The sequence below is a fragment of the Gobius niger genome, assembly GCF_951799975.1.
Source record: "Gobius niger genome assembly, contig: SCAFFOLD_135, whole genome shotgun sequence".
Taxonomy (NCBI): domain Eukaryota; kingdom Metazoa; phylum Chordata; class Actinopteri; order Gobiiformes; family Gobiidae; genus Gobius; species Gobius niger.
In genome coordinates, this window is record NW_027639210.1 from 1 (window position 1) to 64,856 (window position 64,856).

At 45.1% G+C, this 64,856-nt stretch overlaps 3 protein-coding genes and 2 long non-coding RNA genes across 6 annotated transcripts; 2 read left to right on the forward strand and 3 right to left on the reverse strand.

Moving 5' to 3' along the window:
• Positions 1-279: 279 nt before the first annotated feature.
• On the forward strand, positions 280-3,799 carry LOC306982751 (rho guanine nucleotide exchange factor 2-like; the record flags this gene model as incomplete). The annotated part of the gene is made up of 5 exons (XM_079583211.1): positions 280-332; positions 416-457; positions 630-680; positions 3,138-3,402; positions 3,719-3,799. Coding segments are annotated over 5 exons (446 nt in total), but the record flags the coding sequence as incomplete, so codon positions are not given.
• A 171-nt stretch (positions 3,800-3,970) lies between these two features.
• LOC306982753 lies at positions 3,971-4,347 on the reverse strand. The gene is made up of 3 exons (XR_013794226.1): positions 4,205-4,347; positions 4,125-4,158; positions 3,971-4,026 (listed from the first exon to the last, which is right to left on the reverse strand). It is a non-coding gene; the product is annotated as an uncharacterized lncRNA (long non-coding RNA).
• Positions 4,348-6,896: 2,549 nt separating this feature from the next.
• mat2b (methionine adenosyltransferase 2 non-catalytic beta subunit methionine) lies at positions 6,897-32,030 on the forward strand (the record flags this gene model as incomplete). Its single annotated transcript, XM_079583213.1, has 7 exons — positions 6,897-6,977; positions 24,988-25,194; positions 25,849-25,963; positions 26,462-26,614; positions 26,901-27,094; positions 31,664-31,777; positions 31,857-32,030. Exons 1-7 carry the CDS (start codon positions 6,951-6,953, stop codon positions 32,028-32,030), a joined length of 984 nt encoding a protein of 327 aa, XP_079439339.1. The 5' UTR covers positions 6,897-6,950.
• LOC306982754 lies at positions 11,232-12,557 on the reverse strand. The gene is made up of 3 exons (XR_013794227.1): positions 12,512-12,557; positions 12,344-12,427; positions 11,232-11,378 (listed from the first exon to the last, which is right to left on the reverse strand). It is a non-coding gene; the product is annotated as an uncharacterized lncRNA (long non-coding RNA).
• A 13,274-nt stretch (positions 32,031-45,304) lies between the features above and the next one.
• LOC306982752 (protein S100-A14-like) lies at positions 45,305-54,796 on the reverse strand. 2 transcript variants are annotated; one of them, XM_079583212.1, is made up of 4 exons: positions 54,677-54,796; positions 48,681-48,809; positions 45,561-45,736; positions 45,305-45,480 (listed from the first exon to the last, which is right to left on the reverse strand). In XM_079583212.1, the coding sequence occupies exons 1-3, from the start codon at positions 54,686-54,688 to the stop codon at positions 45,563-45,565; spliced, it is 315 nt and encodes a 104-aa protein (XP_079439338.1). In that variant the 5' UTR covers positions 54,689-54,796; the 3' UTR covers positions 45,305-45,480; positions 45,561-45,562. The 2 variants fall into 2 exon arrangements, 1 of the variants encoding a protein (XP_079439338.1); XR_013794225.1 differs by having other exon boundaries at positions 45,385-45,453; positions 45,508-45,736.
• Positions 54,797-64,856: the final 10,060 nt, after the last annotated feature.

The window sequence follows — 64,856 nt, forward strand, 5'->3', positions numbered from 1 at the left end:
AAGATCCAGAAGAACTCGGACCAGAGTCTGCAGCCAATCAGTGAGTCCCTTTACATCTGACCCCGCCCCTTCACCCCTGACCCCGCCCTCCTGACCCCGCCCCTTCACTCCTGACCCGCCCCTTCACTCCTGACCCCGCCCCTTCACCTCCTGACCCCGCCCCTTCACCTGCTCTGACCCCGCCCCTTCACCCCTGACCCCGCCCCTTCACCCCTGACCCCGCCCCTCCATCTTAACACTGTGATCATGTATAAAGCCCTGTTTCTTTGTGGTCCTCAGACGGGGAGGCGGGGCTAAACGGCTGCGCTCAGGTGAACGGCGGCGCCTCAAAGGTAAGAGCGTGAAAGAGGAGCAGAGTCTGGACCTAAAACATGCACACTAGGGTCTGATCAAGACTTACCTGTTTCTGTTTCAGGACAAAAACGGAAACCAGCTTCAGGAGACGGCTCTGACGCAGGTAAAGGCAGACTTTTAATGTGAAGGAACAGTTTTAATGTGAAGGAGCAGAGTTTTAATGTGAAGGAACAGTTTTAATGTGAAGGAGCAGAGTTTTAATGTGAAGGAGCAGAGTTTTAATGTGAAGGAGCAGTTTTTTAATGTGAAGGTTCTGACGGCGTTTTATTTTGTAGGAGGTCTGTCGGCGGCTCGTGGGTCTGAGTTCACAGCTTCACGCTCTGCAGGTACGTGACCATCAGCCCACACGGTCACATGGTCACATGACCTTCAGCCCACACTGTCACATGACCATCAGCCCACACTGTCACATGACCTTCAGCCCACACTGTCACATGACCATCAGCCCACACTGTCACATGACCTTCAGCCCACACTGTCACATGACCATCAGCCCACACTGTCACATGACCATCAGCCCACACTGTCACATGACCTTCAGCCCACACTGTCACATGACCTTCAGCCCACACTGTCACATGACCATCAGCCCACACTGTCACATGACCATCAGCCCACACTGTCACATGACCATCAGCCCACACTGTCACATGACCATCAGCCCACACTGTCACATGACCATCAGCCCACACTGTCACATGACCATCAGCCCACACGGTCACATGACCATCAGCCCACACTGTCACATGACCATCAGCCCACACTGTCACATGACCATCAGCCCACACTGTCACATGACCATCAGCCCACACTGTCACATGACCATCAGCCCACACTGTCACATGACCATCAGCCCACACTGTCACATGACCATCAGCCCACACTGTCACATGACCATCAGCCCACACGGTCACATGACCATCAGCCCACACTGTCACATGACCAGGATCCATCTGCTCTTTCATCTATTACACACATGATTTCATTATTAAACATTCAGCCGATGTTGATACAGAAGCGAGTCATTAGTTTTTCGCTAACGTCACTAACATCGCTAACGCCGCTATCATCGCTAACGTCACTAACATCACTAACATCACTAACGCCGCTATCATCGCTAACATCACTAACGCCGCTATCATCGCTAACGTTGCTAACATCGCTAACGTCACTAACATCGCTATCATCACTAACGCCGCTATCATCGCTAACGCCGCTAACGTCACTAACGCCGCTATCATCGCTAACGTTGCTAACGCCGTTATCATCGCTAACGTCGCTAACGCCGTTATCATCGCTAACATCGCTAACGCTGCTATCATCGCTAACATCGCTAACGCCGTTATCGTCGCTAACGCCGCTAACATCGCTAACGCCACTAACGCCGCTATCATCGTTAACGTCGCTAACGCTGCTATTACTGCTAACGCCGCTAACGTCACTAACGCCGTTATCATCGCTAACGCCGTTATCATCGCTAACGTTGCTAACGCCGTTATCATCGCTAACGTCGCTAACACTGCAATCATCGCTAACGTCGCTAACGCTGTTATCATCACTAACATCGCTAACGCTGCTATCATAGCTAACATCGCTAACGCCATTATCGTCGCTAACGCCGCTAACATCGCTAACGCCGCTATAATCGTTAACGTCGCTAACGCCGCTATCATCGCTAACGCCGCTAACGTCACTAACGGCGTTATCATCGCTAACGTTGCTAACGCCGTTATCATTGCTAACGTCGCTAACGCTGCTATTATCGCTAACGTCGCTAACGCCGTTATCATCGCTAACATCGCTAACGCTGCTATCATCGCTAACATCGCTAACGCCGTTATCGTCGCTAACGCCGCTAACATCGCTAACGCCACTAACGCCGCTATCATCGTTAACGTCGCTAACGCCGCTATCATCGTTAACGTCGCTAACGGCGTTATCATCGCTATCATCGCTAACGCTGCTATCATCGCTAACGCCGTTATCGTCGCTAACGCCGCTAACATCGCTAACATCGCTAACGCCACTAACGCCGCTATCATCGTTAACGTCGCTAACGCCGCTATCATCGTTAACGTCGCTAACGCCGCTAACGCGTTATCATCGCTATCATCACTAACGCTGCTAACATCGCTAACGCCGCTAACGCCGCTATCATCGTTAACGTCGCTAACGCCGTTATCGTCGCTAACGCCGTTATCGTCGCTAACGCCGTTATCATCGCTAACAACACTAACGCCGCTATCATCACTACCTTCGCTAACGTCACTAACATCGCTAACGCCGCTATCATCGCTAACATCACTAACGCCACTAACATCAATACCGTCGTTAACATCGCTAACGTCGCTAACGCCGCTAACGCCGCTATCATCACTACCTTCGCTAATGTCACTAACATCGCTAACGTCACTAACATCGCTAACGCGCTATCATCGTTAACGTCACTAACATCACTAACGCCGTTATCATCGCTAACATCGCTAACGCGCTATCATCGTTAACGTCACTAACATCACTAACGCCGTTATCATCGCTAACATCGCTAACGCGCTATCATCGTTAACGTCACTAACATCACTAACGCCGTTTTCTTCGCTAACGTTGCTAACGTCACTAACATCGCTAACGCCGTTATCATCGCTAATGTTGCTAGCATCGCTTAAGTCACTAACATCGCTAATGTTAACATCGCTAACATCTCCAACATCGCTAACGTCGCTAATGTCAGTAACATCGCTAACGTTGCTAATGTCGCTAACATCTCTTTGTCCCGCCCCCAGGCCGCCGTGATTCGTCAGGATTCGCTGCTGGAGCTGTCCGTCAGGTTAGGTCCCACGTCTCTGAGCGCGGGGGCGGGGACTGACGGAGAGGCGGGGCTTCTGCGGCGTCAGGTGACTCTGCTGCAGCAGGAAGTGACGCGGCTGCACGCTCTCGTCCCATTGGCCGACCTGAAGCGCCACGCTCGCGCCCCATTGGCCGATCAGGAGGAGGACGCCGTGGACGCGACCAATGAGAACGCGTCGCAGCGATCGGACAGCCCCCGAGGTAAAGAACTAACTACCCATAACTAACTACCCATAACTAACCCTAACCCAGCGATCGGACAGCCCCCGAGGTAAAGAACTAACTACCCATAACTAACACTAACTACCTTTAACTAACCCTAACCCAGTGATCAGACAGCCCCCGAGGTAAAGAACTAACTACCCATAACTAACTACCCATAACTAACCCTAACCCAGCGATCGGACAGCCCTCGAGGTAAAGAACTAACTACCCATAACTAGCACTAACTACCTATAACTAACCCTAACCCAGCGGTCGGTTCAGGATGTTCTAACATGTCACACGTGTGTCACAGATCTGCAGGACATTCCTGAAGAGAACGAGGCCTGACCACAGCTGAGGTCACCTCCTGAGGTCACTGGGGTCACATGAAGGACCAGTTCTTCTCCTGAAGGACCAGTTCTTCTCCTCCTGAAGGACCAGTTCTTCTCCTCCTGAAGGACCAGTTCTCCTCCTGAAGGACCAGTTCTTCTCCTCCTGAAGGACCAGTTCTTTTCCTCCTGAAGGACCAGTTCTTCTCCTCCTGAAGGACCAGTTCTCCTCCTGAAGGACCAGTTCTTCTCCTCCTGAAGGACCAGTTCTTTTCCTCCTGAAGGACCAGTTCTTTTCCTCCTGAAGGACCAGTTCTTCTCCTGAAGGACCAGTTCTTCTCCTGAAGGACCAGTTCTTCTCCTGAAGGACCAGTTCTTCTCCTGAAGGACCAGTTCTTCTCCTGAAGGACCAGTTCTTCTCCTCCTGAAGGACCAGTTCTTCTCCTCCTGAAGGACCAGTTCTTCTCCACCTGAAGGACCAGACTCTGCTGTGGAGGACGTTGGACCTATAGTTCCTGGAGCCTCAGGGTTCAGGGTGTTTGGTTTTGCTGGACAAAGACTGTTTTAGTTTCCACATTTGTGCTTTATTATGATTAACAGGCTGCGTTCACGCGTCGGACACAAGATGTTTTAGGGACTTTCTTTGGTTCAATCGTGAAACATGAAAGACTGAACTCAATCAAATGAAATAAAGATTAACGGCATCAAATGTATCTAAAATGTGACGTTTAAAATGATCAAACTGTGAAGATCTGGTGAAGGAAATAAAGCACATTCTTCAGTCGTGACGTCACGTGGACGCAGCCTCTTCGTGTAACCATGGCAACTGTAATATCAACCAAAAAAAGACAAGCCGCCGTGTGAAGGACCTGGTCTGAGATGTTTCAAACGGCCGTGTGAAGGACCTGGTCTGAGAGGTTTCAAACGGCCGTGTGAAGGACCTGGTCTGAGAGGTTTCAAACGGCCGTGTGAAGGACCTGGTCTGAGGTGTTTCAAACGGTCGTGTGAAGGACCTGGTCTGAGAGGTTTCAAACGGCCGTGTGAAGGACCTGGTCTGAGGTGTTTCAAACGGCCGTGTGAAGGACCTGGTGTGAAGGACCTGGTCTGAGGTGTTTCAAACGGCCGTGTGAAGGACCTGGTGTGAAGGACCTGGTCTGAGATGTTTCAAACGGCCGTGTGAAGGACCTGGTGTTTCAAACGGCCGTGTGAAGGACCTGGTCTGAGGTGTTTCAAACGGTCGTGTGAAGGACCTGGTCTGAGGTGTTTCAAACGGCCGTGTGAAGGACCTGGTGTGAAGGACCTGGTCTGAAGTGTTTCAAACGGCCGTGTGAAGGACCTGGTCTGAGGTGTTTCAAACGGCCGTGTGAAGGACCTGGTCTGAGAGGTTTCAAACGGCCGTGTGAAGGACCTGGTGTGAAGGACCTGGTCTGAAGTGTTTCAAACGGCCGTGTGAAGGACCTGGTCTGAGGTGTTTCAAACGGCCGTGTGAAGGACCTGGTCTGAGAGGTTTCAAACGGCCGTGTGAAGGACCTGGTCTGAGGTGTTTCAGACGGTCGTGTGAAGGACCTGGTCTGAGAGGTTTCAAACGGCCGTGTGAAGGACCTGGTCTGAGGTGTTTCAAACGGCCGTGTGAAGGACCTGGTCTGAGAGGTTTCAAACGGCCGTGTGAAGGACCTGGTCTGAGAGGTTTCAAACGGCCGTGTGAAGGACCTGGTCTGAGGTGTTTCAAACGGCCGTGTGAAGGACCTGGTCTGAGGTGTTTCAAACGGCCGTGTGAAGGACCTGGTCTGAGGTGTTTCAAACGGCCGTGTGAAGGACCTGGTGTGAAGGACCTGGTCTGAGATGTTTCAAACGGTTTCTGGAGAAGCTTTTATTTAAATCTAATGAAGAATCTTTGCTGAAGTAAAGCTGGAAACACAGAATATTAGTCCCATCTGTGAACTCTGCTGTAAACGCACGTGAGGGCGTGGCCAAGAGGGGCGTGGCCATGAGGGCGTGGCCGTGAGGAGCGTGCACGGGGGCGTGGCCGTTAGGGGCGTGCACGGGGGCGTGGCCATTGCATGTGCTTTTATCTGGTGCTGTTGTGTAGAGTAGAATCATGTGAATTTTTTAAATAAAGTTATTCAAATGGAAATGTTTTTATCAAAAATAAAAATGTGAAAAAAACGACTTTGTTTCCTGAGTTTATGACGCCAAAAACGTGACCTTATTTACTGAAGGAACTTTCCTCACGGGTAACTTTGGGAAACTTTCCTCACTGGTAACTTTGGGAAACTTTCCTCACTGGTAACTTTGGGAAACTTTCCTCACGGGTAACTTTGGGAAACTTTCCTCACTGGTAACTTTGGGAAACTTTCCTCACTGGTAACTTTGGGAAACTTTCCTCACGGGTAACTTTGGGAAACTTTCCTCACGGGTAACTTTGGGAAACTTGCCTCACGGGTAACTCTGGGAAACTTTCCTCACCGGTAACTTTGGGAAACTTTCCTCAGAGGTAAAGCTTTCCTCACAGGTAACTTTGAGAAACTTTCCTCACAGGTAACTTTGAGAAACTTTCCTCACAGGTAACTTTGGGAAACTTTCCTCACAGGTAACTTTGGGAAACTTTCCTCACAGGTAACTCTCCTAAGCGTCTCATGTGTGAGCAGAATGTGATGACATCGTGCTCTCAGATTGAGGTTATGCGTGTGATGTCATTGTGATGTTATTGTAGATTCGTATTGGCTCCGTCTGACATGATGACGTCATCACTTTCCAGAACATGACTGAGGCGTGTTGTTAAATCTGTTCCATGTTGAGCTGGTTTTCTTTGTTTAAACATGTGATCTGAGCTTTAGTTTCCTCTGTTTTATTCTTATGTTCATGAAAACACTTTTCCCTCAGGCAGGACAGAAGCTCAGGTTCTCCGCGTGTCCACCAGAGCGCGCCATGCGTAATTACGCACGCCATGTGTAATTACGCACGGTGCAGAGGAGGAGACGGTCCCTTCCTGCTCTTCACTGAACAGCAGGGGGCAGCATTGCGCTTCCGCAGTGCGCAGCCTGCCGGAAATGATTAGAGGAGGAAGAAAAACTGTTTCCATTGAATTCATTCGCGTCCTCTGTGTAATCCTGCTCCTGCAGCTCCAGCACCTGCGCTTGTCCCGGTCCTGCTCCTGGTTCTGGTCCCGGTCCTGGTCTCGGTCCTGGTCCCGGTCCTGGTCCGTGTTGGTCAGAGATGCCCGTGTTCCACAGTGATCCGCAGGTCAGTGTCTCGGGGCGGTTTGTTTGTTTCACGTTTGCGGAATAAAAACAGTTTACTTTATGAAAACAAGCCGCGCTGGTCAGACTGGGTCTGGGTCCGGTCTGGGTCTGGACTGGGTCTGGGTCCGGACTAAAGGAAACAAACTCCTATGATGATGATGTTAGTGCGCGGCTGCATCAGCTCTGCAGGCTCTCGGTCCTCCAGGTTTTAGACACAGTTTGTTCCTTTAGCGTCACAGACTCAGGTCAGAGTCTTTAGAAGAAAAGATCTAAACCTGAGCTCCAGCTGGAGCTCCGTCTGGTTCCTCATTAAAGCTAAATAAGTTTGTAACAAGCGCAGGATTCTTAATCAGACACTGCTTTATACAATCATAATAATAATATTAATAATAATCATAATAATGTCTTACACTGGCGCTTTACAAGCCTGTGTTGCCGAGCCTCTCAGAGCCGCACTGTCTCATTATTCAGCCACTCCAGACTCAGTGATGGTGTAGCCACAGCTGCCCTGGGGCAGACTGACGGAGGCGAGGCTGCAGTCTGTGTTATTTGGTGTTGGCTCAGGGCGTAGAGCGGGGTCATGTGACCAGAGGGTCGACAGTTCGAATCCCGCAGGTGCCACTGTCGTCGTGTCTTTGGGCAAAACACTGAGTCCGGTCAGCGCAGCCTCAGCGCAGCTCCAGAGCGTTCCAGAGCGTTCCAGAGCGTTCCAGAGCGTTCCAGAGCGTTCCAGAGCGTTCCAGAGCGTTCCACACGCGGCGGACAGGAAGTGCAGGAGGCCACGCTCGGGATCATGAACCACCACTCTCCCGGGGCTCGCTCTGGGTCAGACACACTGAGGGGGGACCTGGCTGTAACGCGCTTTGGGCCTAAAGGGGGAGAAGGGCAGTTTATTATTGTGACCATTTCCCTCTGACCGATGGAGAAGCTCAGCTTCAACCATTCACTGTCCTCATAACCTGCTCTGATGCCACCACTGAAGAGACTGGGAGGCTCTGGAGGCTCCGGAGGCTCTGGAGGTTCTGGAGGTTCTGGAGGCTCTGGAGACTCTGGAGGCTCTGGAGGCTCTGGAGGCTCTGGAGGCTCTGGAGACTCTGGAGACCCTGGAGGCTCTGGAGGCTCTGGAGACCCTGGAGGCTCTGGAGGCTCTGGAGGCTCTGGAGGCTCTGGAGACCCTGGAGGCTCTGGAGGCTCTGGAGACCCTGGAGGCTCTGGAGGCTCTGGAGGCTCTGGAGGCTCTGGAGGCTCTGGAGGCTCTGGAGGCTCTGGAGGCTCTGGAGGCTCTGGAGACTCTGGAGGCTCTGGGGGCCCTGAAGGTTCTTCACACAGGTGACCTCAGATGTTCAAAGGTGCTGAGCGCCCTGTGATTATGGGTAAGCGGCGTCTCAAACAGCGGCTCTTTGTGTCTCACGTTCAGACACGTTCCTCTGACAGAGTCTCACAGAAATGTTCCGGATCGTTTTCACAGTTCCCGCGGCAACGGCATCATATTTAAAAATGCAAATAATGACAGTGAGACGGAGGAACGCGGGTCGGACCGGTTCAGCCCCCACGCCAGAAACACAAACACACACGTCATCCCCAAAACACGCACACACACGCACACGCACACGCACACACACACGCACACGCACACGCACACGCACACGCACACGCACACGCACACGCACACGCACACACACACGCACACGCACACGCACACGCACACGCACACGCACACGCACACGCACACGCACACACACACACACACACACACACACACATACTTGTAAATCAGTACAAATGGGGACCTCAAGGCAAACTGCTCCATATGGGGACCCCATTTTTTTTAAGGGAATAGAGCCACCAAAACCACTCTCAAAATTTTTTCTTGAGCCTTGGGCTCCAGATGCAAATTTTGAACCAAAATCTCCTAAGTTTTCTTTTTAATTTTTTGTCCGGTAATTGGTGACTTTTGGGGACCTGTCTATTATGTAGTACCTGAAACAACCACCAGATGGCAATAGTGGGGAAAATGGTATTTCTTGTATTTTTTGTTATTTTTGAATGTTGGTAGATAGGTTAACAGGAAAAAGGAGGAGGTTTAAAACAAAAAAATCAATGCCCAACAAATGTTCATTAACAATGAAATATTTATTTACAAAAAACTGAACATGGGTCTGTCGCCCAACGGTTTGCCAGTTATCATGTTCTTCAACACGAGTAAGTTGGAGGGAAAGTTTAATAGAACTCTTGACTAGAGACCTGCAACGGGCGGGAATTCTCACAAGACTTGCAGGACTCGACACTAATTTTGTAGGATCGGTCAGGATTCATAAAGCCTTAGGCGGGAACGGGCGGTCAGACCAAAACATAATCCACAAAATCCATTCCTGTACAGGTCTCTACTTTAGACTCTTGCATAACTTTACGATTGCACAACAGTATGAAAACTCTACCTCTAGCTGTTACTTCCTGTATTTAAAGGAACAGGCCACCGGTTTTCCATACTGACATATGTTCTTACCTGAGCTTAGACGAGTTAATGTGCACCTGTCTGGTCTTTGTGCGTGCACTCAGTCAAAAAGACCAAAGATGTTGTTAGCAATTAGCCTCATCTCCACTCCTCTATGGGGCTAAATGGGGTTAAGTTAGAAGCCACCAAGCTCTTCCACGTTTCCCATGTTTAAATACAGTTACATGAGTAGTTGCACCTCGACATCTGCGCAGTAAGACGCCAAAGTGCTTCTTAAGTGTTATTACGCCTTACAATATAGTTCCCCTTTTCATCCACTTAGAAAATTGACATGTTTAATTTTGTGTAACTATACTTGGATCTCACATAACCATATAGGGGGAACGTGGAGGAGCTTGGTCGCTTCTAACTTCACCCCCATTTGGCCACATAGAGGAGAGGAGGAGAGGCTAAATGCTAATGTCTATGGTTTCACACATCAAATCACAATCAGGCTCAGGCAAGAACATATCTCAGACTGAAAAAACAGTTGCCTGTTCCTTTAAAGGAATAGGCAACTGTTTGTACATACTGAGATATGTTTCTTACCTGAGCTGTGACGAGTTCTTTAGGACCTGTCTGATCTTCAGTCACGAAAAAACACAGCGCAGACGGCGTTAGCATTTAGCCTCTCCCTCTCTCCTCTATAGCTCCAAAACAGGTCAAGATAGAAGCTACCAAGCTCTTCCACGTTTTCCCTATTTAAATATGGTTACGTGAAGTGTTCCACTACAAAGTATAATTACACAAAATTAAACAATGTGGATTTTCTAAGCGGATAAAAAGGGGAACTATATTGTAAGGCGTAATAATACCAGGAGTAGTTCGAAATCCGCGCAGTAATATCTTCACTTTAATGCGCAGTAATCTTCACTTCACTGTGCGGATGCCAAATTACTCCTGGTATTATTACGCCTTACAATATAGTCCCCCCTTTTATCCGCTTAGAAAATCCACATTGTTTAATTGTGTGTAATTATACTTTGTAGTGGAACACTTCACGTAACCATATTTAAATAGGGAAAACGTGGAAGAGCTTGGTAGCTTCTATCTTGACCTGTTTTGGAGCTATAGAGGAGAGAGGGAGAGGCTAAATGCTAACGCCGTCTGTGCTGTGTTTACGTGACTGAAGCCACGGGGGAAGATCAGACAGGTCCTAAAGAACTCGTCAAAGCTAAGATAAGAACATATCTCAGTATGGAAACACAGTGGCCTGTTCCTTTAAGGATCAATAAAAGCCAAAAAATATATATACAACAGAACAACGTTTTCTTTAGCCAACTCTTACAAAAACGGTTTCTGTCATCGTACCTAATGTGTCATAAGCACTTACTTACTTACTTATTACTTTCTTTTACAACTTTGTCGTCTCCCAGCCTCAATCCGGTTTTTGACGTAAAATTTGACACCCTCCCATGTCCTTGTTTGAAGTGCCCCAGCAGACTCTTCAATACATTGGATGCACTGCGCCTTACCAGGGACCTTTCCAGACTGAATGTTGTCCATGAGGGTTTCCTCTACTGCATTCACTTCCTGCACTGTCCACGGTCTCTTTTTTCCTTTAGATCCTGGAAGATATGCAAAAACTAGAATCAGAACACTTTTTATTGCCATTGTTTGAGAACAGGTTCACAAACTAGCAATGTTTCTCAGTACAATCGTGCAACAAACATAGAATTCAGGTAAAAATAAGCTATACAAACTTTAAATCTACAAGGCCAAAAGGGCATGAAGAAAAAAAAAAAAGTAAAATATAACAAGACGACAACAAAGACATAGACATGACTTACTATGACTTTACAGACAATAACCAATTGTATTGCAAGTAGTTGGAATGAGCTTTACCAGTGGAAGTAGACATTTCTTCTGTTGGCGTCCGTGTCTGCAGTCCCTTTCCTCCCGTCTGTCCTGAGTGTTCAAGACAAGTTATAGTATATAGCTAAAAATTCTCTTTTCCTTGGTTCTATGGGCATAAAGAAATCATTGATTTCACTCACCAACATGAAATTGTTTTTTTTTTATGTTATTATTATTATTTTTTTGTAATTACAGCTTCAGCTTTATTTCTGTCCCTTTTATATTAAATGTATGAATTGTGAGAGCAATACATACATGGTTCACACAGTAACTAATGCCAACGTCAACACGTGTTTGAAGACCCACAGAATAATAGAGGGGCCGGGGACTTAGCACAAGTTCCTGGATGTTTCTCCCATAAAATGTATCATCACTTCATTCTGCAACACTATCAGACATTTCTGACCAGTACCAATCCTTCCACTTCTGTTGCTCTTGTGTTGCTCGCTCCAGTCTCCCTCTCTTTACTCCTCCATCCCTGTTTGCATCCGTTTCTCCTTCGTCTTCTCTCCCCCTTCCTCTCCCATTTCTACTCCTCTCACTCCCCTCCTCCCTCTCATCCGTTTGCCTCTCTCCCCTCCGTCTGTCCTGCATCTCTCTCCTTAGTCTCCTCCTCTCTCCCCACCGTCTGTCCTGTATTTCTCTCATCAGTCTCCTCCTCTCTCCCCTATGTCTGTCCTGTATCTCTCTCACCCGTCTCCTCTCCCCGGTCACACTCTCTCTTCTTTCCTGAATCTCTTCTTCCCGAATCAAACAGCCAAACTCTCTCCTTCATTGATTGTTTAAAATACCTGGAGACTTCGAAGAAAACCCAGGGATATGATCTTCACTTCCTGGTTGAAAGTTTTGGAGTGCAGGCTCTCTCCTCTTCCTGGTTCCTGTGGACATAATGAGATTAATCTAAGCAAAATACAGGAAATAATTGTCTTGTTTTCTTGTCCTTGGTCTCCTCCCTTTGTGTCCTTCGCCTCCTCTCCCTCTCCCCCACATGTGTCAAGTGTTACTTGTTCAAATACCTGGAGATTTTGAAGATGACGAATCTGGGGCTGAGATTGGATCAGTTTCATCATCTGATGCCTCTGTGTCTTCCATGACCCCCTCTAAAAACAAAAATGAAATGGTTACCAGGACACTTAATAGATAACAGGAAGTAACAGTACATGGCATTGTGAAACTTATCTTACCTTGTGGATCTATATTTATTTGATCCAGATTCTTTCTATGTGGTTGCTTCTGGTGGGCAGATGAATCGTCGTCTTCACTGTCTGTGCTGCTCTTTGTGTGATCTGGGACATACTCATCTTGGCTGCCTTCAGATGTGGACATGTCATCCTTTCTGGGGTTTGACTGAAAAAGACAAGACTCAATTATGGATTTGGGCATGCAGTCATTTAACAGGACACAACCTGGACGCAACTAGACCTGGACGTGAACAGGTCTGGACAGGAGACCAGACCTGGCTTGTGTCCGAATGTCCACCCTAGTCCCTAACCCCTCATTCACTATATAGGCCTGCATTATATAGTAGTGTATAGTCCACTCATTCTGTTGGCGATTTGGACAGAAGCCACTACTTTCTCCGAGCTGCGCGACGTCACATGCACTGCGGCTGCAGATTTCTTTATTTCTTTTTTCTCAGAACTTATTCATTATACAGAGAGACCTTTTTTTGACGGGTTGACCTTGCTAAAGTTTCTCCATGAGTTGAGTGGCTGAGCTAAACCTCAGCAAAATAAAAAAAAATGCAAAGTCAAACTTATTTGCTATATAAAAAAAAGTGTTGGGAAAATATATAACTTTCGTGGGATAGAGTAATCTGTTTTGCGCATAATCTGTCATGTGGACAGAGATATTTGTTTATATTGCTGTAGAAAACTCTTTGTTAAAATATCCGGTTAACTATGGGGCGTTATTTTTTTCCTTATAGGCTTATGCACAGTTTCCCCACGTGACGTCTTCCTGGACAGTCAGCCAGACGCTGGACTTCCTGTCGCTGGTCGTTTATGTTCACAATTAGCAGGTTCCCACACAAATGTAGAGAAGCTCAGGATCTGGTTAAGGACAACGAGTTACTGATGGAGTCACAGCAACGTATTACAAACATCATGTTCGCTGTGAATCTGCCCCAAAGGAAACGCCAGCTGTCGTAAGGGGCGGAGCTTTCATCTTAGAGCTAAAGGCTAGTGTTGAAAAATGATAATATAACATGTAAACAAGTCAATATAATTTAAACTAACAGGACGATTCTTTTTTGCGCAGGCTCGTTCCAAACGCCTCGCTAGTTTTATTTTTTATTTTGTGTTAGCCTCGTTAGCCGCGTTAGCCGCGTTGGCCTCAAGACAAAAACATCCACGTTATGAACACGGAGTTTCCTCCTGTGAAGTCGTTACGTCTCATGTAATATTTTCTAACCTGCTCCAGTCACATCTGAACTTTTACTCGCTGTCCTTTACCAAATCTTAAGCTATTGCTTCATTTCTGTGGGACCTGCTAATTCGGACAGGAAGGACAGCGTCTGGCTGACTGTCCAGGCGGAAATCACGTGGGGTCACTGTGCATATAGCCCATTACCCTGCAGTGTCTTGCCTTAAACAATATTGTATGCACAGACTTACAATTTGAGGTAGTGATGTAATTTCAAAGTTTTTGTGTGTTTCCTTTGTGAGCCACTCTTCTTGTCGGGTCACACAGGCATCGTGGTGATTTCTCAATGTCTGCAGCCAACGAAAATATCTTACTTGTGACTACAAAACAAAACAAAAAAATCACTCGCTGTGTTTACATGTATCTGCCCTATAAACAGCATGAGACTTAAGGTTAAAACGTTGGATAAAACATTATGGCCATGTAGTGGTATTCCTTTTATACATGTATTAAAAAATGAATGAATAAATAAAGCCTTTTCTATACAGTACAGTGGTTCACAAGAAGAAGAAAAAACATCTCACCTCAGATTTCCCATGTCCCTCTTTATCCTTCGACTCATTCATTGTTGCTGAAAAAATAAAGTTGAGTTAACTATGGTAGCTGTGAACAATCTTTGCTTAACGTCCTGAGATCTCAAACATAGTCTATTGTCCCATTGTTAGATGAGTTATTTATGTTTAATGCCTCTGTGGCAGTCTCAGCTCCACTTCCCACAGCACATGGTGCTACAGCAGCTTCTTACCACGATGCTAAACATGTTCAATGTTATGGTTATTCTCAAAGCTAAGACTGGGTCAGACAGAAAAGTTATGGACGACCCAATGCAAAAAAATGCCCACCAGTATTGTGGAGCTCAAAATAAATGTCTAATTACTTTACACCAACGTTTTAACTGTATAATGTATTCCTTGTTAAAGAAAAGTGAGGCCACGTGAGTCTGGTTTTGCTAATGTACAACTAGCATGATAGCTAACCACCATGCAGCTAGCTAATCAAGCTAATATCCACTAAACTTTTCAACAATCTAATCTAAAAAAAAAAAAAGAGCCTCATATACCTTCCTTCAAGTAGACAGTTGAGCAAAAAATAAGTCTGTCTCTTTATGTATTGTGGTAGAAATGAACAGAAAAGCTAGCACATTGCCACAGTACTTAGCACTGTTTTTGAAACGTTTTTGAGCACATATCTTAGAACATGAACATTGCAAACTAATTTGTCATCTCTAACTTAGTTAACTCTCAAAAAAAGACTTACCAGTTTGTTGACTGTAGGCTACGTGACATCTGTCGTGGACGCAGATGCAGAGAGATGCAGAGCACGGGTAGTGGCACCACTAGCTCCTCCCCCGCAATGCAAAATGGCGGCCAGGGATTTTGCAAACCAAAACAAACCAATGCTAATTTTTTAAAGAATATCAAAAGACAAAGGGTTAAATAAATTAGGCGAAGGAGGAATGGCATTTTCACATATGCCTACAGTGAAAATTGTGCCTGTGTCCACAGGCTACTTAAAGCCTTAATATCCAATTTATTTTTAGCATTGATTTCAAAAGAAGAATTCAATATTAAGAGTTTTAAAGCATGATGTCTGCTAATCAGCTATGCTCCAACTTTTGGACACAGAATAAAAAAATTTAAATTGAAGATTTGTCTAAAACTTTATAAACTGAAAAGTTTTTCAATGTAGTATTGAATGTTTTCTTTCTTGTAAAATATTGTGCAATGGTCGGTAGTTAGCACATAGCTGATACCTGTGTGTCACGATGTAGTCAAGCCACCATTTTGTATAATGAGACAGTTTAGAGATGAACATTATGAGGACCCGTTAATCCTGGTTTGTGTATCACGATGTAGTCAAGCCACCATTTTGTATAATGAGACAGTTTAGAGATGGACATTATGAGGACCTGGTAATCCTGGTTTGTGTATCACGATGTAGTCAAGCCACCATTTTGTATAATGAGACAGTTTAGAGATGAACATTATGAGGACCTGGTAATCCTGGTTTGTGTATCACGATGTAGTCAAGCCACCATTTTGTATAATGAGACAGTTTAGAGATGAACATTATGAGGACCCGTTAATCCTGGTTTGTGTATCACGATGTAGTCAAGCCACCATTTTGTATAATGAGACAGTTTAGAGATGGGCATTATGAGGACCTGGTAATCCTGGTTTGTGTATCACGATGTAGTCAAGCCACCATTTTGTATAATGAGACAGTTTAGAGATGAACATTATGAGTAACTGTTTATCCTGGTTTGTGTATCACGATGTAGTCAAGCCACCATCTTGTATAATGAGACAGTTTAGAGATGAACATTATGAGTACCTGTTTATCCTGGTTTGTGTATCACGATGTAGTCAAGCCACCATTTTGTATAATGAGACAGTTTAGAGATGGACATTATGAGGACCTGGTAATCCTGGTTTGTGTATCACGATGTAGTCAAGCCACCATTTTGTATAATGAGACAGTTTAGAGATGAACATTATGAGGACCTGGTAATCCTGGTTTGTGTATCACGATGTAGTCAAGCCACCATTTTGTATAATGAGACAGTTTAGAGATGAACATTATGAGGACCTGTTAATCCCAGTTTGTGTCATGATGGAGCATCACCACCAGTCTGTTGTTATTGTTGATAGGGATGCACCGATACTACTTTTTTCTAAAACTGTTATGAGTACTTTGACTTGAGTAGCCTACTTGCCAACACCGAATACCAAAACGAGTACCATGCATTTTTCTCAAACATTCTTGTAGATGGTTTATAGACTATATCATAGCAGACTAGTTAGTAGTTACCCATTTACCTGAGAAACGTAGATTTAGTTATATGAGAATCTTACATATGCTATTTTATTCTTTTTTTTTTATTGAATATAATTTTCATTATTATTAATCATTTTTTCCAAGGCTTAATTTGTCATTTGTTTCCTGGGTCCTGGATACCTGATACTATCGGTGCATCCCTAAATGTTTGTTTTCTAGTTCGTTTTAATGGACCTCTCAGTCTTAATTGTTCTTTAAACGTCACTATTGTAAACAAAACAGCAATATTAACAGCTTTAATATAGCTCCTTTTTCACAAATTGTCCCGACCGGCTCAATGAGGAAAGCAACCAGAAGGGCGGTTAAATACCAATTTTATTACAAAGTTTAACTCCAAAAATGGCAAAGGTGGCTGGGACTGAGCTGAGCCACCAGGCCAGATGCAGCCAATCTTAGGGGACAGCTGAGAAGCCACACCCAGTAGCCATGGGGGAGGGTGGAGCACCTGCATACAAAGAGGTGAGAGGGAGGAGCAGAAGCAGGACACAAGTCCCTCCCCAACACTCAGACAAGCCAATTTATAATTCTATTTGTCAGTCCATCAACTGTATTTGAAGAGAACCATTCATACAAAATAACTCAAAGTGCTTTACAAATATTCACTCAATGGTTAATGACATAGATTTAATGACTGATTTAGACTTGATTCAAAGCAGCCAGCGCTGTTAATAAACGCCCTTGTAGTGAAGATAAAAAGATAGAGGCCGCTATGAAAGTTCATGGGAGGCAAATGATGTGGTGCACATTCAAGATGGTTTCACGTTGGATGTTGGATATTCACTTCCAACACTTTGGTAGGCTACTGCTCTGGAGACACCTACAGCATGTTCCACACAGCCCACAGCTCTAGACTGGTGAAATCCTGTTCATGTGAAGCCTACATAAAATCACATTTCTGGCACTTTTCTACCTTCATCTGGTAAAAATCGTGGAGGCAAACAATAACAGTGATCGCTCCTAGGACAGGCTATAGATAGACTCAGGGCAGATAAAAGTCCCTCTGCAGATAGGGCTGAAGGCTGAAGAGAACATTTATTTTAGATTTTATGATTTTCTTTTGGGTTGTCTGTGTTAACAAATCATGTTAACATTACGCTTATATTGAATTAAGTTGAAATAATAATCATTAAACGATAATGGTGGTGACTGTGGCACAGTTGGTGGAGCGGGTCGTCTCATGATCAGAAGGTCGGGGGTTCAAATTTGCGTACTGACCTTGTGTCCTTGGGCCAGACACTTCACCCTCCATGCCTCAAGTGTCTGCGTACACTGTTGTATGAATGAGAGAGTGAATGGTTCCTTGCTGTGTGCCTACAGTATGTAGGTGGAAAAGCGCAATATAAGTTGAGACCATTTACCAATAAAATATATCCATTTTAGTTTTAGCAATGGTAGCTAGTAACTTAAGAAAACCAGTTACCGTCAAGCCCTAAATATTTCTCATATCCTGCTTATTTGCTTTTTTTTTAATTGCATGTTACATTAAGAACAACTAATATTTTCATGTATTTATAATGTAAAAGTTTACAAAGGTTGAAGTTGTAATAAGTGCAGTGCAACAGCAAACACATGGTGGTGTTGTTTTGTGGGGACTTGATGATACACACTACCAGAACATGGTGTCATATGAGGACTGATGCAGTACCAACAGCCACCTTGTGGGGGCGCTGTTTTGTGGGGACCTGTGATACACAGAACCAGAACATGGTGTCATATGGGGACTGCAGTACCTCAGTGTGTCCACTAGGGTCGCATACACTCACACTAATTCAGGTTTTGGACATTCTGGGGACTTCTCAGGAAAAGTACATGGGGCCCATCTTGAGGCCATTTCTAGCCGTTTAAAAGCATTGTGCCTCTGGGGACCTCGAATGAGGTCCTCATAAGGTTTTAGGTCCCCACATGGCTGGTGTGTATACAGGTGGACGTCCCCACATGTGATGCTTTACAAGAACACACACACACACACACACACACACACACACACACACACACACACACACACACACACACACACACACACACACACACACTGCTGGTCTGTCTGTTTAAAGAAAACACTTTATCTCTGAACTCTCTTTACTGCGTTTATTCTCTGAGGTTTATCCAGGAAGTGACTCCGATATATAGTGTTGTGCTGTATTATTATATGTGTTTTAACTTTGTATTGTTTAATTTTTTTGTAAAGGCCCAACTGGGGACGGACATTGACAATTAGCTTTTGGCTAAAATGTTGTAGTAACATGAGTTTATGTGACATACTTGTCCCTATTCAAATAAACTTATAAATAAATAAATAGAAACATGGCCGCCGCTCCAACATGGCCGCCGCTCCAACATGGCCGCCGCTCCAACATGGCCGCCGCTCCAGCATGGCCGCCGCCCCCTGGTTCCCACGCTCATTCATTCACAAACACGGACTTTGTTTCCACCAGGGTTTGAAGCCAAGAAATATTAGTTTATTTTACTTTAGAGTCTGTAAGTACTTTAGGGTCTGTAAGTACTTTAGAGTCTGTAAGTACTTCAGGCTCTGTAAGTACTTTAGAGTCTGTAAGTACTTTAGAGTCTGTAAGTACTTTAGAGTCTGTAAGTACTTTAGAGTCTGTAAGTACTTTAGAGTCTGTTAGTACTTTAGAGTCTGTAAGTACTTTAGAGTCTGTAAGTACTTTAGAGTCTGTAAGTACTTTAGAGTCTGTAAGTACTTTAGAGTCTGTAAGTACTTTAGAGTCTGTAAGTACTTTAGAGTCTGTAAGTACTTTAGAGTCTGTAAGTACTTTAGAGTCTGTAAGTACTTTAGAGTCTGTAAGTACTTTAGAGTCTGTAAGTACTTTAGAGTCTGTAAGTACTTTAGAGTCTGTAAGTACTTTAGAGTCTGTAAGTACTTTAGAGTCTGTAAGTACTTTAGAGTCTGTAAGTACTTTAGGGTCTGTAAGTACTTCAGGGTCTGTAAGTACTTCAGGGTCTGTAAGTACTTTAGGGTCTGTAAGTACTTTAGGGTCTGTAAGTACTTTAGGGTCTGTAAGTACTTCAGGGTCTGTAAGTACTTCAGGGTCTGTAAGTACTTTAGGGTCTGTAAGTACTTTAGAGTCTGTAAGTACTTTAGAGTCTGTAAGTACTTTAGAGTCTGTAAGTACTTTAGAGTCTGTAAGTACTTTAGGGTCTGTAAGTACTTTAGAGTCTGTAAGTACTTTAGAGTCTGTAAGTACTTTAGAGTCTGTAAGTACTTCAGGGTCTGTAAGTACTTTAGAGTCTGTAAGTACTTTAGGGTCTGTAAGTACTTTAGAGTCTGTAAGTACTTTAGGGTCTGTAAGTACTTTAGAGTCTGTAAGTACTTTAGGGTCTGTAAGTACTTTAGGGTCTGTAAGTACTTTAGGGTCTGTAAGTACTTTAGAGTCTAAGTACTTTAGGGTCTGTAAGTACTTTAGAGTCTGTAAGTACTTTAGGGTCTGTAAGTACTTTAGGGTCTGTAAGTACTTTAGAGTCTAAGTACTTTAGGGTCTGTAAGTACTTTAGGGTCTGTAAGTACTTTAGAGTCTGTAAGTACTTTACGGTCTGTAAGTACTTTAGAGTCTGTAAGTACTTTAGAGTCTGTAAGTACTTTAGAGTCTGTAAGTACTTTAGAGTCTGTAAGTACTTTAGAGTCAGGAAGTACTTTAGAGTCTGTAAGTACTTTAGAGTCTGTAAGTACTTTAGAGTCTGTAAGTACTTTAGAGTCTGTAAGTACTTTAGAGTCTGTAAGTACTTTAGAGTCAGGAAGTACTTTAGAGTCTGTAAGTACTTTAGGGTCTGTAAGTACTTTAGAGTCTGTAAGTACTTTAGAGTCTGTAAGTACTTTAGAGTCTGTAAGTACTTTAGAGTCAGGAAGTACTTTAGAGTCTGTAAGTACTTTAGAGTCTGTAAGTACTTTAGAGTCAGGAAGTACTTTAGAGTCTGTAAGTACTTTAGAGTCTGTAAGTACTTTAGAGTCTGTAAGTACTTTAGAGTCAGGAAGTACTTTAGAGTCTGTAAGTACTTTAGAGTCTGTAAGTACTTTAGGGTCTGTAAGTACTTTAGAGTCTGTAAGTACTTTAGGGTCTGTAAGTACTTTAGAGTCTGTAAGTACTTTAGAGTCTGTAAGTACTTTAGAGTCTGTAAGTACTTTAGAGTCTGTAAGTACTTTAGAGTCTGTAAGTACTTTAGAGTCTGTAAGTACTTTAGAGTCAGGAAGTACTTTAGAGTCTGTAAGTACTTTAGAGTCTGGAAGTACTTTAGAGTCTGTAAGTACTTTAGAGTCTGTAAGTACTTTAGTGTCTGTAAGTACTTTAGAGTCTGTAAGTACTTCAGGGTCTGGAAGTACTTTAGAGTCAGGAAGTACTTTAGAGTCTGTAAGTACTTTAGAGTCTGGAAGTACTTTAGAGTCTGTAAGTACTTTAGAGTCCGTAAGTACTTTAGAGTCTGTAAGTACTTTAGAGTCTGTAAGTACTTTAGAGTCTGTAAGTACTTTAGAGTCTGTAAGTACTTCAGAGTCTGTAAGTACTTCAGGGTCTGTAAGTACTTTAGTGTCTGTAAGTACTTTAGAGTCTGTAAGTACTTTAGGGTCTGTAAGTACTTTAGAGTCTGTAAGTACTTTAGAGTCTGTAAGTACTTTAGGGTCTGTAAGTACTTTAGAGTCTGTAAGTACTTCAGGGTCTGTAAGTACTTTAGAGTCAGGAAGTACTTTAGAGTCTGTAAGTACTTTAGAGTCTGTAAGTACTTTAGAGTCTGTAAGTACTTTAGGGTCTGTAAGTACTTCAGGGTCTGTAAGTACTTTAGAGTCTGTAAGTACTTTAGAGTCTGTAAGTACTTTAGAGTCAGGAAGTACTTTAGAGTCTGTAAGTACTTTAGAGTCTGTAAGTACTTTAGAGTCTGTAAGTACTTCAGGGTCTGTAAGTACTTTAGAGTCTGTAAGTACTTTAGAGTCTGTAAGTACTTTAGAGTCTGTAAGTACTTTAGGGTCTGTAAGTACTTTAGAGTCTGTAAGTACTTCAGGCTCTGTAAGTACTTTAGGGTCTGTAAGTACTTCAGGGTCTGTAAGTACTTTAGGGTCTGTAAGTACCTCAGGCTCTGTAAGTACTTTAGAGTCTGTAAGTACTTTAGAGTCTGTAAGTACTTCAGGGTCTGTAAGTACTTTAGAGTCTGTAAGTACTTTAGAGTCTGTAAGTACTTTAGAGTCTGTAAGTACTTTAGGGTCTGTAAGTACTTTAGAGTCTGTAAGTACTTCAGGCTCTGTAAGTACTTTAGGGTCTGTAAGTACTTCAGGGTCTGTAAGTACTTTAGAGTCTGTAAGTACTTTAGAGTCTGTAAGTACTTTAGAGTCTGTAAGTACTTCAGGCTCTGTAAGTACTTCAGGCTCTGTAAGTACTTTAGAGTCTGTAAGTACTTCAGGGTCTGTAAGTACTTTAGGGTCTGTAAGTACTTTAGAGTCTGTAAGTACTTTAGAGTCTGTAAGTACTTTAGGCTCTGTAAGTACTTTAGGGTCTGTAAGTACTTTAGAGTCTGTAAGTACTTTAGGCTCTGTAAGTACTTCAGGGTCTGTAAGTACTTTAGGCTCTGTAAGTACTTCAGGCTCTGTAAGTACTTTAGAGTCTGTAAGTACTTTAGGCTCTGTAAGTACTTTAGAGTCTGTAAGTACTTTAGGCTCTGTAAGTACTTCAGGGTCTGTAAGTACTTTAGGCTCTGTAAGTACTTCAGGGTCTGTAAGTACTTTAGGCTCTGTAAGTACTTTAGAGTCTGTAAGTACTTTAGGCTCTGTAAGTACTTCAGGGTCTGTAAGTACTTTAGGCTCTGTAAGTACTTCAGGGTCTGTAAGTACTTCAGGCTCTGTAAGTACTTTAGAGTCTGTAAGTACTTTAGAGTCTGTAAGTACTTCAGGCTCTGTAAGTACTTTAGAGTCTGTAAGTACTTTAGAGTCTGTAAGTACTTTAGAGTCTGTAAGTACTTTAGGCTCTGTAAGTACTTTAGAGTCTGTAAGTACTTTAGAGTCTGTAAGTACTTTAGAGTCTGTAAGTACTTTAGAGTCTGTAAGTACTTTAGAGTCTGTAAGTACTTTAGAGTCTGTAAGTACTTTAGAGTCTGTAAGTACTTCAGGCTCTGTAAGTACTTCAGGGTCTGTAAGTACTTCAGGCTCTGTAAGTACTTCAGGCTCTGTAAGTACTTCAGGGTCTGTAAGTACTTCAGGCTCTGTAAGTACTTCAGGCTCTGTAAGTACTTCAGGCTCTGTAAGTACTTCAGGGTCTGTAAGTACTTCAGGCTCTGTAAGTACTTCAGGCTCTGTAAGTACTTCAGGCTCTGTAAGTACTTCAGGCTCTGGAGTCTCTGTGTCTGAGTCTGAGCTGGTTTTTGTGCTGAAACTCTCTGTTCTTTTATCTGAGCCTCAGATGTTTCCTCACTGGGCAGTGTTTGTGTTCGTGCTGGTTCGACGCTCGGTCAAAGTCGATAAACGCTTTTAGAGAAAGTCCTAAAGTAAAGAAGATGAGATCCAGGTGTTCCTCAGGGCGAGCTGGAGATGCTGCCTCTGTACCGCTATAAGCATATATATATATATATATAAATATAGATATAGATATAGATATAGATATATAAACAGCATTGGTCACATGACCCTGCTTTCTACCTTTATATACTTTGTCCATGTATATATTATTATTTATGACACCATGGTCTGGGTGAATACTGGATTCTGATTGGCTGGTGCATTATTTTGGTATAACCGCACACGTAGTCCGGTAGTTAAATCACTGGGATGTCACTCCGCTGTGGCGTCGCCGTAGCAACGCATGACACAGCTGAATCAGATAAACACGTAATCAGTGACTGACAGGAACGTATGAGATGGATTTTTTTTTTTTTTTTTTTTTTTTTTTATTACATGTGCGATACAACTAATATGGCAGGAATGTTCCGTATTACAAATTGTTAAGTCAGAGCAGGACATAAACACACACAAAAATTAAACAATAAAATAAGATAAAATAAAAGTGAAATGCAGTACTAGAGGATGCTTATTAAGTCCAGATCATCAATGATGTTTTTAAGGTTCACACCAGTGTTTTTTTCCATGAAGGAAACAGAGGAGAAAAATAGAGACAGTTCTTTGTGAAAAGTGACAAATGATGGTTTTGTTTTTAAGAATCGACATTTGTGGATGAAGAATTTACCCAATATAATGATAACATTTAAAATAAGTTCTATATTGCTGTCCTTTTTTAAAATGCCAAAAATAATGTCCTTGCTTGAAAAGTCCTGTAAATTGGGAATCTTCGGGAAAAGCCAATAATGAATGTCATCCCACAGTACTTTGGAGAACATACAGTCATAAAACAAGTGTTCTGTAGATTCAATATTAACAACACAAAAAGTACAACAGTTATCTTCCCACCCAAAACGATGTCGAAGAAGATCTTTGGACGGGGAAATGCCCGAAATTACTTTAAAGTGAACTTCCTTGGCCTTTGGAGGAATGGGAAATTTTAAATAGTTTGTTCTGATTTTCCGCTTCTCATTGTGTGAGAACATTATCGAAATTGAATTTGGGTTTGAGATAAAGGGGAAAAGGATCTTAGTGAAGAGGTTTCGAATTTTACAGTTTGTAAGATTTGGAGAAGTAATGTTAATTCCATTTACCAAAAGTTTAGGAAGACACGGGGATTTACAGCTAGGATTAGTAAACAAGAAAGAAACTGTAGACAAAATATTTTGGGGGATGGCCTGAGTGATTTTTTGGTAATCTTTCTTTACTGTTTGCAAACCATATTTCATAGAAAACTCTTCAAAGGACAAAAGATTGCCACAGTCATTTAATAAGTGCATAAGGGACCAAATACCTTTTTCAAACCATTTCAGTTGGAATAAGGACTTGTTTTTAACAGTTATGAACTGGCAGTTCCATAAGGGTGTATTGTGTGGGCTATAATTGTGCTTGTAAATTAATCTCCAGTAAAGTAGAGCTTGTTGATGGAAAGAGGAGAGGTGAATGGGCAGTTTTTTTATATTGAAGTCACAGGTCAGTAAGAATTGAATACCACCTTGAGATGGATTTAGTGTTTGCTAAATGTTTGTAGAGGAGAGTGAGCAGCTAGGTTAGCTACTGTTAATAACATATGAGCTTTACATTTCTATTGGAAACGGTTAAGGCTATTCATCATTTTCAGACGTACATAAAATGATCCTGCATTGAAGCATCTTTGTCTGGATTAGTAAAGTCAAACATAAAAGTTTGAGTTGGGGGGGCCCAGGTGTGAGCGACTCCACCGCAGCTGTTTCCATAAACAGATGAGCAGGAGGAACAACACTGTGTCGGGCGTTAGAACCGGCTAACGCGGCTCTGAGGTGTTTAATCCTCACTTATATGACTATTAAACAAAACCCCTTTTTGTTTCAGGAGGAGCCCGAGGGGGCGGGGCCTGGTGCTGGGGGGCGTGTCCTGGTCACCGGGGCGACGGGTCTGCTGGGGCGGAGCCTGTGTCGACAGCTCCGTGACGACGGCTGGAACGTCACGGCAACGGGCTTCAGACGAGCCCCGCCCCTAATGCTGCGGTGTGACCTCACGAGCGAGGAGGCGGTCCATGAGGTCGTCACAAAGAACAAGGTACAAATACTGCTAATGCTACTGCTAATGCTACTGCTAATGCTAATGCTACTGCTAATACTACTGCTAATGCTACTGCTAATACTACTGCTAATGCTACTGCTAATGCTACTGCTAATGCTACTGCTACTGCTAATGCTAATGCTACTGCTAATACTACTGCTAATGCTACTGCTAATGCTACTGCTAATGCTACTGCTAATGCTACTGCTAATACTACTGCTAATACTACTGCTAATGCTACTGCTAATGCTAATGCTACTGCTAATGCTACTGCTACTGCTAATGCTACTGCTAATGCTAATGCTACTGCTAATGCTACTGCTAATGCTAATGCTACTGCTAATGCTACTGCTACTGCTAATGCTACTGCTACTGCTAATGCTAATGCTACTGCTAATGCTAATGCTACTGCTAATGCTAATGCTAATGCTACTGCTAATGCTAATGCTACTGCTAATGATACTGCTAACACTACTGCTAATGCTACTGCTAATGCTACTGCTAATGCTACTGCTAATGCTACTGCTAATGCTAATGCTACTGCTAATGCTAATGCTACTGCTACTGCTAATGCTACTGCTAATACTAATGCTACTGCTAATGCTACTGCTAATGCTATTGCTAATGCTACCATCCATTCGTGTCCTTCAGCCTGACGTGATCGTCCACTGCGCCGCCGAGCGCCGTCCAGACGTCGTGGAACATTCGTCTGAAGCTGCGCTGAATCTCAACGTCCACAGCACCGCCACGCTGGCCAAGGAGGCAGGTACTGACCCAACGCTGACCCCTAAAGACCCGGGACTGACCCAACGCTGACCCCCTAAAGACCCGGGACTGACCCAACGCTGACCCCCTAAAGACCCAACACTGACCCAACGCTGACCTAAGACTGGCCCAACGCTGACCCCTAAAGACCCGGGACTGACCCAACGCTGACCCAACACTGACCCCCTAAAGACCCGGGACTGACCCAACGCTGACCCCCTGAAGACCCAAGACTGACCCAACGCTGACCCCCTGAAGACCCAAGACTGACCCAACACTGACCCCCTAAAGACCCGGGACTGACCCAACGCTGACCCCTGAAGACCCAAGACTGACCCAACGCTGACCCCTGAAGACCCAAGACTGACCCAACGCTGACCCCTGAAGACCCGGGACTGACCCTCTCTGACCTCTCTCTCTGACCTCTCTCTGACCTCTGACCTCTCTCTGACCTCTCTCTGACCTCTCTCTGACCTCTGACCTCTGACCTCTCTCTCAGCCTCCTGTGGAGCGTTCTTCCTCTACATCAGCACCGATTACGTGTTTGACGGGAGGAACCCCCCGTACGGAGAAGACGACTCTCCGAACCCCCTCAACCTGTACGGGCGCAGCAAGATGGAGGGCGAGCGCGAGACCAGCCGCCACTGCCCAGGTCTGAAGCTTACCCTCAACCCCTGACCCCTGACCCCGACCCCAACCCACTGCCCAGGTCTGAAGCTACCCTAACCATACCCTACCCTTAAAACCTCAACCCCTGACCTTTAACCCCTAACCCCAACCCACTGCCCAGGTCTGAAACCATAAATTTCCTCCTCGGATCCGTTTCCTCCTCAGACTCAGTGATCCTCCTCTCTCCTCAGACTCGGTGATCCTCCTCTCTCCTCAGACTCAGTGATCCTCCTCTCTCCTCAGACTCAGTGATCCTCCTCTCTCCTCAGACTCGGTGATCCTGCGGGTGCCCATCCTGTTCGGGGAGGTGGAGCGTGTTTCCGAGAGCGCCGTCACCGTCCTCTGGACCTCCATCTTAGACGCCGGTGAGACCTGCTCCCTGGACCACACCCAGCAGCGCTTCCCCACCAACGTGAAGGACGTGGCCAAAGTCTGCAGCAACATCTGCTCCAGACGCCGACAGGTCAGAACGAGTCACTTTCAATCTGCAGAAGGTGCAGAAGATCCAGGAGCTTTGAAGGAACAGGCCCCTATGCTAAAGTGGCTATGATAGTTAGCATCAGAGGTCCCTATGCTAAAGTGGCTATGATAGTTAGCATCAGAGGTCCCTATGCTAAAGTGGCTATGATGGTTAGCATCAGAGGTCCCTATGCTAAAGTGGCTATGATAGTTAGCATCAGAGGTCCCTATGCTAAAGTGGCTATGATAGTTAGCACCAGAGGTCACTATGCTAAAGTGGCTATGATAGTTAGCACCAGAGGTCCCTATGCTAAAGTGGCTATGATAGTTAGCACCAGAGGTCCCTATGCTAAAGTGGCTATGATAGTTAGCATCAGAGGTCCCTATGCTAAAGTGGCTATGATAGTTAGCATCAGAGGTCCCTATGCTAAAGTGGCTATGATAGTTAGCACCAGAGGTCCCTATGCTAAAGTGGCTATGATAGTTAGCACCAGAGGTCCCTATGCTAAAGTGGCTATGATAGTTAGCATCAGAGGTCCCTATGCTAAAGTGGCCATGATAGTTAGCATCAGAGGTCCCTATGCTAAAGTGGCTATGATAGTTAGCACCAGAGGTCCCTATGCTAAAGTGGCTATGATGGTTAGCATCAGAGGTCCCTATGCTAAAGTGGCTATGATAGTTAGCGCCAGAGGTGCCTATGCTAAAGTGGCTATGATAGTTAGCATCAGAAGTCCCTATGCTAAAGTGGCTATGATAGTTAGCACCAGAGGTCCCTATGCTAAAGTGGCTATGATGGTTAGCATCAGAGGTCCCTATGCTAAAGTGGCTATGATAGTTAGCATCAGAAGTCCCTATGCTAAAGTGGCTATGATAGTTAGCACCAGAGGTCCCTATGCTAAAGTGGCTATGATGGTTAGCATCAGAGGTCCCTATGCTAAAGTGGCTATGATAGTTAGCACCAGAGGTCCCTATGCTAAAGTGGCTATGATAGTTAGCACCAGAGGTCCCTATGCTAAAGTGGCTATGATAGTTAGCACCAGAGGTCCCTATGCTAAAGTGGCTATGATAGTTAGCACCAGAGGTCCCTATGCTAAAGTGGCTATGATAGTTAGCATCAGAGGTCCCTATGCTAAAGTGGCTATGATAGTTAGCATCAGAGGTCACTATGCTAAAGTGGCTATGATAGTTAGCACCAGAGGTCCCTATGCTAAAGTGGCTATGATAGTTAGCATCAGAGGTCCCTATGCTAAAGTGGCTATGATAGTTAGCATCAGAGGTCCCTATGCTAAAGTGGCTATGATAGTTAGCATCAGAGGTCCCTATGCTAAAGTGGCTATGATAGTTAGCATCAGAGGTCCCTATGCTAAAGTGGCTATGATAGTTAGCACCAGAGGTCCCTATGCTAAAGTGGCTATGATAGTTAGCATCAGAGGTCCCTATGCTAAAGTGGCTATGATAGTTAGCACCAGAGGTCCCTATGCTAAAGTGGCTATGATAGTTAGCACCAGAGGTCCCTATGCTAAAGTGGCTATGATAGTTAGCATCAGAGGTCCCTATGCTAAAGTGGCTATGATAGTTAGCACCAGAGGTCCCTATGCTAAAGTGGCTATGATAGTTAGCACCAGAGGTCCCTATGCTAAAGTGGCTATGATAGTTAGCATCAGAGGTCCCTATGCTAAAGTGGCTATGATAGTTAGCACCAGAGGTCCCTATGCTAAAGTGGCTATGATAGTTAGCACCAGAGGTGCCTATGCTAAAGTGGCTATGATAGTTAGCATCAGAAGTCCCTATGCTAAAGTGGCTATGATAGTTAGCACCAGAGGTCCCTATGCTAAAGTGGCTATGATAGTTAGCACCAGAGGTCCCTATGCTAAAGTGGCTATGATGGTTAGCATCAGAGGTCCCTATGCTAAAGTGGCTATGATAGTTAGCACCAGAGGTGCCTATGCTAAAGTGGCTATGATAGTTAGCATCAGAAGTCCCTATGCTAAAGTGGCTATGATAGTTAGCACCAGAGGTCCCTATGCTAAAGTGGCTATGATGGTTAGCATCAGAGGTCCCTATGCTAAAGTGGCTATGATAGTTAGCATCAGAAGTCCCTATGCTAAAGTGGCTATGATAGTTAGCATCAGAGGTCCCTATGCTAAAGTGGCTATGATAGTTAGCACCAGAGGTCCCTATGCTAAAGTGGCTATGATAGTTAGCACCAGAGGTCCCTATGCTAAAGTGGCTATGATGGTTAGCATCAGAGGTCCCTATGCTAAAGTGGCTATGATAGTTAGCACCAGAGGTCCCTATGCTAAAGTGGCTATGATGGTTAGCATCAGAGGTCCCTATGCTAAAGTGGCTATGATAGTTAGCATCAGAGGTCCCTATGCTAAAGTGGCTATGACAGTTAGCACCAGAGGTCCCTATGCTAAAGTGGCTATGATAGTTAGCATCAGAAGTCCCTATGCTAAAGTGGCTATGATAGTTAGCACCAGAGGTGCCTATGCTAAAGTGGCTATGATAGTTAGCATCAGAAGTCCCTATGCTAAAGTGGCTATGATAGTTAGCACCAGAGGTCCCTATGCTAAAGTGGCTATGATGGTTAGCATCAGAGGTCCCTATGCTAAAGTGGCTATGATAGTTAGCGCCAGAGGTGCCTATGCTAAAGTGGCTATGATAGTTAGCATCAGAAGTCCCTATGCTAAAGTGGCTATGATAGTTAGCACCAGAGGTCCCTATGCTAAAGTGGCTATGATGGTTAGCATCAGAGGTCCCTATGCTAAAGTGGCTATGATAGTTAGCATCAGAAGTCCCTATGCTAAAGTGGCTATGATAGTTAGCACCAGAGGTCCCTATGCTAAAGTGGCTATGATGGTTAGCATCAGAGGTCCCTATGCTAAAGTGGCTATGATAGTTAGCACCAGAGGTCCCTATGCTAAAGTGGCTATGATAGTTAGCACCAGAGGTCCCTATGCTAAAGTGGCTATGATAGTTAGCACCAGAGGTCCCTATGCTAAAGTGGCTATGATAGTTAGCATCAGAGGTCCCTATGCTAAAGTGGCTATGATAGTTAGCATCAGAGGTCACTATGCTAAAGTGGCTATGATAGTTAGCACCAGAGGTCCCTATGCTAAAGTGGCTATGATAGTTAGCATCAGAGGTCCCTATGCTAAAGTGGCTATGATAGTTAGCATCAGAGGTCCCTATGCTAAAGTGGCTATGATAGTTAGCATCAGAGGTCCCTATGCTAAAGTGGCTATGATAGTTAGCATCAGAGGTCCCTATGCTAAAGTGGCTATGATAGTTAGCACCAGAGGTCCCTATGCTAAAGTGGCTATGATAGTTAGCATCAGAGGTCCCTATGCTAAAGTGGCTATGATAGTTAGCACCAGAGGTCCCTATGCTAAAGTGGCTATGATAGTTAGCACCAGAGGTCCCTATGCTAAAGTGGCTATGATAGTTAGCATCAGAGGTCCCTATGCTAAAGTGGCTATGATAGTTAGCACCAGAGGTCCCTATGCTAAAGTGGCTATGATAGTTAGCACCAGAGGTCCCTATGCTAAAGTGGCTATGATAGTTAGCATCAGAGGTCCCTATGCTAAAGTGGCTATGATAGTTAGCACCAGAGGTCCCTATGCTAAAGTGGCTATGATAGTTAGCACCAGAGGTGCCTATGCTAAAGTGGCTATGATAGTTAGCATCAGAAGTCCCTATGCTAAAGTGGCTATGATAGTTAGCACCAGAGGTCCCTATGCTAAAGTGGCTATGATAGTTAGCACCAGAGGTCCCTATGCTAAAGTGGCTATGATGGTTAGCATCAGAGGTCCCTATGCTAAAGTGGCTATGATAGTTAGCACCAGAGGTGCCTATGCTAAAGTGGCTATGATAGTTAGCATCAGAAGTCCCTATGCTAAAGTGGCTATGATAGTTAGCACCAGAGGTCCCTATGCTAAAGTGGCTATGATGGTTAGCATCAGAGGTCCCTATGCTAAAGTGGCTATGATAGTTAGCATCAGAAGTCCCTATGCTAAAGTGGCTATGATAGTTAGCATCAGAGGTCCCTATGCTAAAGTGGCTATGATAGTTAGCACCAGAGGTCCCTATGCTAAAGTGGCTATGATAGTTAGCACCAGAGGTCCCTATGCTAAAGTGGCTATGATGGTTAGCATCAGAGGTCCCTATGCTAAAGTGGCTATGATAGTTAGCACCAGAGGTCCCTATGCTAAAGTGGCTATGATGGTTAGCATCAGAGGTCCCTATGCTAAAGTGGCTATGATAGTTAGCATCAGAAGTCCCTATGCCAAAGTGGCTATGATAGTTAGCACCAGAGGTGCCTATGCTAAAGTGGCTATGATAGTTAGCATCAGAAGTCCCTATGCTAAAGTGGCTATGATAGTTAGCACCAGAGGTCCCTATGCTAAAGTGGCTATGATGGTTAGCATCAGAGGTCCCTATGCTAAAGTGGCTATGATAGTTAGCATCAGAAGTCCCTATGCTAAAGTGGCTATGATAGTTAGCATCAGAGGTCCCTATGCTAAAGTGGCTATGATAGTTCAGTCTTTAACGTCTGCTCTCGCTCGTCCAGGACCCGTCCATCCGCGGGGTTTTCCACTTCTCGGGGAAGGAGCAGATGACCAAGTACGAAATGGCCAAATCCATCGCCGACGCCTTCGAGCTGCCGTCCGACCACGTCGTCCCGGTAAGCCCCGCCCTCCCGTGAGCCCGCCCCCTCCCTCTGTGGCCCCGCCCCCTCTCACGCGTGTGTCCCTGTCCTGCAGCTGACGGAGGCGCCCCCTGGAGGCGCGTCGCGGCCTCAGAACGCGCGCCTCGCCTGCTCCCGCCTCGAGCTGCTCGGACTCTCCGTGGAGCCCCGCCCCTTCAGAGCCGCCATCTTGGATTGTCTGTGGCCTTTCACCCCGGACAGGCGCTGGAGGCAGACGGTGTTTCACTGAGATACTGCAATACTGCTATACTACGAATACTACTACGAATATTACTACGAATATTACTACGAATACTACTACGAATATTACTACGAATACTGCAAATACAACTACTACGACACAAATACAACAAACACAACAACAACACAAGACACACAATGACACAAATACAACAACACTGTAAAATATATCAAATACAAATATATTCAAATACTGTTACAGAGTCAGGAAAACACCGAGTATCGTTAAAGGGACGATTCGAAATTTAAAAATGTTTAACAAGTATTTTCCTCCTCGACTTTAATGTCAGACCTGTTCACCACAACTGCCTGTACAATCCTGCAGTTACACGCATGACCTGAGGGGGCAGTAGTGAGTATAACATGACCTGAGGGGGCAGTAGTGAGTATATAACATGACCTGAGGGGGCAGTAGTGAGTATAACATGACCTGAGGGGGCAGTAGTGAGTATAACATGACCTGAGGGGGCAGTAGTGAGTATATAACATGACCAACTTACATCTAGTCCCTTTAAAGAACTGGTAACAAGCAATGTAACGGTTACTACGAATACTGCGAATACTACTTCGATTACTGCGAATACTCCCGCGATTCAGGTCGAGGCGCTGACGCCGTAGAAGAAGAAACAGATTTAACGGCGTCGTCCAGGATTAACTTCATCTGTGAGTGAAACCGAGGGAGGCACCGATACCACTTTCTCTAAAACCGATACGAGTACTTGGATTTAAGTACTCGCCGATACCGAATACTGATACGAGTACAAGGCATTTTCTTCAACATTCTTACTTTTTTCACAGCAGATTGGTTTGTAATTAGTAAATTTACTCATGTACATTTCCTTAAGTAAAGTCGGCGACACATTTAAGAGCAGTTATATTAGAATTGTGCTGATGCCATTTATTTATTTATTTTATTTTCATTCAATATATTTTTAATTTTTATGTCTCTGTCCATCATAGACAGAAAAGTCCATGTCCTAAAGCTCCCAATGCCTGAGCTTTATTCATGTATGTGTTTTTATGTAACAATAGTATTGAGATGTTTCTTAAATGGTCTCTTTTCGTCTTTACTTCAGCTCCTGTAGATTTTCTCGTGTGTTTGTAGTAACTTAGCGAGTAGCTACAGCGTTTTCATTGTTCTGCTGCAGCTCATTTTCCTCAATATAAACATGCTGTATGTCTTTAATCTGGATTTTCTGAGGACTTTTTAGTCGCTGGGTTAGTTTTTCAGATGAATAAACCCCTGGGCTTAAAACAGCGTCAGAATGGCCAAAACTGTTAGCCGCTAGTTAGCATCGTTAGCCTGTATGTTGTAAACACTGCAGCGAGTTAGCATCGTTAGCCTGTATGTTGTAAACACTGCAGACGCTGCAGTGAGTTAGCATCGTTAGCCTGTATGTTGTAAACACTGCAGACGCTGCAGCGAGTTAGCATCGTTAGCCTGTATGTTGTAAACACTGCAGACGCTGCAGCTCTAACAACATTAAGCTCTGGTTAAATCCAGCTCAGACTCTGGTTTAGAGAGCGCAGTCTGTAATAAAGTCAGCTCTATGTGGATTATTGTGTTTACACTAAACTATTCTACAGTTTGTTGCTTCTTCTCTCCTCAGCTGAGAGCTGCGCCTCGTAGCTGCGCCTCGTAGCTGCGCCTCGTAGCTGCGCCTCGTAGCTGCGCCTCGTAGCTGCGCCTCGTAGCTGCGCCTCGTAGCTGCGCCTCGTAGGTCAAATGGTATCGGTTTCTGGTATCGGGACCTCATGAATGAGCACGAGTATGAGTACAAGCATGTGGTATCGGCCCGATACCCGACACTGGTATCGGTATCGGTGCATCTCTAGTGAAAAACGACCTCAGGAACAACGTTAGAACAGTTTAAACAAAGAGCGTTTAGCAGGAAGCACAGTATCGGGTCGGTATCGGCTCAGTATCGGCTCAGTATCGGATCAATATCGGGTCGGTATCGGCTCAGTATCGGCTCAGTATCGGATCAATATCGGAATAGTATCGGCTCAGTATCAGATCAGTATCGGGTCAATATCGGTTCAATATCGGCTCAGTATCGGATCAACATGAAGTGTTAAAAGCCGGATTAGGGACATTTGTAACTACAACTTCCTTGATACTACAAATACTACAAATGCTACAAATACTACAAATACTACTGCAATAATAAAGTTTACTGCAGTTTTTCATTATTGTTTCTGTCGCTGCCGCAGAAAGAGACGAAACTTACTCAAACAACTCAGTACAGACGACTGCTGTTCACACCCTTTCTCTGACTCATTAGTGATATTCATAGTTATTAATATTTGCAGTTATGAATATTGGTAGTTGTTAATATTGGTAGTTAGTAGTTATTCGTAGTTATTCGTGTCTTAGTTTATAAACGATGCACTGATTTAGTTTCGAGACGATGATTATGAATAAAAACATTGAATGATTTGATGTGATTTGTTATTTTTGTTTTGTTCTGATGAGACTGAGCTGTGGGTCTGCAGATGACGTCACAGACGGATCCTTTTCTGTAAATTTAAATAAATAATAAAAGTCTAACGATGTGGAGCGCTCGTCTGTTATGCAAATGAGATGCAAATGAGGCGGATTCCTCCCGCCTTTGTTTAATGACTCGCATTTGAATGTTTCTCGTTTCTGATCGAGTGAATGAACTCGTGCGATACGACTTTACCCAAATCTAAAGCAACTCTGAGGCTCCTGATGTGGGCGGGGCTTCACATAAATCACTCTGATGGTCCGGCTCCGGTTTCACAGGGACCGCCCGGATTTGCCTGCGGAGCGTGAAGCGCCGAGCGTGAAGCGCGGCCGCCGCTGATGAGCGTCTGTAAACCAGGAAACCCGACCCGCCTGCAGCCCCAAGCGCGGCCTTTAAAGACCCAGCTCAGACCCAGACCTGAGGAAACCCGACCCGCCCCCAGCCCCAAGCGCGGCCTTTAAAGACCGAGCTCAGACCCGGACCCAGACCTTAGACTCAGAGCTCAGACTCGGACCCGGAGCTCAGACCCAGACCTGAGGAAACCCGACCCGCCTCCAGCCCAAAGCGCGGCCTTTAAAGACCGAGCTCAGACCCAGACCTCAGACTCGGAGCTCAGACCCGGAGCTCAGACTCGGAGCTCAGACTCGGACCTCAGACTCGGACCTCAGACCCGGACCTCAGACCTCAGACTCGGAGCTCAGACCCGGAGCTCAGACTCGGAGCTCAGACCCGGAGCTCAGACCCGGAGCTCAGACCCAGACCTCAGACTCGGAGCTCAGACCCGGACCTCAGACCCGGAGCTCAGACTCGGAGCTCAGACCTCAGACTCGGAGCTCAGACCTCAGACTCGGAGCTCAGACCTCAGACTCGGAGCTCAGACCCGGAGCTCAGACTCGGAGCTCAGACCCGGACCTCGGACTCGGAGCTCAGACTCGGAGCTCAGACCCGGAGCTCAGACTCGGAGCTCAGACCTCAGACTCGGAGCTCAGACCTCAGACTCGGAGCTCAGACCTCAGACTCGGAGCTCAGACCCGGAGCTCAGACTCGGAGCTCAGACCCGGAGCTCAGACCCGGAGCTCAGACTCGGAGCTCAGACTCGGAGCTCAGACTCGGACCTCAGACCCGGAGCTCAGACCCGGAGCTCAGACTCGGAGCTCAGACTCGGAGCTCAGACTCGGAGCTCAGACTCGGAGCTCAGACTCGGAGCTCGGACTCGGAGCTCAGACTCGGAGCTCAGACCTCAGACCCGGAGCTCAGACTCGGACCTCAGACCCGGACCTCAGACCCGGAGCTCAGACTCGGACCTCAGACCCGGAGCTCAGACTCGGACCTCAGACCCGGACCTCAGACCCGGAGCTCGGACTCGGAGCTCAGACCCGGAGCTCAGACTCGGAGCTCAGACTCGGAGCTCAGACTCGGAGCTCAGACTCGGACCTCAGACCCGGAGCTCAGACCCGGAGCTCAGACTCGGAGCTCAGACTCGGAGCTCAGACTCGGAGCTCAGACCCGGAGCTCAGACTCGGAGCTCAGACTCGGAGCTCAGACTCGGACCTCAGACCCGGAGCTCAGACCCAGAGCTCAGACTCGGAGCTCAGACCCGGAGCTCAGACTCGGACCCGGAGCTCAGACTCGGAGCTCAGACCCGGAGCTCAGACTTGGACCTCGGACTCGGACTCGGACCGTGACCAGACTCCGGGATGTTCCAGCTGCGGCCACAGGGGGCGCTGCTGCTGCTCTCAGGTAAAGCCTCTCACTCACCACATCCTACACACTTTAGTCTCTGCACGAACCAAGACCTAATCTGAGCCCCTCTCAGCGGCCCTGTGGTCCGGCCTGTGGTCCGGCCTGTGGTCCGGCCTGTGGTCCGGCCTGTGGCCCGGTGTGGGGGCGGCTCAGAGGCGCTTCTCCTTTCATTCTGACCAGAGTCTGAGCTGGTCTAAGGCCGTGAGGTTCTGCGCCGAGCGAGACTCCAGGCTGGCCGTGGTCCTGGACGGGCAGAAGGCGGAGGTACCACCTGACCACTGTGGTCATGTGACCTGCACAAGTGGGACACGGACACGTTTTAAAGGGGGGGTATTCTGCAAAATGGACATCCTGTTATTCTGTCCCTCCCTCATTAAAAACATGGCTGAAGTGTTGCCTTGGCACATTCACGTATTTCTGAGTAATCTGTAAAAACTGATGGCGGCCATTTTAGGGATAGGTTTGCCTGAGTCCTCCTAGGAACGCCCCCACCTCCTGGAGACGCCTCCGAGCTTTGGTCACCAGCCGAGTAACCAACCACTGCTCCTCAGCAGAACCCCCTCCCCACTGATGCCACAGACAGCGTGTGGAGGGGGCGTGTCTAAAGGCTCAGAGGTTCTTAAAGAGACAGAGGCCTATTTCAAGACATTCACTACAGCCATTTTGAGAGAGACATTTTATACAAGGCAGTTATTCTGATTTACTGCATTTACAGACCAGCAGAAGGTTTGTCATCATTGTAGTGAGATATAGACTGGTGCTATGGGGCTGACAAAAGCAGAACACCCCCTCTTTAAAGCAGAACACCCCCTCTTTAAAGCAGAACACCCCCTCTTTAAAGCAGAACACCCCCTCATTAAAGCAGAACACGCCCTCTTTAAAGCAGAACACCCCCTCTTTAAAGCAGAACACCCCCTCTTTAAAGCAGAACACCCCCTCTTTAAACAAATACAAACTCATTTATTTAAATTATTTGTTTTTTTGACATTTTGAAAAATCTGCAGCAAAAAGTCTTTAAATAAAAGAATAATAATAATTGAAAAAAAAGAAAAATGAGAGGATTTTCTGAACATTTGTTAAAAGTGTTGTTTTGTCCCTGGGGAGGCGGCCCGGGCGGTGACCTCGGGGGGGTCGGGGACCTCAGGACCGGGGGGGACCTCGGTGACCTCGGGACGGGCCTGGGTCGGGCTCAGCAACTGCGCCTCACTGAGAACCTACAGCGGGACGATGGAGGCCTCGAGCTGCAGCGAGGATCTGCGGTACACGGCCTGCTACAGCGGTGAGTCTGAGGGGGGGGGCAGGGCCTGCTACAGCGGTGAGTCTGAGGGGGGGGGGTACACGGCCTGCTACAGCGGTGAGTCTGAGGGGGGGGCAGGGCCTGCTACAGCGGTGAGTCTGAGGGGGGGGGTACACGGCCTGCTACAGCGGTGAGTCTGAGGGGGGGGGCAGACAGACAGAACATTAACCCCGCTCTGGTTGTGTTTGCAGAGCAGGACCAGAGGACCTTCATCCTGGACCAGGCCCAGACCTGGTCTGAGGCTCGGGACATGTGCAGGTCTCAGGCCTCAGACCTGAGCTCGCCCCAGGACCAGGTCCAGGTCCAGCAGCTCCTCGACGTGTTCTACGGCCGGACCACACGCAGAAAGAGGGAGGCAGACGATGACGCCACCGCCGCCACCGCCTCCTCCTCCACCTCCACCTCCACAGCCTCCACCGCCTCCACCGCCTCCCCCACCTCCACCGCCTCCACCGCCTCCCCCACCTCCACCGCCTCCCCCACCTCCACCGCCTCCCCCACCTCCACCGCCTCCCCCACCTCCACCTCCACAGCCTCCACCGCCTCCAGCTCCTCCACCACCTCCACCGCCTCCACCACCTCCTCCACCATCGCCTCCACCTCCTCCTCCACCACCGCCTCCACCGCCGCCTCCTCCCGCCCAGGTACGTGCCCCTGCATCAGATGCCCTCCCTGGGGCAGCAGACCTAAGCTCCGCCTCTGTCCGCAGCCTCCGCTCAGGTGTGGGTGGGGCTTAATCAGCGGCCCTGGGTGTGGCTGGACCCCGAGGCCCCGCCCCCCTCGGGCCTGGATCCTTCAGACGGTCAGTACTGCGTCACCATGGATACCAACGGGGCGTGGCTCCCAGAGGACTGCGCCCAGGCCCGGCAGGTGCTCTGCCACAAAGGTCAGTCCGTGACCTCATATACTACAGGCCGCACTATATACTCACTATATACTCACTATATACTCACTATATACTCACTATATACTCACTATATACTCACTATATAGTCACTATATACTCACTATATACTCACTATATAGTCACTATATACTCACTATATAGTCACTATATACTCACTATATAGTCACTATATACTCACTATATACTCACTATATACATATATATATATATATACTCACTATATACTCACTATATACATATATATATATATATACGCACTATATACTCACTATATACTCACTATATAGTGACTATACAGTCACTATATAGTGAGTATATAGTGAGTATATAGTCACTGATTCTGTTGGCGATTCGGACTCATTTAACAGCTCCAGCTAAAGGTTAGCAGCTAACGTTAGCATGAAGCTATCGGTCATTTAACAGCTCCAGCTAAAGGTTAGCAGCTAACGTTAGCATGAAGCTATCGGTCATTTAACAGCTCCAGCTAAAGGTTAGCAGCTAACGTTAGCATGAAGCTATCGGTCATTTAACAGCTCCAGCTAAAGGTTAGCAGCTAACGTTAGCATGAAGCTATCGGTCATTTAACAGCTCCAGCTAAAGGTTAGCAGCTAACGTTAGCATGAAGCTATCGGTCATTTAACAGCTCCAGCTAAAGGTTAGCAGCTAACGTTAGCATGAAGCTGTCGGTCATTTAACAGCTCAAGCTAAAGGTTAGCAGCTAACGTTAGCATGAAGCTATCGGTCATTTAACAGCTCAAGCTAAAGGTTAGCAGCTAACATTAGCATGAAGCTATCGGTCATTTAACAGCTCCAGCTAAAGGTTAGCAGCTAACGTTAGCATGAAGCTGTCGGTCATTTAACAGCTCAAGCTAAAGGTTAGCAGCTAACGTTAGCATGAAGCTATCGGTTATTTAACAGCTCAAGCTAAAGGTTAGCAGCTAACATTAGCATGAAGCTATCGGTCATTTAACAGCTCAAGCTAAAGGTTAGTAGCTAACGTTAGCATGAAGCTATCGGTCATTTAACAGTTCCAGCTAAAGGTTAGCAGCTAGCATGAAGCTATCGGTCATTTAACAGCTCCAGCTAAAGGTTAGCAGCTAACGTTAGCATGAAGCTATCGGTCATTTAACAGCTCAAGCTAAAGGTTAGTAGCTAACGTTAGCATGAAGCTATCGCTCATTTAACAGCTCAAGCTAAAGGTTAGCAGCTAGCATGAAGCTATCGGTCATTTAACAGCTCCAGCTAAAGGTTAGCAGCTAACGTTAGCATGAAGCTATCGGTCATTTAACAGCTCCAGCTAAAGGTTAGCAGCTAACGTTAGCATGAAGCTATCGGTCATTTAACAGCTCAAGCTAAAGGTTAGCAGCTAACGTTAGCATGAAGCTATCGGTCATTTAACAGCTCAAGCTAAAGGTTAGCAGCTAACGTTAGCATGAAGCTATCAGTCATTTAACAGCTCCAGCTAAAGGTTAGCAGCTAACGTTAGCATGAAGCTAACGGTCATTTAACAGTTCCAGCTAAAGGTTAGCAGCTAACGTTAGCATGAAGCTATCGGTCATTTAACAGCTCCAGCTAAAGGTTAGCAGCTAACGTTAGCATGAAGCTAACGGTCATTTAACAGCTCCAGCTAAAGGTTAGCAGCTAACGTTAGCATGAAGCTATCGGTCATTTAACAGCTCCAGCTAAAGGTTAGCAGTTAACATTAGCATGAAGCTATCGGTCATTTAACAGCTCCAGCTAAAGGTTAGCAGTTAACATTAGCATGAAGCTATCAGTCATTTAACAGCTCCAGCTAAAGGTTAGCAGCTAACGTTAGCATGAAGCTATCGGTCATTTAACAGCTCCAGCTAAAGGTTAGCAGCTAACGTTAGCATGAAGCTATCGGTCATTTAACAGCTCCAGCTAAAGGTTAGCAGCTAACGTTAGCATGAAGCTATCGGTCATTTAACAGCTCCAGCTAAAGGTTAGCAGCTAACGCTAGCATGAAGCTATCGGTCATTTAACAGCTCCAGCTAAAGGTTAGCAGCTAACGTTAGCATGAAGCTATCGGTCATTTAACAGCTCCAGCTAAAGGTTAGCAGCTAACGTTAGCATGAAGCTATCGGTCATTTAACAGCTCAAGCTAAAGGTTAGCAGCTAACGTTAGCATGAAGCTATCGGTCATTTAACAGCTCAAGCTAAAGGTTAGCAGCTAACGTTAGCATGAAGCTATCAGTCATTTAACAGCTCCAGCTAAAGGTTAGCAGCTAACGTTAGCATGAAGCTATCGGTTATTTAACAGCTCAAGCTAAAGGTTAGCAGCTAACATTAGCATGAAGCTATCGGTCATTTAACAGCTCAAGCTAAAGGTTAGTAGCTAACGTTAGCATGAAGCTATCGGTCATTTAACAGTTCCAGCTAAAGGTTAGCAGCTAGCATGAAGCTATCGGTCATTTAACAGCTCCAGCTAAAGGTTAGCAGCTAACGTTAGCATGAAGCTATCGGTCATTTAACAGCTCAAGCTAAAGGTTAGTAGCTAACGTTAGCATGAAGCTATCGCTCATTTAACAGCTCAAGCTAAAGGTTAGCAGCTAGCATGAAGCTATCGGTCATTTAACAGCTCCAGCTAAAGGTTAGCAGCTAACGTTAGCATGAAGCTATCGGTCATTTAACAGCTCCAGCTAAAGGTTAGCAACTAACGTTAGCATGAAGCTATCGGTCATTTAACAGCTCAAGCTAAAGGTTAGCAGCTAACGTTAGCATGAAGCTATCGGTCATTTAACAGCTCAAGCTAAAGGTTAGCAGCTAACGTTAGCATGAAGCTATCAGTCATTTAACAGCTCCAGCTAAAGGTTAGCAGCTAACGTTAGCATGAAGCTAACGGTCATTTAACAGTTCCAGCTAAAGGTTAGCAGCTAACGTTAGCATGAAGCTATCGGTCATTTAACAGCTCCAGCTAAAGGTTAGCAGCTAACGTTAGCATGAAGCTATCGGTCATTTAACAGCTCCAGCTAAAGGTTAGCAGCTAACGTTAGCATGAAGCTATCGGTCATTTAACAGCTCCAGCTAAAGGTTAGCAGTTAACATTAGCATGAAGCTATCGGTCATTTAACAGCTCCAGCTAAAGGTTAGCAGTTAACATTAGCATGAAGCTATCAGTCATTTAACAGCTCCAGCTAAAGGTTAGCAGCTAACGTTAGCATGAAGCTATCGGTCATTTAACAGCTCCAGCGAAAGGTTAGCAGCTAACGTTAGCATGAAGCTATCGGTCATTTAACAGCTCCAGCTAAAGGTTAGCAGCTAACGTTAGCATGAAGCTATCGGTCATTTAACAGCTCCAGCTAAAGGTTAGCAGCTAACGTTAGCATGAAGCTATCGGTCATTTAACAGCTCCAGCTAAAGGTTAGCAGCTAACGTTAGCATGAAGCTATCGGTCATTTAACAGCTCCAGCTAAAGGTTAGCAGCTAACGTTAGCATGAAGCTATCGGTCATTTAACAGCTCAAGCTAAAGGTTAGCAGCTAACGTTAGCATGAAGCTATCGGTCATTTAACAGCTCAAGCTAAAGGTTAGCAGCTAACGTTAGCATGAAGCTATCAGTCATTTAACAGCTCCAGCTAAAGGTTAGCAGCTAACGTTAGCATGAAGCTAACGGTCATTTAACAGCTCCAGCTAAAGGTTAGCAGCTAACGTTAGCATGAAGCTATCGGTCATTTAACAGCTCCAGCTAAAGGTTAGCAGCTAACGTTAGCATGAAGCTATCGGTCATTTAACAGCTCCAGCTAAAGGTTAGCAGCTAACGTTAGCATGAAGCTATCGGTCATTTAACAGCTCCAGCTAAAGGTTAGCAGTTAACATTAGCATGAAGCTATCGGTCATTTAACAGCTCCAGCTAAAGGTTAGCAGTTAACATTAGCATGAAGCTATCAGTCATTTAACAGCTCCAGCTAAAGGTTAGCAGCTAACGTTAGCATGAAGCTATCGGTCATTTAACAGCTCCAGCTAAAGGTTAGCAGCTAACGTTAGCATGAAGCTATCGGTCATTTAACAGCTCCAGCTAAAGGTTAGCAGCTAACGTTAGCATGAAGCTATCGGTCATTTAACAGCTCCAGCTAAAGGTTAGCAGCTAACGTTAGCATGAAGCTATCGGTCATTTAACAGCTCCAGCTAAAGGTTAGCAGCTAACGTTAGCATGAAGCTATCGGTCATTTAACAGCTCCAGCTAAAGGTTAGCAGCTAACATTAGCATGAAGCTATCGGTCATTTAACAGCTCCAGCTAAAGGTTAGCAGCTAACGTTAGCATGAAGCTGTCGGTCATTTAACAGCTCCAGCTAAAGGTTAGCTGCTAACGTTAGCATATTTTCACCGTAACCGTTTATATTTAGGTCGTTTATTTATGAGAAACACAAACACTCGACTGAAACAGCTGATTTACTTCAGTCGTGTTTAGTTCAAAGACCTGTCTCTGTCAGGCTCTTCTCACACTCTCGCAATGCATTGTGGTCTATATTGACCCGTTTAGTGACCATCGATGCTCACTACTTTTCCAGATGCATTGTGGGAAATTTCGAGTGGACGACTTTTTTCTCTCTGGACATTCAGACACCCCTACAACATGTGACCACTATATAGTGACTATATAGTCACTATATAGTCACTATATAGTCACTATATAGTCATATAGTATATGGACATTCGGATACAGCCAATGACATCACACATAGTCCGGCGGCCATTTTGAATACTGAGTGAAGTAGCAGTATGCAGTACTACAACATGTACCAGTATCTCTCCTCCGGGTGAAAGACAGTGATCGACAGAGGCTTTTTTACGACTCGTAATCATTGTTTAAGAAGAAAACAGTAAAAACAGTAAAAGTTAAAATACTGGAGTTCTTGTTCACATTAAACACTTGGACCTCACAGTGACTCAGCAGCTAACGGAGCAGTTCCCCGGCTTTTAGCTAATGCTAGTCAATGGAAATGTTTGCTAACAGCTGCAAAGATGGCGGATCTCCATGGTTACTGTGGAATTTCCCGAGCTCTACTCAAGGATATGTCTGGAGTGTGGTTCAGGGCTTTCTCTTGGAGAGGTCAGAGGTCAGAGCTGAGCTGTGGAAGCTAAATGCTAACCGGTAGCATGCTAACGTCGTGAACACTGACTCCACATAAGCGTGTTTTTACTGAGTACAGATACTGTTGTAGTACTGCATAATTCTACTGCGGTATTCAAAATGGCCGCCATAACAACAAAGGTCACATGACTGAAAGGCTAGTTTTCCATTAGAAAGCATTGCACTTCAGACAACACTAAGGTTCAGTTCAGCCATGGGGCGGAGTTACACTTAAGTCCCGCCCCCTCGTAAACCCTTCCCTCACTGATGACGAGGGGGGGCCTCTCGGGGGGGGCGGGCTCAGAATGTCCCGGGTTGGACTGGTGAGTTTCTCGTTGCAGATTTCCCGCTGACGGCGAGGACGGCGGTGAGGCTGCTTCTGAACCCGGGCTCTGCGGATCTCAGTCGTCCAGCCGTGCAGCGCTCGCTCCTGAGTCAGGTCCGCCCCCCCCCCCTCCGCAACCCCCCCCCGTCACAGTTTAATGACACGCCTCCTGTTGCAGATGGAGGAGCGTCTGAGCGCGGCCGCGGGGTCAGAGGTCAGACTCACCTGGCGTCAGTGTGAAAGGCAGCCCCCGGAGAGAGCGCCCCCCGCAGGCTGCGAGGGGGACGAGCCCTGACCTCAGCCCCCGGAGACAGCGCCCCCCGCAGGCTGCAAGCGGGACGAGCCCTGACCTCAGCCCCCGGAGACAGCGCCCCCCGCAGGCTGTGAGGGGGACGAGCCCTGACCTCAGCCCCCGGAGACAGCGCCCCCCACAGGCTGCGAGGGGGACGAGCCCTGACCTCAGCCCCCGGAGACAGCGCCCCCCGCAGGCTGTGAGGGGGACGAGCCCTGACCTCAGCCCCCGGAGACAGCGCCCCCCGCAGGCTGTGAGGGGGACGAGCCCTGACTGAAGTGTGTGTGATAATATATAAATAATGTAGAGACTCTTCACAACCACAAGACCTTTGTTCTTTCACCCAGAGCTGCAAGAACAAGAGGACGCCATTTGGTCGAGATATCGTTCTTTTGTTTCACTGTGGCGTCAGAATAAAGTCATTTCTGCCTCGTAACCGTGGAAACGTCTTCAGTTTCAAGACGTTTCCACGGTTACGAGGCAAAAAAAGACTTGATAGACACAGGCGCATCTCGTCACAGAAGGGGGCGTGGCTTCGCCGAGGGGGAAAATAGAATCTTTAGAGAAACACAATTTTCCCTCTTTTTTGCCATTTTCTGGTGGAATATGAACTTATTTATCACATAAATAAAGTCAGGTGTAAGTCGGGTCCATATGGATATTTTCTCACAGCAGATTGTTCAGTAGAGGTGAAAAAACGGCAGTTGTAGCAAGCGCTAGCTAACCATAGCATTAGCCCGATGCTAACATGTAGCATCATGTTAGCATTCTCCGTTATTCATGTGTTTATGGGCTGTTGAACCACTTTGCTCCTCCCCATGTCTTTGTATCTTTATTTAGTAGAAACTATATTCAGAATTCAGCGTTTGTTACAGTAGTTTTTGAATAATTAGAGAAAATTTACATTTTTTCGAGATTGTTTTCCTCCTTAACTGTTTTCAAACATGACCATATATGGGCGATTCCAGAGATGTGTCTATGATGTTCTTGCAGCTCTCGGTGTAAGAACAGAGTGTTTCCATGTATGAATCTGTAAAAACCCTGCAGGTGTTCGAGTCTGTGGGAGCTAGTGTACATGTTTGTGTGAAATAAAGATGAACAACAGTTTTCTGAAAAAGTTTTATTGTTCCTTTAATGAAGAGGTTTAGTTTTAGAACAAAACGTCCGTTTGTTTCCGTCACAGAAACTGGAAGTGGTTTTACCCCATTGTTAATGTTTTAGCGTTAGATACACGTGTGAGTAGGTGTTAGTGTGGCCCCCTGCTGGCCTCACTGCAGGAGCGCCCCCTGCTGGCCTCACTGCAGGAGCGCCCCCTGCTGGCCTCACTGCAGGAGCGCCCCCTGCTGGCCTCACTGCAGGAGCGCCCCCTGCTGGCCTCACTGCAGGCTGCAGGTGCAGTTCATGCCTTTGCTCTTGGGCGAGGCGTCGAACAGGCTGGTGGCCTGAGAGTTGACGAGGCTCCAGAAGTTCTCGAAGGAAATGTCCTGCCCGTTCTGCACGCCCATCTTCTCCAGGAGCTTCCCCAGAGCGCCCTCGTCCGCCTCCAGGGTCTGAGGGCAGAGAGGAGGTCAGAACAGGGTCACAGTCCCACGTTAAAGCTGCACTGTGTAACTTTGTGCATGTTGACCTTTCAGTGACCCGGTGAGTATGGGCGGTTAGCTTAGCTTAGCGCCTTGACTTTCCATCTTGGTGTCTCATATTATCAGGATCAATTTCATTTCAGGTTTTTTAGGATTTCTGATGCACGTAACCATGGATACGGTTCAATAGGCTGCGTTCACGTGACATCACAACATTCTAAAGAGCCCACAGTTTAACATGGAGGTGGAGCAACTGACGGTAACTATGGTAACGTGACGGTAACTATGGTAACGGTGGTAACTGACAAAATGCATGTATTTATGCCTTTGATTTTTGTCTCATATCTCAGTCATTACTGGAGGAATCCACATGAAACACAAACTATCACAAAGTTCATCGTCTCCTCTGTCGGCACATATGAACTAATGTCCAATTATTTTATTTTACTTTCAGACATAACAATAATCTCACAGGTTTGTGAATCCGATCACGATCAAACACTGAAGAGGAAAAACATTTGGAGATTTCTTCCAAAAACTCTAATTTCTCCCATAGAGTTGTATTGGCCCCGCCCTCCACCTGACATTATGACATCATCACATTCTAAATCGTGAACGCCACATATCAGCAGTGAAAACCGAACAAACAATTGATCCTGGAGCGTCGACAGGCCATCGGGAAGCCAGACTAACCCCCCGAGCACCCACTGGGTCACGGAAAAGTCAAATACGTATTATTATCAGCTTTATATTTACATCAAAAGTTGCATAGTGCACCTTTAACCTCTTAACTCCCGCCTGAACCGAGAGGATCTTTTTCCTTCACGTCATCAGATTTTTTTTCCATCATTTTTTTGTGGGGGATTTAACTCATTTTGGTAACTTTTTTGTCATTTTTTTGGTCTTTTTTTTTTTTCCGTCAATTTTTCGTCACTTTTTTTCCACCTTTTTTTTGGGTCTTTTTTAGTCCATTTTTTGTCAAAATTTAAATCACATTTTTGTATTTTTATTATTTTTTCATCAATTTTTCAGCATTTTTTCATCCATTTTTTTGTTGGGTATTCAACTCATTTTGGTAACTTTTTTGTCATTTTTTTTGTCTTTTTAATTAATTTTTTTGGCAATTTTTCGACACTTTTTTTACCCCTTTTTTTTGTCTTTTGTCAATTTTTTGTAATTTTTTTTGTCAAAATTTAAATCACATTTTTGTATTTTTTTTTTTTTTTTCATCAATTTTTCGTCACATTTCCATCATTGTTTTGTCGCTATTTTCTCACCTTTTTCCCAGAAGCTTTTGGATTGGGGTAAAGCCGAACTGGAGAAAACGTGCTCGGTTCAGGCGGGGGTTAAGGGGTCAAGGCCTTAAAGGGATATAGTCTGTAAGTTTGTAAAGTGGGTCGAATTTGAAAGTAAATGAAATCCGTCCCCTCTTTAACCAGAAAGACCTTCTTCCTTTGCGAAATGAAAAGAGCAGGAACAGAACTGTCCTAAAAAAGCAAACAATCAAGCCCCTCCCCCTCCCTCCTGATTGGACCTGACGGGCAGGTTCACAGGAAAAGGGAAGAGGGAAATGCAAGACCAGGTGGTAGAGTTTGAACATTTAGTAAAGTTTGTAATACATGTCGACTTCCAGACTATCCCTTTAAAGTCATTCAAACATATTAAAGGGATGTTTCAGGATTTTTGACACAGGGCCTTATTTCCTCGTTATCCAGAGTGTCGCTGATTTCTGGAGATTTATGTATTTTTTTCTTATATTTGAAGAGTTAAGTGGTGCTAGGCTAGTGCTAGGCTAGTGCTAGGCTAGTGCATGTCTATGGTAACTCGTAGCCTGCATTAGTCGCCATGTCTGATGTGTAGAAGCTCCTTCGTGAACTCCAGGTGTCGCGATGCGGCCGCAGGTAAACAAACGACTGTAGATCCGGTCACCGAGCAGATCACTCCGCCGCGGCGTGGCTACGACCAGGAAGCTGCTCAGATATAAGTTCTTTTAACCTCTTAACTCCCGCCTGAACCGAGAGATCTTTTTCCTTCACGGCATCAGATTTTTTTGTTGGGTATTCAACTCATTTGTGTCATTTTTTTGACATTTTTTGCTCTATTTTTTGTCATTTTCTTGTCAAATTTTTATCACATTTTTGTAATTTTTTTGTTATTTTTCATCACATTTTTGGTCATTTTTTTTAATTTTTTGTCAATTTTTTGTAATTTTTTTGTCAAATATTTATCACATTTCTGTCATTTTTTCGTCATTTTTCATCACATTTTTGTCACATTTTTTGTCATTTTTTCATCAATTTTTCATCAATTTTTTGTCATTTTTTTGGTCACAATTTGTCACATTTTTTGTCATTTTTTATTTATTTTTTGTCAATTTTTTGTCATTTTTTTGTCAAATATTTATCACATTTTTGTCAAATTTTTTGTCATTTTTTATTTATTTTTTGTCAATTTTTTGTCATTTTTTTGTCAAATATTTATCACATTTTTGTCACATTTTTGTCATTTTTTTGTCAAATATTTATCACATTTTTGTCACATTTTGTCAATTTTTTTTGTCATTTTTTTTATTTATTTTTTTGTCAATTTTTTGTCAAATTTTTGTCATTTTTGCGTCAATTTTTTCATCACATTTTTGTCTTTTTTTTTTGTCTTTACCACGTGTGTCTAGTGTGTGACATTTTCTTCATTGTTTTCGTCTCAGTTTTGCCGCTATTTTCTCACCTTTTCTCCAGAAGCTTCTGGATTGGGGTAAAGCCAAACTGGAGAAAACGGGCTCGGTTCAGGCGGGAGTTAAGGGGTTAAAAGCAAAATGGTTATGACTTGGACTGTTTTTAATGCAGGCTACTAGTTACCATAGACATGCACTAGCCTAGCACGAGCCTAGCACAGAATGTCCGCTGTGACCTCTGACCTTGCTGACCGCCGGCATCTGGTTCCCGAGCAGCGTCTGGAACTGAGTGGAGTTCATGGTGGGTTTGTCGTCGGCCGCTTTGTGGAACTCCGTCACCAGAGAGTTCAGCGCCAGCTCCAGGTCTGAGTACTGAGGACGAAGAGGAGAGAAGTTACATTTATCTGCTTTAACGTGAGGAAAACCAGCTCCAGGTCTGAGTACTGAGGATGAAGAGGAGAGAAGTTACATTTATCTGCTTTAACGTGAGGAAAACCAGCTCCAGGTCTGAGTACTGAGGACGAAGAGGAGAGAGAAGTTACATTTATCTGCTTTAACGTGAGGAAAACCAGCTCCAGGTCTGAGTACTGAGGATAAAGAGGAGAGAAGTTACATTTATCTGCTTTAACGTGAGGAAAACCAGCTCCAGGTCTGAGTACTGAGGACGAAGAGGAGAGAGAAGTTACATTTATCTGCTTTAACGTGAGGAAAACCAGCTCCAGGTCTGAGTACTGAGGACGAAGAGGAGAGAGAAGTTACATTTATCTGCTTTAACGTGAGGAAAACCAGCTCCAGGTCTGAGTACTGAGGACGAAGAGGAGAGAGAAGTTACATTTATCTGCTTTAACGTGAGGAAAACCAGCTCCAGGTCTGAGTACTGAGGACGAAGAGGAGAGAAGTTACATTTATCTGCTTTATGTTTATTCTCTGACTTTGTGGCTTTGAGTGGGAGTTTTTTCAGGAAGTGAAACTCAGACTTGAGGACTCGCCCTGATCCTGATGTTTGAGGTCATTGTTTTGTTCATGAACAGCTGGAAACTGACGAGGAGAATGTGAGGAATGTGCAACATCTGACTCTCATCATCCAGGAACGCACAGCTCTACACTACAGCTCCCACAATGCACCGCTCCCACACTGGACTACAGCTCCCACACTGGACTACAGCTCCCACAATGCACCGCTCCCACACTGGACTACAGCTCCCACACTGGACTACAGCTCCCACACTGGACTACAGCTCCCACAATGCACCACTCCCACACTGGACTACAGCTCCCAGAATGCACCTCTCCCACTGGACTACAGCTCCCACACTGGACTACAGCTCCCAGAATGCACCTCTCCCACTGGACTACAGCTCCCACAATGCACCGCTCCCACACTGGACTACAGCTTCCACACTGGACTACAGCTTCCACACTGGACTACAGCTCCCACACTGGACTACAGCTCCCACACTGGACTACAGCTCCCACAATGCACCGCTCACACACTGGACTACAGCTTCCACACTGGACTACAGCTCCCACACTGGACTACAGCTCCCACACTGGACTACAGCTCCCACACTGGACTACAGCTCCCACACTGGACTACAGCTCCCACTGGACTACAGCTCCCACACTGGACTACAGCTCCCACACTGGACTACAGCTCCCAGAATGCACCGCTCACACTGGACTACAGCTCCCACACTGGACTACAGCTCCCACACTGGACTACAGCTCCCACACTGGACTACAGCTCCCACACTGGACTACAGCTCCCACTGGACTACAGCTCCCACACTGGACTACAGCTCCCAGAATGCACCGCTCACACTGGACTACAGCTCCCACACTGGACTACAGCTCCCACTGGACTACAGCTCCCACAATGCACAGCTCCCACAATGCACAGCTCCCACACTGGACTACAGCTCCCACTGGACTACAGCTCCCAGAATGCACCGCTCACACTGGACTACAGCTCCCACACTGGACTACAGCTCCCACACTGGACTACAGCTCCCACACTGGACTACAGCTCCCACACTGGACTACAGCTCCCACACTGGACTACAGCTCCCACACTGGACTACAGCTCCCACACTGGACTACAGCTCCCACACTGGACTACAGCTCCCACACTGGACTACAGCTCCCAGAATGCACCACTCCCACACTGGACTACAGCTCCCAGAATGCACCACTCCCACACTGGACTACAGCTCCCACTGGACTACAGCTCCCACTGGACTACAGCTCCCACACTGGACTACAGCTCCCACTGGACTACAGCTCCCACAATGCACCACTCCCACACTGGACTACAGCTCCCACTGGACTACAGCTCCCACTGGACTACAGCTCCCACACTGGACTACAGCTCCCACACTGGACTACAGCTCCCAGAATGCACAGCTCCCACTGGACTACAGCTCCCACACTGGACTACAGCTCCCACACTGGACTACAGCTCCCACAATGCACCACTCCCACACTGGACTACAGCTCCCACTGGACTACAGCTCCCACACTGGACTACAGCTCCCACAATGCACCACTCCCACACTGGACTACAGCTCCCACACTGGACTACAGCTCCCACTGGACTACAGCTCCCACACTGGACTACAGCTCCCACACTGGACTACAGCTCCCACACTGGACTACAGCTCCCACACTAGACTACAGCTCCCAGAATGCACAGCTCCCACTGGACTACAGCTCCCACACTGGACTACAGCTCCCACACTGGACTACAGCTCCCACAATGCACCACTCCCACACTGGACTACAGCTCCCACTGGACTACAGCTCCCACACTGGACTACAGCTCCCACAATGCACCACTCCCACACTGGACTACAGCTCCCACTGGACTACAGCTCCCACACTGGACTACAGCTCCCACACTGGACTACAGCTCCCACACTGGACTACAGCTCCCACACTAGACTACAGCTCCCAGAATGCACAGCTCCCACTGGACTACAGCTCCCACACTGGACTACAGCTCCCACACTGGACTACAGCTCCCACAATGCACCACTCCCACACTGGACTACAGCTCCCACTGGACTACAGCTCCCACACTGGACTACAGCTCCCACACTGGACTACAGCTCCCACACTGGACTACAGCTCCCACACTGGACTACAGCTCCCACACTGGACTACAGCTCCCAGAATGCACAGCTCCCACACTGGACTACAGCTCCCACACTGGACTACAGCTCCCACAATGCACCACTCCCACACTGGACTACAGCTCCCAGAATGCACAGCTCCCACACTGGACTACAGCTCCCACACTGGACTACAGCTCCCACAATGCACCACTCCCACACTGGACTACAGCTCCCACACTGGACTACAGCTCCCACACTGGACTACAGCTCCCACACTGGACTACAGCTCCCACAATGCACCACTCCCACACTGGACTACAGCTCCCACACTGGACTACAGCTCCCACACTGGACTACAGCTCCCAGAATGCACAGCTCCCACACTGGACTACAGCTCCCACACTGGACTACAGCTCCCACACTGGACTACAGCTCCCACACTGGACTACAGCTCCCACAATGCACCGCTCCCACACTGGACTACAGCTCCCACAATGCATCACTCCCATTGGACTACAGCTCCCACACTGGACTACAGCTCCCACAATGCACCGCTCCCACACTGGACTACAGCTCCCAGAATGCACCGCTCACACACTGGACTACAGCTCCCACAATGGACTACAGCTCCCACAATGGACTACAGCTCCCACAATGCACCGCTCCCACACTGGACTACAGCTCCCAGAATGCACCGCTCACACACTGGACTACAGCTCCCACAATGGACTACAGCTCCCACAATGGACTACAGCTCCCACAATGCACCGCTCCCACTGGACACTGGACTACAGCTCCCACACTGGACTACAGCTCCCACAATGCACCGCTCCCACTGGACACTGGACTACAGCTCCCACACTGGACTACAGCTCCCACACTGGACTACAGCTCCCACACTGGACTACAGCTCCCACACTGGACTACAGCTCCCACAATGCACCGCTCCCACACTGGACTACAGCTCCCACACTGGACTACAGCTCCCACACTGGACTACAGCTCCCACACTGGACTACAGCTCCCACACTGGAGTACAGCTCCCACACTGGACTACAGCTCCCACACTGGACTACAGCTCCCAGAATGCACCGCTCCCACTGGACACTGGACTACAGCTCCCACACTGGACTACAGCTCCCACACTGGACTACAGCTCCCACACTGGACTACAGCTCCCACACTGGACTACAGCTCCCACACTGGACTACAGCTCCCACACTGGACTACAGCTCCCACAATGCACCGCTCCCACTGGACTACAGCTCCCACACTGGACTACAGCTCCCACACTGGACTACAGCTCCCACAATGCACCGCTCCCACACTGTTTAAACGCCGCTGGAGGCCACACATTCCTCCAGGGCAGTGACAAAACCACAGTGTTCATTCAAACCAAAACAACAGGTAACCCAGGCCCCGCCCCCTCCTGCAGGTGACTGACAGGCCCCGCCCCCCTCCTGCAGGTGAATGACAGGCCCCGCCCCCCTCCTGCAGGTGACTGACAGGCCCCGCCCCCTCCTGACAGGCGCCGAAACAGGACGCGCAGAAACTGAAGTCAACAGGGGAAAAAACAAGGATTTAACCGACAAAACCTGGAGGCAGGAAAACGAGCTGGACGAGGAAGAGCCGCACTTTCACAACATCTGGACAAACATCTGGACAAACAAACATCTGGAACACTGAAAGAGCTCTGATGAAGTTGAGCAGACAGTCTGATGCTCTGGAGAATGAGAGGGAAACTTTTTAAACTTTTACTTTAACTTTTTGTTTTGTTTTTTTTGTTGCAAAAATTGGCAAAAACAGGAAAATTAAGAAAAAAATGCACAAAAGCTAAAAGTCCCGCCCTCTTTGTCTGCATACACGCTGTCAATCAATCAATAAATCAATAAATTGTCCCGTCTCCCACAAAGGAAACGCCCCTATCTGGATTACAGCGTCTCGTGCTACTACTACTACTACTACTACTACTACTACTACTACTACTACTACTACTACTACTGCTACTACTACTACTACTACTACTACTACTACTACTACTACTACTACTACTAAATACTTTTTCGTTGGACAAACTTTGGCCTTTATTGTGAAGGAAACAAAAAAAAAGAGGAAAAGTGACACATTCCACAAATTTGTATTGAGTCAGACTCTGCTCTGAGCCGCACCCACAACAACAGGGTCTAAACCAGGACTAAACCAGGACTAAACCAGGTCTAAACCAGGACTAAACCAGGACTAAACCAGGTCTAAACCAGGACTAAAACAAGACTAAGCCAACTCAAAGGAAACGCTCTAAACTTTGGAGAGAATAACTTTTTAAGCGTAATTAAGGCGCCCAAACAGGCAGGAAATAAACAGCACTAAACCAGGACTAAACCAGGTCTAAACCAGGTCTAAACCAGGTCTAAACCAGGACTAAACCAGGTCTAAACCAGGTCTAAACCAGGTCTAAACCAGGACTAAACCAGGACTAAACCAGGTCTAAACCAGGTCTAAACCAGGTCTAAACCAGGTCTAAACCAGGACTAAACCAGGACTAAACCAGGTCTAAACCAGGTCTAAACCAGGTCTAAACCAGGTCTAAACCAGGACTAAACCAGGACTAAACCAGGACTAAACCAGGGCTAAACCAGGTCTAAACCAGGACTAAACCAGGACTAAACCAGGACTAAACCAGGGCTAAACCAGGTCTAAACCAGGACTAAACCAGGACTAAACCAGGACTAAACCAGGACTAAACCAGGACTAAACCAGGTCTAAACCAGGACTAAACCAGGTCTAAACCAGGTCTAAACCAGGACTAAACCAGGACTAAACCAGGTCTAAACCAGGACTAAACCAGGTCTAAACCAGGTCTAAACCAGGTCTAAACCAGGACTAAACCAGGGCTAAACCAGGACTAAACCAGGACTAAACCAGGACTAAACCAGGACTAAACCAGGCCACAGTGAGTAACAGTTTGCGGGTGAATCCCTGGAAAGCGCCGCGGTTCACGCCCTGCTCTGTCTCCGCTCGTGTCTCCGCTCGTGTCTCCGCTGATCTTCGGCTCTTTCCGCCTCTTTCCGCCTCTTTCCGCCACATTGCCCTGGAGTTCGGCAGAGTTCGGGGAGCGCGTGCACTCACCTTCGTGGCCATTTGGGAGAGCGGGTCGAAGCTGCAGCAAAGCGAAGAGGAGAAGCGGAGAGGGCGAAGTGTCCGAGTGTCCCGAAGCGCGAGGAAGCGGAGACTGAGCGCGAGCAGGAACTGGAGGCCCCGCCCCCTGCCACACCTGGGGGGGGAGGGGGGGGGAGGGGCCGCTGTGGCTCAGGGGTTAAATATTTGCACAACGTAAAGACATTTTCGACCTTTTGTTTGCGGCCGTTTGAGGAAGAAATGACTTTAGCGCTGGGCATAGGCGACCGAGGCGACCGTGGGGGGGGGCCAGACTGACCTACAGCCCTGGGCATAGGCGACCGAGGCGACCGCGGGGGGGGGCCAGACTGACCTACAGCCCTGGGCATAGGCGACCGAGGCGACCGCTGAGGGGGGGGGGGGGCAGACTGACCCACGGCCCTGGGCATAGGCGACCGAGGCGACCGCTGAGGGGGGGGCCAGACTGACCTACGGCCCTGGGCATAGGCGACCGAGGCGACCGCTGAGGGGGGGGGGGGCAGACTGACCCACGGCCCTGGGCATAGGCGACCGAGGCGACCGCTGAGGGGGGGGCCAGACTGACCTACGGCCCTGGGCATAGGCGACCGAGGCGACCGCTGAGGGGGGGCCAGACTGACCTACGGCCCTGGGCATAGGCGACCGAGGCGACCGCTGAGGGGGGGGCCAGACTGACCTACGGCCCTGGGCATAGGCGACCGAGGCGACCGCTGAGGGGGGGGGCAGACTGACCTACAGCCCTGGGCATAGGCGACCGAGGCGACCGCTGAGGGGGGGGCAGACTGACCTACGGCCCTGGGCATAGGCGACCGAGGCGACCGCTGAGGGGGGGGGCAGACTGACCTACGGCCCTGGGCATAGGCGACCCAGGCGACCGCTGAGGGGGGGGCCAGACTGACCTACGGCCCTGGGCATAGGCGACCCAGGCGACCGCTGAGGGGGGGGGCAGACTGACCTACGGCCCTGGGCATAGGCGACCGAGGCGACCGCTGAGGGGGGGGCCAGACTGACCTACGGCCCTGGGCATAGGCGACCGAGGCGACCGCTGAGGGGGGGGCCAGACTGACCTACAGCCCTGGGCATAGGCGACCGAGGCGACCGCTGAGGGGGGGGGCAGACTGACCTACGGCCCTGGGCATAGGCGACCCAGGCGACCGCTGAGGGGGGGGGGCAGACTGACCCACAGCCCTGGGCATAGGCGACCGAGGCGACCGCTGAGGGGGGGCAGACTGACCTACAGCCCTGGGCATAGGCGACCGAGGCGACCGCTGAGGGGGGGCCAGACTGACCTACGGCTCTGGGCATAGGCGACCGAGGCGACCGCTGAGGGGAGGGGCCAGACTGACCCACAGCCCTGGGCATAGGCGACCCAGGCGACCGCTGAGGGATCCTTCGGCCCTGGGTCTCTATAGCCTGTCCGTCCATGGGAGTGGATCTCTCCTTCTGTGGTTCTCCCCAAGGTTTCTCTTTTCTCCTGCCGGGTTTGTGAGTTTTTCCTCGCCGTGCTGGAGAGTCTAAGGACGGGGGCGACGCCCACGCCGCTCGTCACCGCCTCCTATTGGACATTATATTTGCCTGGATTCACCTGGACTTTACATGGTCATATTTATTGCTCTGTTTTATTGCCTTGATGTTTGGTGCAGCTGTGAGGGACTTCTGTTGTGATATTGGGCTTTACAAAACCATTAAACTTGAAACTTGAAACTTAATCATGTTAATACATGTTTTTACATGGGGGGTCAGAGGTCAAAGGTCTTTCGTGCTGTTGATTAAACGTCTCTGTGACACGTCTGCGCCCCCGTTCAGCCCTCGCTGTGAGGTCACACACACGCCTTTAGGCCCCGCCCCCTGGTGTTCAAAAACATGTGTCAGTTACTCTGAGGTTTGGGGCCGTTTGTAGGTGAGGGGGGGGGGGCAGGAATCCTCAGAATGTGGAGACAGGTGAGGACAGGAGAGGGGGGGAGAGAGGAAGAGGGGGGGGAGAGAGAGGTGAGGACAGGAGAGGGGGAGAGGGGGAGGGGGGAGGGGTTACTCTGCACCGCAGGCTGTAAGATTTTAGATTTGGGTAAAGCACATGTGAACTTTCTCCATCTGAACGAAACCAAATCTGAATCTGTTCTTCTTGGTTCCGGGTCCTTCAGTTTCAGTCCAGGGTCGTGAGTCCAGTTCGAGATGCCGTCAGGAACCTGAGAGTCTCTGACCGAGAGCTGGACTTTACACAACAAAGTGAAACCTTTTCTCTCAAACTGTGGAACAGCCGCCCCTCTTTAAGTCCAGATCGAAGACACATCTCTTCAAACCAGTTTTTAAGATTTAGACGCACTTATTTGATTGATGGATTTTTTAATATTGTTTTTTCTTTCTGTGAAGCTCTTTGGTTTCCTTGTGTTGTTGTAAAGTGCTACAAATACACTTTTTCTCCCGTTGCTTTTCTAAAATGCAGATTCATAAATCCTGAGGTGTTTGTGGCACATGCTGCTGACACAGGATCCAGAATAATCCAGAATAATCCAGAATAATCCACAATAATCCGTTTGATCAGTGACTCGGCTCCAAACCTCAGGAATGTGCTGACGGAGCCGCTGTACTCGAGTATTTCACAAGTATCAGAGTGTTTGTGTTTGTGTTTCAGTGTGACCTCATGTTGACCTCATGTTGACCTCATGTTGACCTCATGTTGACCTCGTGTTGACCTCATGTTGACCTCATGTTGACCTCGTGTTGACCTCATGTTGACCTCGTCATTTCTTTATTTTTCCTCCCTCAGGTCACGTAAAACCCCGTGACCCTGAACACGCCTTCAGGACCTGGTCACATGATCTGAGGTCAGAGCATAAAGAGCTCCGCCCTCTGCACTGACCTCCCGTGACTCCGCCCTCTGCTCTGACCTCCCGTGACTCCGCCCTCTGCGCTGACCTCCCGTGACTCCGCCCTCTGCGCTGACCTCCCGTGACTCCGCCCTCTGCACTGACCTCCCGTGACTCCGCCCTCTGCACTGACATCCCGTGACTCCGCCCTCTGCTCTGACCTCCCGTGACTCCGCCCTCTGCTCTGACCTCCCGTGACTCCGCCCTCTGCGCTGACCTCCCGTGGCTCCGCCCTCTGCTCTGACCTCCCGTGACTCCGCCCTCTGCGCTGACCTCCCGTGACTCCGCCCTCTGCTCTGACCTCCCGTGACTCCGCCCTCTATGCTGACCTCCCGTGACTCCGCCCTCTGCTCTGACCTCCCGTGACTCCGCCCTCTGCTCTGACCTCCCGTGACTCCGCCCTCTGCTCTGACCTCCCGTGACTCCGCCCTCTGTATTTTGCCTGGGCTGATTTGGAATTGGCCAAAAGGAGGCGCTGTGGAGCTGCGGTCACACCAGTTAACCCCTTAACTCCCGCCTGAACCGAGAGCATTTTACTCCAGTTTGGCTTTACCCCAATCCAAAAGCTTCTGGGAAAAAGGGTGAAAAAATAGCAATAAAACAATGATGGAAATGTGACGAAAAAATTTACGAAAAATTGATGAAAAAATGAAAAAAAATGAAAAAAAATTGAAAAAAAAATGACAAAAATGTGACAAAAAAATGATGAAAAATGATGAAAAAATGATGACAAAAATGATGACAAAAAATGACAAAAAATGATGAAAAAATGATGAAAAAATGATGACAAAAAATGACAAAAAATGATGAAAAAATGACAAAAAAATTATGAAAAAATGACGAAAAAATGATGAAAAAATGATGAAAAAATGATGAAAAAATGACGAAAAAATGATGAAAAAATGACAAAAAATGACAAAAAAATGACAAAAAAATGACAAAAAAATGATGAAAAAATGACGAAAAAATGACGAAAAAATGACGAAAAAATGATGAAAAAATGATAAAAAAAATGACAAAAAATGACGAAAAAATGACGAAAAAATGATGAAAAAATGATGAAAAAATGATGAAAAAATGATAAAAAAAATGACGAAAAAATGATGAAAAAATGACGAAAAAATGATGAAAAAATGATGAAAAAATGACGAAAAAATGACAAAAAAATGACAAAAAAATGATGAAAAAATGATGAAAAAATGATGAAAAAATGATGAAAAAATGACGAAAAAATGACGAAAAAATGACGAAAAAATGATGAAAAAATGACGAAAAAATGACGAAAAAATGATGAAAAAATGATGAAAAAATAATGAAAAAATAATGAAAAAATAATGAAAAAATGATGAAAAAATAATGAAAAAATGATGAAAAAATAATGAAAAAATGATGAAAATATAGTGAAAAAATGATGAAAAAATAATGAAAAAATGATGAAAAAATGATGAAAAAATGATGAAAAAATGATGAAAAAATGATGAAAAAATGACGAAAAAATGATGAAAAAATGATGAAAAAATGATGAAAAAATGATGAAAAAATGATGAAAAAATGACGAAAAAATGATGAAAAAATGATGAAAAAATGACGAAAAAATGATGAAAAAATAATGAAAAAATGATGAAAAAATAATGAAAAAATTATGAAAAACTGATGAAAAAATGATGAAAAAATAATGAAAAAATGATGAAAAAATGAAGAAAAAATGATGAAAAAATGATGAAAAAATGATGAAAAAATGACGAAAAAATGATGAAAAAATGATGAAAAAATGACGAAAAAATAATGAAAAAATAATGAAAAAATGATGAAAAAATAATGAAAAAATGATGAAAAAATAATGAAAAAATGATGAAAAAATAATGAAAAAATGATGAAAAAATGATGAAAAAATGATGAAAAAATGACGAAAAAATGATGAAAAAATGACGAAAAAATGATGAAAAAATGACGAAAAAATGATGAAAAAATGATGAAAAAATGATGAAAAAATGACGAAAAAATGATGAAAAAATGACAAAAAATGATGAAAAAATGATGAAAAAATGATGAAAAAATGATGAAAAAATGATGAAAAAATGATGAAAAAATGACGAAAAAATGATGAAAAAATGACAAAAAATGATGAAAAAATGATGAAAAAATGATGAAAAAATGATGAAAAAATGATGAAAAAATGATGAAAAAATGACGAAAAAATGATGAAAAAATGACGAAAAAATGATGAAAAAATGATGAAAAAATGATGAAAAAAATGACGAAAAAATGACGAAAAAATGATGAAAAAATGATGAAAAAATGATGAAAAAATGATGAAAAAATGACGAAAAAATGATGAAAAAATGACGAAAAAATGATGAAAAAATGATGAAAAAATGATGAAAAAATGATGAAAAAATGACGGAAAAATGATGAAAAAATGACGAAAAAATGATGAAAAAATGATGAAAAAATGACGAAAAAATGACGAAAAAATGACGAAAAAATGACGAAAAAATGATGAAAAAATGACGAAAAAATAATGAAAAAATAATGAAAAAATAATGAAAAAATAATGAAAAAATAATGAAAAAATAATGAAAAAATGATGAAAAAATGATGAAAAAATAATGAAAAAATGATGAAAAAATGATGAAAAAATGATGAAAAAATGACGAAAAAATGATGAAAAAATGATGAAAAAATGATGAAAAAATGATGAAAAAATGATGAAAAAATGACGAAAAAATGATGAAAAAATGATGAAAAAATGATGAAAAAATGACGAAAAAATAATGAAAAAATAATGAAAAAATGATGAAAAAATAATGAAAAAATAATGAAAAAATAATGAAAAAATGATGAAAAAATAATGAAAAAATAATGAAAAAATAATGAAAAAATGATGAAAAAATAATGAAAAAATGATGAAAAAATGATGAAAAAATGATGAAAAAATGATGAAAAAATGATGAAAAAATGACGAAAAAATGATGAAAAAATGATGAAAAAATGACGAAAAAATAATGAAAAAATAATGAAAAAATGATGAAAAAATAATGAAAAAATAATGAAAAAATGATGAAAAAATGATGAAAAAATGATGAAAAAATGATGAAAAAATGATGAAAAAATGATGAAAAAATGATGAAAAAATGACGAAAAAATGACGAAAAAATGACGAAAAAATGACGAAAAAATGATGAAAAAATGATGAAAAAATGATGAAAAAATGATGAAAAAATGATGAAAAAATGATGAAAAAATGATGAAAAAATGATGAAAAAATGATGAAAAAATGACGAAAAAATGACGAAAAAATGACGAAAAAATAATGAAAAAATAATGAAAAAATGATGAAAAAATAATGAAAAAATAATGAAAAAATAATGAAAAAATGATGAAAAAATGATGAAAAAATGACGAAAAAATGACGAAAAAATGATGAAAAAATGATGAAAAAATGATGAAAAAATGACGAAAAAATAATGAAAAAATGATGAAAAAATGATGAAAAAATGATGAAAAAATGATGAAAAAATGATGAAAAAATGATGAAAAAATGACGAAAAAATGATGAAAAAATGACGAAAAAATGACGAAAAAATGATGAAAAAATGATGAAAAAATGACGAAAAAATGACGAAAAAATGATGAAAAAATGATGAAAAAATGATGAAAAAATGATGAAAAAATGATGAAAAAATGATGAAAAAATGACGAAAAAATGACGAAAAAATGACGAAAAAATAATGAAAAAATAATGAAAAAATAATGAAAAAATGATGAAAAAATGATGAAAAAATAATGAAAAAATAATGAAAAAATGATGAAAAAATGATGAAAAAATGACGAAAAAATGATGAAAAAATGATGAAAAAATGATGAAAAAATGACGAAAAAATAATGAAAAAATGAAGAAAAAACAATGACAAAATTATGAAAAAATGATGAAAAAATAATGAAAAAATAATGAAAAAATGATGAAAAAATGATGAAAAAATGATGAAAAAATGATGAAAAAATGATGAAAAAATGACCAAAAAATGATGAAAAAGTGGCAAAAATGTCAAAGGAAATTGACAAAAAATGGAAGAAAAAGTTTTAAAAAATGGATAAAAAAGTGACGAAAAAATAACAAAAAAGTGACATAAATGAGTTGAACAAAAAAGATGATGGGAGAAAACGTGATGACGTGAGGGAAAAGATCCTCTCGGTTCAGGCGGGAGTTAAGAGGTTAATGCAGAGCGAGAACATCTGGACACACATCAGAAACATGACGTCACTCCTCTGTGTGTTTGGCTCGTGGTTTTTTCTCTCTCGTCTAAAAGATCCTGACTCTGCGTCATGTTATTTTTTAATGTATATTTTGCATCAATGACGCAATAAAGGTTCAGATTAAAACGTTATAATAATAATATAATCATGTATGAGGAGTTCTCCCTGTACGGTCAGAGCAACTAAACTCATACACACTTTTATGTTGCGATGTTTTTTCCGTCTTTCTGTTGGATTTACATTTTTTTTTGCCCATTTACGTCTCGTGTTTGTCTCTGTTTTGACACTGTAGCTTTAGATTTGGGTAAAGCCACACACGCGCTCGGTTCAGGCGGGGGTTAAGAGGTGGCCCTGGCGCTGCGTAAACACGGCGTGGCTCTGGACTGAAGTCTTCTGCGCTGAGCTCACTTCCGGTCACGTGAGCGCGGGTATAACCCCCCCCCCCCTCCCTCCCTGCTCCGGGACTAACCCTCCTCCGTCCTCCAGCCCCGGGACCAGAGCGCGAGTCTTCCCCGGGATCAGGCGCCTCTGCCCGGACGCATGGAGCTGAGGTGACGCCGGTGCCGCGCGTCATGCCCGGAGCTGATGGAGAAGCCTGTCCCGCTACTCCCGGTCCTCCCCCCGGTCCTCCTGCCGGTCCTCCTGCTGCTGTCCGCGCGCGCTGACGCATGGAGCTCCGCGGACTCTGCGCACGGTGAGCTCCCGGTCCTCTCCCGGTCCTCTCCCGGTCCTCTCCCGGTCCCCCTCCCGGTCCTCTCCCGGTCCCTCCAGGGGCGGGACTGGGACTGAAAACCAGCCTGGACTCTGGTCAGCCTGGTCCAAATCAGCGTAAATGTGACACTTCCACAAATATATGTGCCGTCTTAACCGAGAGCATTTTCTCCAGTTCGGCTTTGCCCAAATCTAGAAGCTTCTTGACTGGAGAGCAACACTGTAACGCATCATTTTTTTGTTGCTTTTTCATTACTTTTTTGTGGCTTTTTGTCATGTTTGTGTCACTTTTTCGTCACTTTTTCGTTGTGTTTTTGTCTCATGTTTTTCGGTTTTTTTTTCATGTTATTGTTTTTTTTTTCATCGCTTTGTCGTCACGTTTTCATCACATTTTGTTGTGCTTTTGTCACTTTTTTGTGAGACGAAAACGAGGATGAAGATGTGACAAAAAAATGACAATAAAATGACAAAAAAATGACAAAAAAATGACAAAAAATTGACAAAAAAAAGACAAAAAAGTGACAAAAAATGACAAAAAAACGACAAAAAATGACAAAAAAAAGACAAAAAAGTGAAAAAAAAAGACAAAAAAATGACAAAAAAATCGACAAAAAATCGACAAAAAATGAAAAAAAACGTCAAACAATTGACAAAAAATCGACAAAAAATGACAAAAAAACGACAAAAAATGACAAACAAATGACAAAAAATTGACAAAAATGTGACAAAAAAATGACAAAAAAATGACAAAAAAATGACAAAAAAATTTACAAAAAAATTTACAAAAAAATTTACAAAAAATTACAAAAAAATGACAAAAAATCGACAAAAAATCGACAAAAAATCGACAAAAAATCGACAAAAAAATGACAAAAAAATGACAAAAAAATGACAAAAAAATTTACAAAAAATTTTACAAAAATTTTAAAAAAATCGACAAAAAAATGAAAAAAAAATGACAAAAAATCGACAAAAAATGACAAAAAATCGACAAAAAATGACAAAAAATCGACAAAAAATCGACAAAAAAATGACAAAAAAATGACAAAAAAAGAGAGTCTGTAGATGATGATGTTCCTCTGTACTTTAGAGTCTGTAGATGATGATGTTCCTCTGTACTTTAGAGTCTGTAGATGATGATGTTCCTCTGTACTTTAGAGAGTCTGTAGATGATGATGTTCCTCTGTACTTTAGAGTCTGTAGATGATGATGTTCCTCTGTACTTTAGAGTCTGTAGATGATGATGTTCCTCTGTACTTTAGAGTCTGTAGATGATGATGTTCCTCTGTACTTTAGAGAGTCTGTAGATGATGATGTTCCTCTGTACTTTAGAGAGTCTGTAGATGATGATGTTCCTCTGTACTTTAGAGTCTGTAGATGATGATGTTCCTCTGTACTTTAGAGTCTGTAGATGATGATGTTCCTCTGTACTTTAGAGTCTGTAGATGATGATGTTCCTCTGTACTTTAGAGAGTCTGTAGATGATGATGTTCCTCTGTACTTTAGAGAGTCTGTAGATGATGATGTTCCTCTGTACTTTAGAGAGTCTGTAGATGATGATGTTCCTCTGTACTTTAGAGAGTCTGTAGATGATGATGTTCCTCTGTACTTTAGAGTCTGTAGATGATGATGTTCCTCTGTACTTTAGAGAGTCTGTAGATGATGATGTTCCTCTGTACTTTAGAGTCTGTAGATGATGATGTTCCTCTGTACTTTAGAGTCTGTAGATGATGATGTTCCTCTGTACTTTAGAGTCTGTAGATGATGATGTTCCTCTGTACTTTAGAGTCTGTAGATGATGATGTTCCTCTGTACTTTAGAGTCTGTAGATGATGATGTTCCTCTGTACTTTAGAGAGTCTGTAGATGATGATGTTCCTCTGTACTTTAGAGTCTGTAGATGATGATGTTCCTCTGTACTTTAGAGTCTGTAGATGATGATGTTCCTCTGTACTTTAGAGTCTGTAGATGATGATGTTCCTCTGTACTTTAGAGTCTGTAGATGATGATGTTCCTCTGTACTTTAGAGAGTCTGTAGATGATGATGTTCCTCTGTACTTTAGAGTCTGTAGATGATGATGTTCCTCTGTACTTTAGAGTCTGTAGATGATGATGTTCCTCTGTACTTTAGAGTCTGTAGATGATGATGTTCCTCTGTACTTTAGAGTCTGTAGATGATGATGTTCCTCTGTACTTTAGAGTCTGTAGATGATGATGTTCCTCTGTACTTTAGAGTCTGTAGATGATGATGTTCCTCTGTACTTTAGAGAGTCTGTAGATGATGATGTTCCTCTGTACTTTAGAGTCTGTAGATGATGA

What these genes read in the sequence shown, in the direction of transcription:
- LOC306982752 (XM_079583212.1), bottom strand. An exon ending in AGATGCCGGCGGTCAGCAAG is followed by an intron (nt 45,737 to 48,680) that starts GTCAGAGGTCAC and finishes CTCTGCCCTCAG; the next exon opens with ACCCTGGAGGCGGACGAGGG.